At 40.2% G+C, this 72,089-nt stretch overlaps 1 protein-coding gene across 1 annotated transcript; it reads right to left on the bottom strand.

Annotated features, from left to right (window-relative positions):
* Nucleotides 1-36,480: 36,480 nt before the first annotated feature.
* On the bottom strand, nt 36,481-62,430 carry PATE1 (prostate and testis expressed 1). Its single transcript, XM_003417480.1, has 4 exons — nt 62,320-62,430; nt 37,634-37,694; nt 37,374-37,502; nt 36,481-36,635 (listed from the first exon to the last, which is right to left on the bottom strand). The coding sequence occupies exons 1-4, from the start codon at nt 62,428-62,430 to the stop codon at nt 36,481-36,483; spliced, it is 456 nt and encodes a 151-aa protein (XP_003417528.1).
* Between the last annotated feature and the right edge of the window lie 9,659 nt (nt 62,431-72,089).

Genomic DNA, 72,089 nt, shown 5'->3' with positions numbered 1-72,089 from the left:
TTTAAATCTACCAGCTGGTTCTTGGAAACCCTAAGTGGAAGTTCTACTCTTTTCTACTCATATAGGTCCAGTATGAGTTGGAATTGACTCAGTGGCAATGGGATTGGTTTTTGGTTTTGGTTTGTCTTTTATGATGGATTTTGATTTAATGTATATTTAATCAGAGATTAATATTGCCACTCATGCTCTTTTTTGGTTATTGTTTGCATAATATGTTTTTTTCCATTCTTTGATTCTTAACTTTTTTATGTCTTTTGTCTAAGGTGTGTCTCTTGTAGGCAATATAGTGATAGGTCATGTTTTTTTTAACCCGTTCTGCCACTCTCTGTCTCTTGACTAGTACATTTAAACCATTTATATTCATTATTATTGATAGGTATGAATTTACTGTTGTCATTTTGTTATTCTTTTTGTTGTGGTGTTGCTGTTTTCTTTGTTCCATTTATTTTGGGGGGCTGAGTTCTTTTTGTTTATGAATTTTCATTTCCTTCATTCTTGTTGATTTTGTGTTTACTGAATTTTTATGGTTTTCTTCTTTATTTTGGTGAGTAGGTTTGTTAACTTTCTTTGTAGATACTCTGAAGTTTACCTTTATTTTCCTAAGTTTAAAACAGTCTGTTGTTTCTTGATATCACCATGATTTTCCATCCATATAGAAGTTGTATATCTGCACTCTTTATTCCCCCTTTTTATTTTGAAGTCATCACATACAGATTGACATCTCTGGTCCCCTGTTTTCAGTTCTGTAGGTTTATTTTACTTTTGAGATTTCTCTATCTGGTTGGCATCTTGGTGATATCATCATGTGGGGGTTACTTTCAGTTTGTTGTTGGCTGTTGTTTGCTCTGTATCCAAAGGACTCCTTTTCTTATTTCTTGTATGAAAGGTCTGGTTTTGACAAATTCCCTTGATTTCTGTTTACCTGAGAATGTCGTAATTTTACCGTTGTATTTGAGAAACAATTTTTCTGGGTATATGATTCTTGGTTGGCAATTCTTTTCTTTCAGGGTTTTATATATGTCATTCCCTTGCCTTCTTGCCTGCACAATTTCTGCCAAGAAATCAGAACTTAGTCTTATTTGAGTTCTTTGTAGGTGATATTTCATTTTTCCCAATCTGCTCTCAGAATTCTCTCTTCATCTTTGGACTTGGAAAGTTTGATTATGATATGTACTGGTTACTTTCCTTTGGGGTCTCTCCTGTATGGAGTTGGTTGAGCTTCTTGGATGGAAATCTTCTCATCTTTCATAATATTGGGGAAGTTTTCTTCTACAAGTTTTCAAAAATTCTCTCTGCTTCTTATTTTTTTTTTTTTTTGGTCTCTTCCTATTCTGGGATCCAGCCACATGTAAATTATTTCTCTTCATAGAGTAGCACATAAATCTTAGGCTTTTTCATTTTTTTTTAATTCTTTTTTTCTGATTGTTATTTGAGCAAATTGGTACCAAGGGATTTGTCCTCTATTTTACTAATTCTTTTTCCCATTGTTTCAATTCTATGTCCTTTGAGTAAGTTATCTATTTCTGATATTTTATTGTCTGCGTTCTGGATTTCTAGTTCTTGTTTTTGTATGGTTTTTAAATGTCTATTTAATTTGTCATTTTGTTCTTGTATTGTTCTCCTGAAATTTTCTAGGGTTTTGTGTGTGTTTTCCTTGATCTTTTTGAGGATCCTAAACGTAAGCCTTTTGAATTTCTCATGAGAAAGTTCCATTACCATCTCTTCTTCAGGAAGGTTTTCTGTCCCTTTATTTTTGTCACTTGGTTGAGCCCTCTTGTTTTGTTTTTTTTGTACAATTTGATATTGTCTGCTGTATCTGAGGCATTAAGGTGTTATTTATTTATGGTTTTTGTTTTGTTTTAATATATCAGAATGGGTGCTCTCTCTGGCAGGGAGGGGTAGGCTGGGCAGGTTCTCTCTGTGCTGGGGGGAGGGGTGGAGTAATTGGAGGGTGTTGCACAGGTGCTGTCTCTAGCAGGGGAGGCGAGGTTCTTGGCCAGGAGTTGGTGCAGCAGGTGTGCTGTCTGGCAGGGGAGAGGTGGGGCAGGCATTCAAGGGTAGTGCAGGATCTCTAGTTAGGGAGGGGAGGTATAGACAACCAGGGGTAATCAGGCACTCTTTCTGGCAGGGGAAGGGCAGGGTGGTTGGCCAGGTGGCCTCATGTGCTCTCCCAGTGGGGGAAGGATAGGGCAGGTGATCGGGGGGGGGGGATTAATAAAAAAGAAAAGAAAACAACAGAAGGGGGGACTTATCTATAGCTATAGCTATGTGTTTGCCACTCAGTCTACCAGTCAGTTAGTGCCACTGGAGAGTTGCCCTGTCTGTGGGTCCTGATTTCCTCCCTGCTTTGTGTATGCTGGGATCCCTAAAGGTCTCATCCTCCTTCCTGTGCTTTCCCTCCTTAGCTCCAGTTCATGTCCTGATCACCTTACTTCACTTTCGTATATCTTTGAAGTTTCTCTGTCTCCTACTGGGAGTTCTGTGATGTTGACTTCCTATGCTCCTCATCCAGGGTTGCTGCTGGCTTTGTCTTGAAATGGCCCCACTGTGATGGACTAATAGGTAGGTAACCTCAACTTCATATATCTCCCTGTTAGCTGCTGTGATTTAGTTTCTTTTACCAATAGGTGTTTGATCTAATTCTATATCCTTTCATTTGATGCTCAGAGTTCCAGGGTTGTCTTCCGTATCTACTACACTTTGTTTCTTGGGTCTTTGCTGTAGAGGCACAGCATGGTGCTTTTGAGTGGACCACCATCTTCAATCAATGCCATGTCTTTGCTTTTTAACATTTTGAAGAGACCTTTTGCAGCAGATTTCCAGGTGCACTATGTTTGATTTCTTTATTGCTGCTTCCGTGGGCATTGATTGTGGATTCAGGTAAAACGAAATCCTTGACAACTTCAGTCTTTATTCTGTTTATCGTGATGTTACTTATTGGTCCAGTTTTAAAGATTTTTGTTTTCTTTATGTTGAGGTGTAATCCATCCTAAAGGCTGTAGTCTTTGATCTGCATCAGTAAGTGCTTCAAGTACTCTTTGCTTTCAGCAAGGAAGATAGTGTCATTTGCTTATAGTAGGTTTTTAATGAGCCTACCTCCAATCCTGATGCCACATTCTCCTTCATATAGTCCAGTTTTTTGGATTATTTATTCAGAATACAGATTGAATAAGTATGATGAAAAGATACAACCCTGATGCACTTATTTTCTGACTTCAAGCTACACAATATCCCCTTCTTCTGTTCTAATGACTGCCTCCTGGTCTACGTACAGGTTCCCCATGAGCACGATTACGTGTTCTGGAATTCCCATTCTGTACAATGTTATCCACAATTTGTTATGATTCACACAGCCAAAAGCCTTTCCATAGTCAATAAAACACAGGTAAATATCTTTCTGGTATTCTCTGTTTTCAGCCAAGATCCATCTAACATCAGCAATGATATCCTTCATTGCATGTCCTCTTCTGAATCCAGCTTCAATTTCTGGCAATTCCCATCAATGTACTGCTGCAAATGTTTTTTTAATTATGTTCAGCAAAATTTTGCTTGGATGTGATATTAATGACATTGATAATTTCTGCATTCTGTTAAATCACCTTTTTTGGAATGGGCACATATATGGATCTCTTCCCGTACAATGGCCAGGGATTTCTGCATGAATAGCGGTTAGAATTGCAACACGTATTTTGGGGGGAACAATTCAATCCATAAAAGGTTATTTCAAAAGTCTAATTAAAATAAGAAACCCCCCTTGAGAAGATGATTAATGAAAACATAGAAAACACAGGAGTTTATGAAGTAGAAAAGATACATAAATTCAGATCCAGGGAAGACATAAGAAGCTGTAGGAAAATACAATGTCCATTTTTCTTAAAATAATATGAACAAAACCCAGATGACAGTATTTGCATTGACTGCATTACTAAATAAAAAATTAAATCTGCAGACTGATAAACCTCAGTTGGTTTTGAGTCAAGTTGAGTTAAAATAATGCACTCTTGCAAATGGTGAGACACAAAGATCAATTTACTTATAAGTGGCCAGGGAAAAACTAGAATATAGAAATTGTCATAAGAGAGATAGAAACATTTTTTAGAGATTCACCTATGAAAAAAAGCATTAGGACTAAGGTACACAGTTGGTTTTATTTAAATACAATAGACAAATGATTTTAATGTTATTTAAGTTATTGATAAATATTTTCTGAAACATTAGACTTTCATTTCCCAGACTATGTAAATAGAGGAGAAACAAAAATATTTCAAGCCGTCTTACTCATACAGATGCAAATTATCTAATATCAGCAAATAGAATATAGCAATGTATAAAAAATGAGCTAGTGATAAGTTCAGTTTATTAGAACAATTAAGTGTGGTTCTGTAAAATAAATTTATCAATATAATTAATTACATTTACAAATTACCTAACATTTTGTTATAATATGAATAGATTCTGACAATAAATTTTATTAATATTCAAGAGACACTCCTATGAAAATTTTAAGTAAATACACAAAATAACATTTCAGTTAATGTTAAGTAATTTTAGACTAATATATGTAAGCATGTTGTTCTAATAATGTTGGTATTATAATTGAGAAAATATTTATGTACAAAGTCATTAATTCTATAAATGTTGGGCACCAAGATTTTCAACTTAAGAAAAAGAAATACAAATATAGAATTTATAAATTTAAGGAAAGAGCCTTTAAAAAGCAAACCTGTAATTCTACATTTTAATTGAAAAATCAGTATGAGCTCACTTAAAAGTAGTATTTTCTAGCCTGTCCACAGAAAGATCTAGAAATAATGGCCAATTCAGTAACAAAGTGTGCCCCTAGAATCCCAGTTGTGGTTGCTGAGGATTTACCACTAAAATGAACTAAGGCTCCCTAGAGAAAGAGTGGATTCCACTTCTAGAGCAGCCAGTGTACAAGGTACCTGGGACATAATTTTGGGAGGCAATGAACTATTAAGGCCCCCTGGATTTAGTAGAATTCAAGAACCAACTTGAAGAGGCTCTTTCAGTAATAAGTGCATTAACCAAACAATGACTGCATTGTTTTGAAACACTTCAAATATATTTTTAAAAGCCCACAAGTTCATAAGTCTATTCAAAGAGAATTAACTCATTAGTCATTTTGGAGATGCTAGAGATGAGCTCCATCTTAGTTTTATGAAAACTGATAAATAAAGGGAAAAAATCAAGAATTTGTCCCTTTGTTTTCAACAAACTGTGAGAGGATGTTTTCTCTTTAAAGCTTCTCAACGATAAATGAAGAATAAATAAGAGAATTGAAACATCACCATTTTACAAAACTTAACGAAATAACAGAGCATTGGTGGTTCAGTGGTATACTTCTTGCCTTCTATGCAGGAGATCCAGGTTTGATTCCTGGACAAAGTACCTCATGCACAGCCACCAACCATCTGTTAGTGCAGGCTTGCTTGTTGCTCTGATGCCGAACAGGTTTCAGTGACGATTGTGATCCGCTTCTGAAAATCAGCCAGTGAAAACCCTATGAGTCACAACAGCCTGACCCACAAGTGATCGTGGGAATGGCTGAGGCTTAGGCAGCATTTCATTCCATTTTTCATGGGGGGCACCATAAGCCAGGGGCCCACTCAATGGTGGCTCACAACAACAAAGACATTGAAAAATGGATCTAGGTCATGATTTGCCAAGCTCATTAAAACCATTAAGTGAAAAACTGAACTTTGTCATGAATGGATCAAGGTGAAAACACCTGAATCTGTGATCATTTCTGCAGTCACGAAAAGGGAGATAACAACTAGACTGTTTTTGCTTTCTGATGTAAATACTCAGCCCTGGCTATGAAGTGTTGTTGCCAAAAAAATCAGTACTGTGTTCTTTTGTGTTTAGCTGTTTTGTTTTTTTTTTTTAATAGTAGACCACTATTTTGATTCTATTCTCCTTTTCCTTCGGAAATATTTTTAGGTATTTTCTTTGTGGTTACTATGGGACTATATTTAACATCCTGAATTTATAACAATCTATTGTGAATTATACCTACTTAACTTCACAAGAATACAAATACCCTGCTCCTATAGAGCTTTGTCTCCCTCTCACCCTTTGTATTTTCGTTGTCACAAATTTCATCTTTATACACCCTGTGTCCATTAACTTGTATTCATAATTATTTCTATGCTTTGCATTCTAAATCTCATAGGACATAAAAAGTAGAGTTGCAGACCAAAAATTCAATAACACTGGCTTTTATATTTGCCTTTATAGTTAATTTTACTGGAAATATTTATTTATCCATATGACTTTTAGTTACTGTCTAGTGTCCTTTTTTTCAACCTGTAGGACTTCCTATAGCATTTCCAGTGGGGTAGGTCTAGTGGAAATGAACACCTTCAGTTTATTTGCTTTTTTTTTCCTTTTGCATCTTGGAATTTCTTAATTTCACCTTCTCTTTTATTAGGAGATGTGTCTTATCTATCTCTTGTACAAGTTCAGCTCCCCAATATCCTAGTGAGCTATACGTAAAATGAGCCCTTGCATAAAAATACAAAATAAACCAACAGATTAAAAAACAGCAATAAAAGCTTGAAGGAGAGTCTATATATTGGGCCTCCTGTGATAAGTCAGCGAACATCTTCTACCCTGGTGAAGGACCAGGAAAGAGATGAATCATAAGGAAGTGAGTCAGAGAGGTGTGGGTAGATATTGTCAGAACAGGCTGACTAGTCTCTCTCAGGTGGGCTATCAGCCCAGAATCAGAGTTCTCCTGATGGATAAAAGAAATGTCTAAATTTATCCAGGATTTTGATGATCTAGGAAAGACAAACCCTGGTGATGTAGTGGTGAAAAGCTACGGCTGCTAACCAAAAGGTCGGCAGTTCAAATCCACCAGGTACTCCTTGGAAACCCTATGAAGCAGTTCTACTGTGTCCTTTAGTGTCACTATGAGTCAGAATCCACTTGATGGCAATAGGCTTGGCTTTTTTTAGGTTATGAAGGAGAAACAGATGAAGAAATCCAGCTGCATGCATTTCTCAAAGATCATTCTGAGAATTCCCCTGATGGACACTGCCTCCTGCCTTCTTCTGTCCTTATTGGAAGAGTCTTCTGCCCTGAGTTTCATAAAGGCTGGGGTTTGGTGTGAGCATCCAGTGCTCCAGCACCAGTAGCCAAGGTGCTACTGACTTCATCTACAGCTCCACCCTGAATTTACTGAGACACAATGAACTAGTTGTAGCCTCTAAGCCTTTCTCTGCTCTAAATACAAAGTGGTGAATCCTGGAAAGGAGTTTGAGGATTATGACCTAATCATCTTCTTATCCCTTAAAAAAGCCAAACCAAACCCATTGCTGTCTAGTCGATTCTGACTCATAGCTACCCTACAGAACAGAGTAGAACTGCTCCATAGGGTTTCCAAGGAATGCCTGGTGGATTTGAACTGTCGACCTTTTTGCTAGCAGCTGAACTCTCAACCACTACACCACGAGGATTTCCTCTCATCCGTTAGTCACTCTTAAGCAGAGGCTTGTCTTTCCTTTTCGTTTTTTTGTATGGGTAAAGCTTGATGCCCTCTAAGGAATGATCCTCATTTTCTCACATGGAAGCTGCACTGGTCATCTTACTTTTTCCATCCTTTATTTTTTGGGAATATTCTCTAATATACCACCTCATTCTCTTCTAAAATACCATCAGTTCCCATGATCAGCTGTTTTTTCTTTATTTTTCAGAGTTGCTTTTTGCACTTTGTCCATGGTTCTCAGTTGTAATCAGTAGGAGAGATAGACTGGATTAGGTTTATTCTACCATAGCAAACTGGAACGTGGTGTGCAGAGAGAAACATTTCCTAAGGTATAGATAAACATAGAATTATGGGAGGCCAAGGAACTAGCAGAGGTAAGATTGGAGACTCAGCGACAAGGAGGTCTGGGAACAAGGTATGTGGATGGACTTATGGGAGAACCCACACACTGTGAAGTTTTTTATATGAAAAATTAATGCCTACCAGGGAGAACTGAATGCAGAAGAGGCACTAAGAAACCAAGGGGCCTGAATGTCTGGGCAAATACATATATTCCAACCTGTGTGCCTTGTGATATACTTACAAAAGGTCACAATCATTGAAAACCCTATGTAGCACAATTCTACTCTGACACACATGTGCTTGCCATGAGTCAGAATTGACTCGATAGTAACTTTTTTTTTTTTTTTTTGTATTTGGCTAACTCATACTTGGTAAGTGGGCTCAAGAGCTAAATAGTCATAGAACTAGTGTGAAATTGAGCCTAGGCATGACCCCAATATTATTAATTCCTATCACTGAGTCTGGTCCAGCTAGTGCTACTCATGAATGTCTCTATTAGCCATAGACACTGACCTTGAGCCCCTGATATTTATTGAGCAGTTCACCCAGCCTCTTGGTGACAGGTTGATTATATTGGGTCCATCCTACCTTGAAATGGACAGCACTTTAATGCAACCAAGATTAAACAAGTATTTTGGAAATACATTTGCCCCAGCCAGCCCCACTGTCTAAGTGGCCCTCAATGTATCTGAACCACTAAAAACGAATCCTGTATGGGACCACTTTAGAGCAGAGAAGGTGTGGTGGTGGACATATGACCATGGTAGCCAATAGTCATAAGATATATCATACCATCCAGAAGCTTCCAGTTAAGTAGAGCAGTGGATTGTCATTTTAATGGTGGAGGTGAAGCCCATAGTGGAGATGGCACCCTGTGTGGGTGGACTGTCATTTTAGGTTGTGGTAAATATTTAACAAGTGGCCATTTTATGGTGATATGTCCCCAATAGGTAAATATATGGATCTGGATGTCAAAGAATGGGAATTGGAATGGCACTGCTCAGCTTATTTTCAATGACTCACTTGGGGAACTGGTACTGCAACTAGACTCGGCAGGATTGGAAATACTAGTTCCCAGTGGAGGACTTCTTCCAAGAGGGATGCAGGAAGATTCCCATTTAACCTAAACTCCATCTGCTGCCCAGTCATTTGGCACTCCTTGTGCCAGTAGAGCAGCCTACAAAGAAAAGAGTCACCAATATGGCAGTGGAAGTTAACTCTGATTACCATGAGGAGGTAGTTTTGTTACTACTAATGAGGCTGGAAGGTTATGTTTGGTACTAAGGTACTCCCATATCCAATTTTAACATATTGGAAAAGACCTGTAAGAACAGCTCAAGAAGGAAATTGAAATGTTGGTTCAATAACTCATTCTTGCTTGCATCTGAGAGTATTGTGACCTTTCATCAGATATTGAGGCCTCCTCCACATAGTCTACTCCCCGCATTTTCCTTGGATCTTTAGGAAAAATGTACTTCCCTATCTTCACTCTCAAGGATCCCTGGTTAAAAGTGGTTTGCAATCAGCTGCTTAGCCAAAGACTGGTGGTTAAACCCTCCCAGAGACTGTGTGGAAGAAAGGCCTGGTGAACTACTTCTGTGAAGATTACACACCAAGAAAACCGTACGGAGCTCTTTTACTGTATTACACGTGGGGTTGTCATGAGTCAGGGGTTGACTCAACGGCAGGTAACAATAACAACGACAGCAAAAACGTCTTCACTGTCAATCTCCTAATGCCCTAGAAAGCTCATTAGCCTGACTATAGTTGATGATGGATGCCATATCTATTGTCATGAGCTGACATGAAAAGATCATGAATTCTTGTAGAGGGCAGAAAAATTTGAAAAAAGAACAAATTGCAAGTAAAAAAATGTAGATATTAAATAGGAAGAACTAATGTAGGATAGAGAAGAATATTATTTTAAAAAGTTATGGGGAATCTTTGGAAATTATCAGACTTCAAAAAACTGTGCAAATAAAAAACCTCATTTTGAAATTTATAAAACTGATTGAAGAATTGAAAAACGGGAATGGTCATTGCTCTATATGACGATACAATATCTGACTTTTAGCACCTTTTGCCAACTGGGAAAGCTGAGAATTTCCCAAATTATCTAGTGTTGTGGTGTATCAATACAAGAGAATATTATTCAGCCATAAAGAGAGCGGAAATTCTGAAACATGCTACGACATGGATAAACCTTGACAATGTTGTGCTAAGTGAAATATGTCAGAAAGAAGAGGAAAAATGTTATATAATCCCACTTATGTAAAATATGCAGAATGGGTAAATGCTTAGAAACCAAAGTTTATAAATGGTTACCAGGAGCAGGTAGGAGCGGGGAATTGGGGAAGCATTATTTAAGAGGTACAGAGCTTTTGTTAACAATGATAAAAAATTTGGAGATGGATAGTAGGGATTGCTGCATAACTTGGTGAGTGTAATTAATGTCGCTGAATTGTATTCACAAAAAAGGCTGAGATGGCAAATGTTTTTGGCACGTACATTTCACCACAATAATAATTTATTTAAAATAAAAACTCTGAAAGTGAAGACCAGCCTTAGACAAACACTCCGATGATGGAGGGGCAGGGATTTCAACCTAGTCCTAATGACTTCAATGACTTCAAGTCTCAGGTTCATTTTCCTCTTCTATGCTCTGTGGAACCATTGCTCCACATATGACTAGTTTATCACTGCAAGTATTTTGTGCCTGTTCTGTGCTTGTCACCTCAGTAGATGCCAGATTTGCCTGAAAGTCTTTGTCTTACTCTGTGATTTTAGAAGGTAAGGAAGGCTGGACAAATGGCCAAGCTGTCTCCTATTGTCTTCATTATCTACTATTGCTCTAACAGAAATACCACAAGTGGACGCTTTAACAAATAGAAATTTATTTCCTCACAGTAAAGCAGGCTGAAAGTCCAAACTCAGGGTGTCAGCTCCAGAGGAAGGCTTTCCCTGTCAGCCTTCTCATCAATCTTCGCCTGGACTAGGAGCTTCTCTGCACAGGAACCCCAAGTCCAAAGGACAAGCTTTGCTCCTGGCACTGCTTTCTTGGTGGTATGAGGCCCCCATCTCTCTGTGTGTTTCCCTTTCCTTTCATCTCTTGTGAGACAAAAGGTGCAGGCCACAATCCAGGAAAACTCCCTTTACATTGGATCAGGGATGTGACCTGGGTAAAGGAGGTGTTACAATCCCACCCTAACCCTCTTTAGCATAAAATTACAATCAGAAAATGGAGGACAACTACACAATACTGGGAATCATGGCCCAGCCAAATTGATACACATATTTTTGGAGGGACAAAATTCAATCCAAGACATCTACATTCCTGTACAAGCATGTAGGTGGGCCAAGAGTATTTCATCAATAGGTTGCTTTTCTGTTTGGTTTTGGCCATTCTTAGAAGGACTTATCTGAGTCCAGCTCATAGTTTCACTTCTTTCATGATCCTGCAACTGCAGAAGATGTCTACACCTCAGGAAAGGGTTAACCTTCTTGAAGAGTTTATCTGAATTAGGAAAAAGAGTGCTCTGAGGGGACCATTTGAGGGGCATCTGTTCAGTCTATCTAGTTCTTCTCAGAAAGGTGATCAGCACAGATATCAGTGTGTACCTGAAGATTGAGAGAAAGGACATCAGGGTTTGTCTGATCTGGGGAAGAGATGTGGATGAAGGAATCAGAGACTGTCAACAAATTACAGAGCTGCTGGGGCAGCATGAATGTGTAAAATTTCTTACCTGGTCCCTAGTCCACATTGGTGGTCACTTAACCCTCACGTTCCTGGCAAAAGAGAGAGAGTTGGGTAGAGAGATTTCCTCCTCAAGTCCCACAGTGGATCTGAGAGTGGGTGGGAGGGGGAAAAATAAAGTCTGATTTCAAACTGGCCTGGTTACAGGTAGCAAGAAAGTCTGATCTCAGTCACCCATAACTAAAAGTTTCAAAAATCACATTAGGAGGGGAAGTGTAATTGAGTGGCCATCTTGTGTAATCTCTAGCCCTACTTTGTCTTCAGAGAAGTCTGACTCCCGCTGAATCACTGTTTTCCTTTCTTTAAACTTGACCTTCTTCATGGACCATCTCATCCCCATGACACTCAGATAACCCCCCTTGGCTCTCTCTGTGTGTGCTGGGGGTCCTGGTTTACACGGCTCGACCCTGTATTCATGTCTTGTTTTCCCCCTGGTTAGAAAGACAGTTGTTTTAGGGTAGAAGATATTCCTCATGTATCTCTATTACAGCCTCAGCCCCACCAATGGCCAGTGAGCTAGACGCTTAATGTTTTGTTTATGAAAACTTGCCAATGGTGAAATGACACTTAAGGTCACTTATAGTTCGGGCAGCTTAGAGCAATGAAGACTGGGGAAGGGAAGATGAATGGAACGGGTTGCGGAGGAGGGATGTGGAATGTTGCCATGAACGGGAGGGTTTCAATTGAGAACTACTACCTGCCTCTCCTGCTCCTACTGGCCAGTATCCTTGTCTGAGAGTTTAATAAAGGACCTGGGAGACTGAACTGAGCAGCCAATGCTTCACCATCAGCCAGCTCAAGGGCTACTGAGTCTCTAACACAACCTGCTTCAAGAATCTGCCAGGCAGAATGGAAAAGCTGCTGCAGCTGGGCTCCTTTCTGCTCTGTATAAAAAATAAAAATAAAAAATTATTATTATTATTTTTTTTTATGTATAGAAATTGGTAAATCCTTTGGAGGTGATTTGAAGATGTTTATCTTATCAGCCTATGTTAAGTCTGAGATATATTTAAGAAGGGTCTTTTTCCATGTTCCTCTGATTTATGTGAGTTCTGACTGGTCTCCTGAGGGATGAGGTCTGATTCACACAGAGACTGCAGCCCTGCTCATCTTACTTCTTCCATCCTCTTACTCCCCTGGTTCCTTCTCTAAGCCTTGACCTCTACTGGGGAACTCCTATGACCTCTAAGCTTATGTCCCCCCTAAACAATGGCTTCCCTGTAGGTTAGAATGCAGAGACTCTTGGTCAGCTTTAAAACTGTCCACCTCACTCACAGTCCTGGAGCTGCACCCAGGCTCTGACACCCCTGAAATGCTCTGTGCTCTTCATTTTGGATTAACACTGTTGGGATATGCAAAAAGAAAACCATGGGCAGTATGACTCTGTGAGTGTGGGCCACTTTCCCTGCCTGCCAGTCAGATATTCCTCTGTCAAATGTGGGAAAGGATTAGATCATCTCCGTTAGTTCCCCCTCCTCAATCTGTGGCTCTGAGACTCATCATGGCCTGAGACAAGCCCCAAGGGCAGAACATTGGAAAGGCACAGCTCCCAGGCTGGGAGAGTGATCTCAGCTCTCTTTGTAGTGAGAGTGATGCTTCCCTTCCCTGTTCAGCACAGTCTCTTTTTCTACAGCCTCTCCTCTCCAGTGTAGAGACGTGGTAGCTATGTAAAATGGAAATGTCGGCATAAAGAACATAACTGTTCTGCTAAAGATGGAGAATCCTGTATGATTCGTAGATACTATACTGCGCCATATAATGGTGAGTGGGCTTAAGTGATGAGTGGATTCTGTTGTACATTTGTGTGGAATTCTTCTTTTCTTCTAGAGCATTAACCAGCTTCCTTTAAGACATAGTGCCTGGAACTCCTTTGGTATTAGAAAGTGAGACCGGAGTATTGGGGTGTGGTCATCTTGTTCAGGGGACCCTAAAATCGAGTCCAAGTTAAAGTACAGCTGTTCAGCTTCCATGGGTCTTATGCTTTAGGGTCCTGTGCTGTTTCCTCACGCTGGTTTCTGGGTTCCTCTGCTCTGCTTATCTAATGTTGATTAAATTTCTGTCTCAGCCTAGAGTCACTTGCCCTGAAAGCTTTCTTGACCCTTTGCCCATTCACATGCCCCTTCTGTGTGCTTCACCAGGGGCTCCCTGCATGTTCACTTCAGAACATTTTTTGCAGCGTGCTCGTATTGCCTGTTGTTTTCCTGAGACACATCATGCCTCTCAAGCACAGCCTTGAGGTTGCTCACTCTATTCCAGGCTCAATCATAAAGCCTGGAATTCAGCTGGTTTTCAGCAAGAGCTCGTGCCTGCCTGTGTGGCTGAAGGGGAGAAGCTGGTGTGTGCCATCAATATACAAGACCACAAGCTCACACTCAAAGGAGAAATCCCCAGCAGTAGAGAATGCTGGGAGAGGGAACCTTGTTAGACATGGCTTCTAAGGTGTATTCTGGCAGGACTGCCATGACGGGGTCTGTAGCTTCTATAGAAGAAATACTCTTGCCCTTAAAACATCCCAGAGTTGGTTTTGTAGCCTGGAGTTACTGGGCTCTCAAAGTGACACCTTGTTTCTGCTTTCCTTCACCACAGAGACTAAGCCATGGTATCCAATGTCCACGTGTGTGAAAGATTACTGTGATAGTGAGGTACTTGATGGGACTCTCAGAATACTGACAACCTGCCGTGATTCCCAGGATTTTTGCAATGACTCCTGTGAACCAATTATCAGACTCTAGGATGAGGCCAGCTTCTAATTGTTTCAACAGCTCCTTCTTTTCCTTTTAAGCTTATTTTTCTTTTCCCTCAGGCTCTATTTTACTCTGGACAAGAGGCTTCCCCAAGCCTCAGAACTTCAGGACTCATGGAACCTGGGGCAGACACTTCTTTGGTCTTATGATGCACTCGTTGATCACACAGCCCACGTCCTGATGCTTGAGACCCTTCCCCCTCATCAACATGATCATAGCTGTTTCAGGGTTTCAGTCACTGCTTACACGATCTAGGAAGGGGTAGTGGCACAGACAAATGGACAAAAATGTCATAGATTGTGAAAGGAGAGGAGAACTTTTGACCAAGATGACAACTAGACTTTCACACAACATGTACTGAGGCACTGAGGACTGTTGAAGCAACGCAGGTCCATTGAATGACAGGAGGCAGATGAGAAGTGTAAATCAGATAAGTGGTAGAGGGAGTAAAGGAGATGAGGCCACTTAGTTAGGCCAGGACCCGGCCCTGAAGACTTGTTCACACGCATTCCCTTTTCTCTTCCTCCTTCTCTTTCTCCCAGTTTACGCTGCCAATGCATGCACGGTTTTGGGGTGCATATGATCAGCAACAGGCAGTATGATGTTGCGATTATTGTTGTTAGCTCCTGTTGTAGTGTCCCCCAACTCATGGCGACCCCATGCACAACAGAAGGAAACGCATACTTCTCACTAAAACATTTCCTTCCCTGCACTAGTGTGTTAGGCTTGTTTTTGGTAGCACTATGACTGCTTAATGGTGAGGGTATTGTTCAAAGGAAAGACGTTTTCGATGAGTGGGGATTTTTCAAAGTCACTTCCAGAATGCAGGGTCTCCCTGAGAGAAGACATTAATTTGTTCATAATTCACCTCAGTTATGAAAATTGCTTCGTTACGGGGTCTGTGCCTCAGTGGTAGTCAGAGGACAACCCAAGTGTGCAGCTCTACAGGACAGCTGTCGATTGCTCCATGGGATTCATTTCTGTTCTTTCTAACTTCTGAAAAGCCCTAAGTGATTCCAGAGACGCTGAGTCCACCTTTGGCACCTGGGGTGTGCAGAGACCAGGGTTGGGTAAATCAACTGACATCTGTATAAACGGCTCGTTCGAGGTGCCCTGAAGCAAGGTGACTATAGTGAATCACAGAAATCTGCAAGAGACGTCTGGCACGAATTTAGTCTCTCTTGCTTTGAATAAGGAGGCTTGGACGTTTGAGAGGTGGAACTGCTGCAGCTATTTTGTCACCTTATTTATGGTAACTGTTTAGCATTTTTCTGTGTACAATTCAGTGACATTAACTACGTTCATTATGTTGTACAACCATCACTACTCTCTGTTTCCATTCTTTTTTCATCACCCTTCACAAAACTTTGTACCCATGAACCAATACCCAATCTCATTTTCCCCTCCAACTATCCCTGGTAGCCATTAATAAATTTTGGTCTCTATGTATTTGATTATTCTGGATATTCTGTTTAAGTGGGGTAATGTTTTTACAAAGTATAAAGTTTTCAAGGTTCATCCATGTCGTTTCATGTATCAGAACTTCATCTTTCTTTATGGCTGAATAATATTTCATTATATGCATCTAAACTAAAAAAACCAAACCCATTGCTGTCGAGTCAATTCCTACTCATAGCAACCCTATAGTACGGAGTAGAACTTCCCCACAGGGTTTCCAAGGAGTGCCTGGTGGATTCAAACTGCCAGCCTTTTGGTTAGCAGCCTAACTCTTAACCACTACGCCACCAGGGTTTCCTTATATGCATATAGTACATTTCATTTATCCATTCATCTATTGATGGACACCTGGGTTGTTTCCACCTTTTGTCTATTGTGAATAATGCTGTGATGAACATTGGTGTACACATATCTGTCTGACTCCCTGCTTTCAATTCTTTTGGGTATATGCCAAAGAGTGGAATTGCTAGATCATAAGGTAGTTTTGTAGCCCTTGTGATGCAATGGTTAGGCATTCAGCTGCTAACCAAAAAGTTAATGGTTTGAACTGCTAAAAATAATAAAAAAGCAACAAAATTTGAACATAAGGTTTATTCTGGGCAGTTACTCACATAGGGAGACAATTTTGATTCCAGAAAAGGCATATGGCTCGAAGAAGCTAGGTACAGTGAAGCCTGTAAAAAGGAGGGAGAAATACAGACGATCAACCATTGGCTAATCTTAGCATGATTGATTGAACCCTGCCCTTCCCCTTTTACTGAGATCAACGGTACAAGATGGTCTTCACCCCTCTACCCAGCCATACCTTTTGAAATTCAAATTTAGTAAGCCTGACTTCAAACAGGAAAGAAAGGATTTTCAATTTAGGGTAAAAAAAAAAAAAAAGCTACTGGGGGATTTAATTTTGGTCAAGGATTTCTTTAAAGTAAATATTTGGTTTTGTAAGAAAACCCCAAAATCAAAGAAAGATATCTGTCAGTTTCTCTTTTTGACGTCTCCCCCTTCTTGGTCATGATTCAGTTAGAATCTTTGATCACTAAGCATTGGCTTGCCACCCATGTAGGTTCTTCAGGTCTTATAGTTGCTGCTTTATGGGTTACCTTTTTGTGGAACTTATGGTATCCTTGTTGGTTCTTTAGCTGCTCTTCTTTATTGTCCCTCTCTTCAGAACGAGACCATTTGCTGTACCAGGGATGGCCACTTGCAGGCTTTTAAGACTCTAGATGCCAAGCAGATTAGCAGTTTGGCACTAATGTAAGAGATCAGAATGAGAATGTATAAACCAATGGTCTCAAAGGCTTGTCTGACCCACGAAACCAAATTTCTTAACCATGACCACAAATCACAAGAAGAGGTACACGGAGGATCTGCAGCGTGCATTGCTTCCCTAGACATGAACTTCAGCTAAAACTATTACCCAACAATTTTCTTTACCAAAGTGCAAACTCCTCTTTGGAAAGAAGGTAAATAATGTAATCAATAATTATTTTATAATGTAATTATCTTGATCTGTACTATTTCAGGGAAAGAGTGTAACATTGTACAGATTATTAACAGAACCACCTCGTCTAATATCATTTGTAACCACATGTATATATATATATACATATACATATTTACTTTTATCATTTAAACCAATTTCACTAACTAAGGGTATTAAGGCTGTTATATAACAGCCAATTAATGCTCTCTTTGTCAATGGACCCTGATTTGATAGCAGTTTAGCCAGTTGTTTGATGGCTTTCACCTTAGTCTCTCTCATATTTCCAAATTTTCCTTTTGGTTAATTGATTACATAGAGGTACATAGAGAACAACATTAACCAAGTAAGAACAATTCTAATCTGCAAGTAGAAAACAAACTCACTAGTTGTTTGTGGTTTCTCAGAGACAATGAACAAAAAACAGAATTCGATAGCCCACGAGGGCTTGCCATAACTTCCTATTGAAACATAAAATTTCTCTCTACAGTCACCCTCCTCTGAATCAAAAGACAATCTCAAAGCAAAGTTCTCCTTGATCTAAAATATGGCTAATCCTTATTATTTACATAGGTGCAGCAAGAATAGTAATTTGTCATATACAGTGTTTCGTTCTGTTGCGCATAGGATCGCTATGAGTTGGAACAAACTGAACAGCACCTAATAACAACAGTCTATTATTATAAGTTATAGATTATTTAGGAGAAGAGTGAAAATGGTTTCTTATATCCTGAAAATAGAACATTAAAACATCAAGTAATATCCCCCTGCACTTTAAACCCATAACAATCTTCTAGTCCACTCTGTCCCGCAGTTAATTTCTGTTCCACTTGTCACGGATCAGCAGTCATGAACCCATCAACGTCTCCATAAGAATTCTGGAAATCTTGATTCAGTTCAGCAGTATAAGCAGAGCCATTTAGAAGTCTGTGTCCAAATCTCTGGCATAGTCCTTTTTATGGGTTCTTTTTGGAAAAGAAAAAAAAAAAAAAGGCTGGTCTATGTTTCATTGCAGGCACCTTCAGGACATCATCGAAGTAAGAACTATCTGCAGATAGTAAGACTTAAAAATAGTCATGGTTAACTCATTACTAACATTAAATTTATACAAGTGAAAGATCTGATCAGAATTCATTAGTGAGTATAGGAAAGCAAAATAAAAGTCAACCCAAAATCAAACTTTAGACAAAATATCTCTAAACAAAGTGATTAACCTTATTTTCTAATTTCTGAGAATAGATGACAATAATCCTAATCGTTTGATGGCTTTCAGCCTTAGTCTCTTTCACATTTATATTTTTAAATATAATTTTAATTTTTGACTATATATTTTTATTTTTATGACCATAATCAGTTTTAGTGAGGGAAAAAAACTGTACATGTGACATAATAATCCTGAGAAATAACATAATATGACTGTAAAGCATATACACCCACACCTCACTTATGACATGGTTAGGTTCCAAAGACCAGGTCCGTCTGTGACCTTAGCATTATGCAAGAGTCAGCTGCATCCTGTCTTTGGTGCCAGTGTCCCCCCAGCCCCACCGCCACTGCTAACCTCCGTTAGGCGCCCCAGGCACGTCTCAGGATGCACTTGGTGCGGGGAACCCGTGGGCACTGGGGGTGGTGGTTGCTCGTTGCTGGCTGCCCACCACCCACCCTCAGCAAGTGCCCAGCTCATTCTTCCTCTGCCCCCGCCTCACAGCCCTGTGCAGCCTCCTTCCCTCTCTCTCTGTTTCCAAGTCCCCCCACCAACCTCCTCAGCACCTTAGGGCCCTCACGTGGTCTCTCCCTGCCCACCCGCTACATCCCATCATCTCATCATTGCCCCAAGTCCTCTGTGGCCAGAAGGTGTCCCACGGCTGGTCAGCCACCAACCCTCACCTGGCCCAGTCATCACCGGGACCTCTGGTATATCATTTGGGGTGGCTGGTGGAGGGTGCCCTGCTGGCTGTGGCCCCACTTGGGGCCTGGACCATTTTATGCATCGCCTGAGAATTTTTTCACAGTTGTGGTAAATGTGAAATGTTGGATGACAACACAGTAGATAGGTGAAGAGTAGGTGCAGTTAAAATATGCCAAGAATATACTGGAATTATCAAGTTTTTAAACATTTGAATATTAATAAAACTCTTAGAGGTAAGCAGGGTAGCCCTTAGTTGAAACCCATTGATGTTGAGGCTTCTAGATTTAAATTAAAGAACAACGTTATAACCAAGTTAGCCATAAATATTAACTAAAACTATGACTGATAATATTATGCTTTTGTTGTCTAATATTGGGCAAAATATAAGAGGATACACTAAAAGAAATTTTCAACCCAAAGAAAATTAGACACTTCTCCAGATTTGACCACACATTTCAGGCAACTCATAACATATTAAATAAGCCTCATTTTTTTTTCTAGCACCCTTCTCCTTACAAAGCAGGAACAAATCTTCTGTGACTTTCCATGAAATTTCAAAATTGTCAGGATTTATCATAGGTCGCCAAGATGGATATATATTTAACCAAAGTGACAATAAAGAATTCTAAAGGTACACACTTCAGATTTTTCAAAGCCATGTTCCTTGGTATTCAACATGAATTCAGGAACTTATTCTAATGAGACACTGAACCCTAGCCTCCCAGGCAGACTACACAGAGAATAACTTTACTTGTTATAGGTGAAGGCCATAAACCGTAAAGCAGGGAAACAAGGCCATTAAACTGAGCAAGTTTGCTAAGATTTTAGCATATTTCATAGCTTTTCAGACTTAGGCGCTCTAAAAGAAGACAAATACGTTTTTTTCAAGTTTATTCCTTTGGTATGCTCTTTTATAGTGTTCTGGAATTCCCATTCTTTGCAATGTTATCCATAATTTGTTATGATCCACACAGTCAAGTGCCTTTGCATAGTCAATAAAACATAGGTAAACATCCTTCTGGTGTTCTCTGCTTTCAGCCAGGATCCATCTGACATCAGCAACGATATCCCTGGTTCCACACCCTCTTCTGAATCCAGCTTGAATTTCTGGCAGTTCCCTGCTAATATATTGCTGTAGCCGCTTTTGAATGATCTTCTGCAAAATTTTACTTGTGTGTGATATTAATGATATTGTTCAGTAATTTCCACATTCTGTTGGGTCACCTTTCTTTGAAATGGGTACAAATATCCACCTCTTCTGGTCAGTGGACCAGGTAGTTGTCTTCCAAATTTCTTGGCATAGACGAGTGAGCACTTCCAATGCTGCATCCGTTTGTTGAAACATTTCTATTGGTATTCAATCAATTCCTGGAGCCTTGTTTTTCACCAATGCCTTCAGTGCAGCTTGGACTTCTTTCTTCAGTACCACTGGTTCTTAATCTTATGCTAACTCCTGAAATAGTTGACTGTAACCAATTCTTTTTGGTTCAGTGACTCTGTGTATTCCTTCCATCTTCTTTTGATGCTTCTTGTGTTGTTTAATAGTTTCCCTGTAGAATCCTTCAGTATTGGAACTCGAGGCTTGAATTTTCTCTTCAGCTCTTTCTCAGCTTGAGAAATGCTGAATGTGTTCTTCTCTTTTTGTTTCCTAACTCTAGATCTTTGCACATTTCATTATAATTTTGTCTTCTCAAGCCGCCCTTTGAAATCTTCTGTTCAGCTCTTTTACTTCATCATTTCTGCCCTTCACTTTAGCTACTTGATGTTCCAGAGCAAGTTTCAGAGTCTCTCCTGACATCCATTTTGGTCTTTTCTTTCTTTCCTGTCTTTTTAATGACCACTTTCTTTCTTTATGTATGATGTCCTTGATGTCATTCTACAACTCACCTGGTCTTTGGTCATTAGTGTTCAATGCGTCAAATCTATTCTTGACATGGTTTTGAAAGTCAGATGGAATATATTCAAGGCCATACTTTGGCTGCTATGGACTTGTTCTAATATTTGTCAGCTTCAACTTGAACTTGCATATGAGCAATTGATGGTCTGTTCCACAGTCGGCCCCTGGCCTTATTGTGCCTGATGATATTGAGCTTTTCCATTGTCTCTTTCCACAGATGTAGTAAATGGATTCCTGTGTATTCCATCTGGCAAGGTCCATGTATATAGTGCCATTTAAGCTTTTGAAAAAAGGGATTTGCAGTGAAGAAGTCGTTGGTCTTGCAAAATGTGATCATGTGATCTTCAGCATATATTGACAGGGAACTGCCAGAAATTAAACTCACATTCAGAAGATGATGTGCAATGAGGGATATCATTGCTGATGTCAGATGGATCTTGGCTGAAAGTAGAAAATGCCAGAAAGATGTTTACCTATGTATTCTTGACTATACAAAGGCATTTGGCAGTGTGGATCAATTGTAGATAACATTATGAAGAATGGGATTTCCAAAACAATTGTGTTCATGCAGAACCTATACATAGATCAAGAAGCAGCTGTTGGAACAGAACAAGGGGAGACTGTGTGGTTTAAAACCAAGAAAGGTGTGTGTCAGAGTTATATCCTCTCACCATACTTATTTAATCTGGACGCTGAGCAAATAACCTGAGAAGATGGACTATGTGAAGAAGAATGCAGCATCAGAATTGGAGAAAGAGTCATTAACAACCTGCGATATGCGGATGACACAACCTTGCTTGCTGAAAGTGAACAGGACTTGAAGCACTTACTGATGAAGATCAAAGACTACAGCCTTCGGTATGGATTACACCTCAGCATGAAGAAAACAAAAATTCTCACAACTGGACCAATAAGCAAAGTCATTATAAATGGAGAAAAGATTGAAATTGCCAAAGATTTAATTTTACTTGAATCCACAATGAATGCCCATGGAAGCAGCAGTTAAGAAATCAAAAGATGCATTGCATTAGGCAAATCTGCTGCAAAAGACCTCTTTAAAGTGTTAAAAAGCAAAGATGTCGTTTTAAGGACTAAGGAAAGCCTGACCCAAGCCATGGTGTATTCAGTTGCCTCACAAGCATGTGAAAGCTGGACAATGTATATTGAAGTCTGAAGAAGCATAGATACCTTTGAATTATGCTGTTGACGAAGAATATTGAATATACGGTGGACTGCCAGAAGAATGAACAAATCTGTCTTGGAGGAAGTACAGCCAGAATGTTCCTTAGGAGCAAGGATGGCAAGACTTAGTCTCACATACTTTGGATATGTTATCAAGAGGAACCAGTTCCTGGAGAAGGACGTCATGCTTGGTAAAGTAGAGGGTCAGGGAAAAAGAGGAACACCCTCAGCAAGATGGCTGCAACAATGGGCTCAAGCATAACAGTGATTGTGAGGATGGCACAGGACTGGGCAGTGTTTTGTTCTGTTGTACGTAGGGTTGCTATGAGTTGGAACTGACTCAACGGCACCTAACAACAGCAACAACAAGTATTGTGAAGGACAAAAGATGACCTTAATTGCTCAGAGTATTTACAAGAACCAATTTATTTTCTCTTGGTAAGCAGTTTTGACTTCTTTTTTTTCCACTTAACTGTCTTGTAACCTTCTTCTTACCTTCTTTTTCCATCCAAATTTTCTTTTTATGCCTTTCTCGTTCTCCTTCTGGAGCAACCAGTTTCTTTCATTTGAGGACAAAATTGCTATCTTTTCCCTCATCAGAACACATTCCATACACTTAATCTCTCCTAATTTGCTTTTTTTTTAAATTTGCTTAGAAACTGCTTTTAAGGAAGGAGGAATTCACTTTCATTAATTCATTGGGAATATTTGGAGCATTTAACTTATATAAACTCCATTTTATCACTAAAACAATAAGAATAAAGCTCTTTGAAGGAGTATTGTAATCTAATATAATAATACCATCAAGAGGTAGGAAAACATTCCATTTTCATAACCCTATCTTCTGCACATTTTAGAGAAGTAAATTTAGAATAATTTTTATCTTTTTTAGACCTCATCATACCAATCAAAATAAACAACCCACCCTTTTCTCAGTGCACTTTTAAAATGAACCAATTTGTGTGAAAGTTTCTTAGAGTAGCTACTGAAATCCCAAATCATAAGACAGGAACAAGAAGCAGTTTTTCTTGGGGCTGAGGCTTGAAGTGAACTCATGATGGCACACAGAAAAACAAAATAAAGCAAAACAAAAACCCAGATCAAATGCCCTCTCTAGGTCAAGACTAAAGTTCTCAAGACAAAAGCTCATCCATGTTTTTAGGTGACCCACTGCAAAATTCATCCAATTGGAAGCCATTTTTGATGGGAAGCACACATTCACTGGTCTGTGGAGCCAGCTCAAACAACAGGCTTTTAAGGTCTGTCTTAGTTATTTAGTGTTGCTGTAACAGAAATGCCGCAAGTGGATGGCTTTAACAAAGAGGATTCTGTTCTCTCATAGTTAGAAGACTAGATGTCTGAATTCAGGGCGCCAGCTTCAGGGGATGGCTTTCTCTCTCTGTCAGCTCTGGGGGAAGGTCCTTGTCATCAATCTTCCCTGGTAAAGGAGCTTCTCTGCACAGGGACCCTGAGTCCAAAGGACACACTGTGCTCCTGGCTCAGTTTTCTTGGTGATAGAAGGCCCCTCTCTCTCTGCTCACTTCCCTCTTTTACATCGCAAAAGAGACTGACTTAACATACAACCTAATCTTGTAGATTGAGTCCTGCCTCATTAACAGAATTGCCTCTAATCCCACCTCATTAACATCATAGAGGTGGAATTTACAACACATAGGAAAATCACATCAGATGTCAAAATGTGGACAATCACACAATACTGGGAATTATGGCCTAGCCAAGTTGACGCACATATTTGGGGGACACATTTCAATCCGTAACAGGGTCTAAGCCTCTGTTCTACGTTAGGATTTTCCATTTTATGGTGATTAACAACAGCATAACATGCTTAAAACAGCACAACACAAAACTAGGCAACATACGCACACAAAAATGGCTATGCAATTCCAAGCTGTTTCGGTCAGGTTGACCCATCTTAAAATTACCAGAGATCTCCCTTGAACCCAGTTTGATTTCCTTTGAATCCAGTTCAAGTATTCAACTACAATTATCTGAGGCCTCCCTTGGACCCAGTCAGAGATATTTTGTACCCAAACTGAGGCAAGTAACCACTGGCTTGCAACGGGAACAAGTATTCAAACAAAATTATATGACATCTTCCTTGGATCAAATTTGACACCTTTTATGGAGCTCAGTTTGATAACTCTTGAATTCAGTTCAAGAAAATTATTAGATAACACAAATGGGAAAACTCCCTATGAAACTCAAGCACCAAACAGAAATTTCCCAAAGTGGAAAGAAAAGGACAGAGCAGATGGGAACTCAGTTCCCAAAAACGGCAGTGCAAAAGGGTAACTGTCCATAACTGCTCAGATATAAGCTCAGGAAGTTCAACACAAAAGGAGTGGAACTTGAACCCAGGAGATTTTTACGAAGTTCTCCAGTTTTTCTAGTTAAGCTAAACTATGGTTTTAAGAGGACTTTAGAGGATATTTTTGGTTTAAAGTTTAAAGATTGTCTCTGGGCAATAGGTTCAGGGGTTCATTGAGCTTCCATGCCCCTAGAAAGTCTGGAGTCCATGAGAATTTGAAATTCTGTTCTGCATTTTCCCCCTTTTGATCAGGATTCTTCTACAGAATCTTTGATCAAAATGTTCAGTGATCGTAGACAGGCATCATCCAGTTTTTCTGGTCTCATGGCAAAAGAGGGAGTTGTTCATGAAGGCTATTAGCTACACAATTCCATTTCCTCCTCCTATTCCTTATGCTCTTTCTTTCTCTGTTTCTCCAGGCAAATAGAGACCAATTGTTGTGCTTTGGATGGGCACTTGCAAGCTTTTAAGACTACTTGTCTTAGACTGGGTTCTGTAAAAAGGCAAAACCAGTAAAGCATATAAATATATAGAGAGAGAGAGAGAGAGAGAGATTTATGTCAAGGCAACCAGCTCATGTAATTGTAGAGGCTGGAATGTCCCAAGTCTGTGGTTCAGGATTGAGACTTCTGATTCATGTAGTCACAGGACATGGCAAACCCAAGTTTGGCGGTCAGAGAGCAGAGCTTTTGCTCAGAGGCTGTGAAGATCGATGAATCCCAAGATTAGCAGACAAGACTGCAATTCTTCTCCTGATTCCTGTAGCTGCAGGGGCTGGGGAACCTAAGATCAGCAGGTCGGAAAGCAGAGCTCCCGCTCAGAGGTTGTGAAGATCGATGAATCCCAAGATCGTCAGATAAGCTGATAACTTAATTCCCAAGAACAGGAGGTCAGATGAACAGAAGGCAGCCACAGGATCCAGAGCGGGCAAAAAACGAGAACATCTGCTTATATTCAGATGTAGGCCCAAGGAAACTCCCTTCCAGGTGATTGGCTACTCACAGCAGATCCCATCATGGGAATGGTCACATATAAACACTGAGAATCATGGTCCAGTCAAGCTGACACACAGTCCCAACCATCATACTACCATACTGGTTTTCACAGGAGCTGCACCATTTTACAGTTCCACCAGCAATGTCTGAGAGTTCCAATTTCTCTGCATCCTCACTAACTCATTATTTTCTGTTTTTTTTTTTTTTTTTTTCTGACTGTTGCCATTATCGTGGTGGTACATGGAGTCTCTGGGTAGCACTAATGGTTAAGCACTTGGCTACTATCTGAAAGGTTGGTTGTTTGAATACACCCAGAGAGGCCTCAAAAGAAGGCCCTAGCACTCTACTTCAGAATGGTCAGTCATGGGAAACACTATGGTAAATCCTATGAAACACAGTTCTACTCTGAAACACATGGGGCCACCATGAGTTGGAATTGACTCCATGGCAACTGGTTTGGTTTTTTTGGTCAGTGGCAGTGTAGGTGTATTTCATTGTGGTTTGGATCATTTACAGTTACTTGAAATTTATAAAAATTGTAACAAAATTTTAAAAGTAGAGATTTACAACTTTATTCATTGTTAATAAACCAAAAAACAAAGCATAAAAAAAAAAAGAATAACAGCACTAACAAGAAAACCTAACCACAGTCTTTATTTATTTATTTATTGTGCTTTGAGTGAAAGTTTAACAAATCAAGTCAGTCTCTCATACAAAAAGTTATACACACCTTGTTATGTACTCCTAGCTGGTCTCCTCTTAATGAGACAGAACATTCTTCCTCCCTACCCTGTATTCCCCATGTCCATTCAAGCAGCTCCTGTCCCCCTCTTCCTTCTCCCTTCCAGACAGGAGCTGCCCACATAGTCTCATGTGTCTGCCTGAGCCAAGAAGTTCACTCCTCACCAGTATCATTATCTATCTTATAGTCCAGTCCAATGCCTGTCTGGAGAGTTGGCTTCGGGAATGGTTCCAATCTTGGGCTAACAGAGGGTCTGGGGACCATGACCTCCAGGGTCCCTCCAGTTTCAGTCAGACAATTAGGTCTGGTCTTTTTAAGAGAATTTGAGGTCTGTATCCCACTGTTCTCATGCTCCGTCAGAGACTCTGTGTTGTGTTCCCTGTCAGGGCAGTGATCGGTGGTAGCCAGGCACCATCTATCTTTTCTGGTCTCAGGTTGATGGAGTCTCTGGTTTATGTGGCCCTTTCTGTCTCTTGGGCTCATCTTTTTTTTTTCTTTTTTTAATAATTTTTATTGTGCTTTAAGTGAAGTTTACAAATCGAGTCAGTCTCTCACACAAAAACCCATATAAACCTTGCTACACACTCCCAATTACTCTCCCCCTAATGAGACAGCCCACTCTCTCCCTCCACTCTTTCTTTTCATGTCCATTTCTCCAGCTCCTAAGCCCCTCCACCCTCTCATCTCCCCTCCAGTCAGGAGATGCCAACATAGTCTCAAGTGTCTGCCTGATCCAAGAAGCTCACTCCTCACCAGCATCCCTCTCCAACCCATTGTCCAGCCCAACCCATGTCTGAAGAGTTGGCTTCGGTAATGGTCCCTGTCCTGGGCCAACAGAAGGTCTGGGGGCCATAACCACCAAGGTCCCTCTAGTCTCAGTCAGACCATCTTGGGCTCATCTTTACCATATGACTTTTCTGTTCTTCATTCTCCTTTGCTCCAGGTGGGTTGAAACCAATTGATGCATCTTAGAAGGTCGCTTGCTGGCATTTAAGACCCCAGATGTCAAAGAGAGGCAGAACGTTTTCTTAATAATTTTGTTATGCCAATTAACCTAGATGTCCCCTGAAACCATGGTCTCCAGGCCCCTGTCCCTGCTGCTCTGGCCTTCAAAGCATTTGGTTGTGTTTAGGAAACTTCTTTGCTTTTGGTTTAGTCCAGCTGTGCTAACTTCTCCTGTATCATGTGTTGTCCTTCCCTTCACCTAAAATAATTCTTGTCTACTACCTAGTTAGTGAATACCCCTCCCTCTCTCACCATCCTAGTAACCATCAAAGAATATTTTCCTCTGTTTAACTACAGTCTTAACTATAAAACTTAAGTATAGTCTTCGGTAAGATTTGCCCGAAGAGATGATCAAAAGGGGAAACACAAACCCTCCATAAAGCAGTAAAAAAGAGACTACTTCATAATATAAATGATCAGGCTTAGCGAAAATTCTCCTCAGTGGAGAATGTATAAGCTCAATTGTCTTAATAAGTAAAGACAACAAATTGGAAATAAAGGAACATAAAAGTCATTTTAAGATCTTAAAATATACAAAAAACACACCAAATAAATGCAGAGAAACTGGGAATAGAATTCACAAAAGATGCAATTAATGAAACGAATACCTACAAAAAAATAGAAAAAAAAAATGAAACTAGTAATTTCAAAAGCCCAATAAAAAAACACCAGCCCCTTGAGAGGATGGTTAAAGAAAAAAAAATATAGAAGTTTGGGAAGCTGAAAAATGATATAAATATAGATTCATGAATGATATAAAGGAACTGTAGGAAAATATAATGAGAACCTTTCTTTAAAAAATGATTTTTCCAAACAAAGTAAATAGGGGAAAAACAAAAATATTTTTTAACAAATAGAATACAGCAATGCACTAAAAATTAATGAGTGATAAGTTGAGTTTATTAGAGCAGTTAAGTTTAATTCTGAAAAATAAACTTAATTACTTTGATAAATTAACAAAAATCATGTAATAATGTAAATAAGTGCTAAAAATAAACTTTATTAATGTTTGGGAGCAATTCCTAATAATAGTTTAAGTATATGTAAATATACAAAATTACATTTTAGTTAATGTTATGTAATTTTAAACTGGTTTTAGTAATCATATTGTTCTAATTTTGGCATTATTCTTGTGAAAATAATTTTTATGTACAAAATCATTGATTGCGTTAAAGTTAGGAGCTAAGATTTTAAAATAAATAGAAATATAAAAACAAACAAGAAAAAAGTCTGTTAAAAAAAAAAACCCTGTAACACTATATTTGAAATAAAAAAAAACAATATGAACTTACTTTAAAAAAATATTTTCTAGTTATACCCACGGAAAGATCTAGAAATAATGGCCAACTTAGTAGCAATGAGTGCTTCTGGTACCCCGATTGTGATCTCTAAGCATTGTTTCCCACTAAAATGAACCAAGGCTTCTTAGAGAAATAGCAGATTCCAGTTCTGGAGCAGAAAATGTACATGGTCTTGGGATGTATTTTCATGAGACAAAGACACTATTAACTCCTCCTGGACTTGGTAGAACTTAAGAACGAACTTGGAGAGGCACTTTCAGCAATTTGAACATTAGCAGACAATGATTCCATTGTTTTGACACACTTCAAATATGTTTCTAAAATCCCACATGTTCATACGTGTGTTCAGAGAGTTAATTCATCCGTCATTTGAAAGATGCTAGGGATGAGCTGCATTTTAGTTATATGAAAACTGATAAATGAAGGGAAACACTCAAGAAGTCATTCCCTTGTCTTAAACACTAGCAAGCGGCCATCTAAGGTGCCTAAATGAGCCTCAACCCACCTGGATCAAAGGAGAATGAAGAACACAAAGGACACAAGGTAATAACGAGCCCAAGAGACAGAAAGGACCACATGAACCAGAGACTACATCATTCTAAGACCAGAAGAACTAGATGGTGCCCGGCTACAACCTATGACTGCCCTGACAGGGAACACAACAGAGAACCCCTGAGGGAGCAGGAGAGCAGTGGGATGCAGACCCCAAATTCTCATAAAAAGACCAGACTAAATGGTCTGACTGAGACTAGAAGGACCCTGATGGTCATGGCCCCCAGACCTTCTGTTGGCCCAGGACAGGGACCATTCCCGAAGCCAACTCTTCAGACATGGATTGGACTGGACAATGGGTTGGAGAGGGATGCTGGTGAGGAGCAAGCTTCTTGGATCAGAAGACACTTGAGACTATGTTGGTATCTCCTGCCTGGAAGGGAGATGAGAGGGTAGCAGGGGTTAGAAGCTGACGAAATGGACACAGAAAGAGAGAGTGGAGGGAGGGAGCAAGCTGCATCATTAGGGGGAGAGTAAGTGGGAGCATGTAGCAAGGTGTGTATAAGTTTTTGTGTGAGAGACTGACTTGATTTGTAAACTTTCACTTAAAGCACAATAAAAATTATTAAAAAAAAAAAAAGTACCCTTGGAAAAAATGCAGAAAAAAGGAAGGAAGAAACAAAAAACAAATAAAAAAATTAGAACATAGTTAAAAACATAGTAAATATTAATCCAACTATATTGATAATACTATTAATGTGAATGTTCTGACTACACCAATTAAAAGACAGTTTCTGAGAGTGGACAACAAACAAACAAAAACAAAACAAAAAACACAAGACCCAACTCTATGTTGTCTATAAGAACCCCATACTGAATATAAAGCCTCAGATAGGTTACAAGTGAAGGGATGGAGGAGGATAAACCATTCTAAGATTAATCAAAAGATAGCTGAAATCTAAGATACACCTATTGGGCTCTTCCCATCTAGAGTAAAGGAGAATGAAGTAAACAAAAGACTCAAGGAAGCAATTAGTCCACAGGACTAGTGGCCCGCACAAACCACAGCCTCCTCTAGCCTGAGATGAAGAACTAGATGGTGCCAGGCTACTTCTACCAACTGCTCTGACCAGGGATGCAATGGGAGGACTCCAAATGGGAGAAAAACACAGAACAAAACTCAAATTCACAAAAAAAGACCAGACTTACTGGACTTATAGAGATTGGAGGAACCCCCAGGATTATTACCCTAAGACACTCTTTTAATCTGGAACTGAAGACACTCCCAGAGGTCACCTTTCAGCCAAATAAAAGATTTAGCCTATAAAATAAACAATAACACCTGTGAGGAATGTGCTTCTTAGAACAATCAACTACAATACCAAATGAACAACATTTGCTCAAAACCAAAGACGAGAAGGCAAGGAGGGGCAAGAAAAGTGAACGTATGGAAACAAGGAAGGCAGGGTGGAAATGAGGAGAGTGCTGACACATTGCAGGGATAGCAACCAATGTCACGGAACAATTAGCGTATGAACTTTTGAATGGGAAACTAATACGCTGTGTAAACTTTCACCTAAAACACAATAAAATGTTCAAAAAAAGAAAAGAAAGCTGGAATAGCTACATTCATTTCAGTCAAAGCAGACTTCAGAACAGGAATAAAGAGGACATTATATAATAATAATGGGGTCAACTCTCCAATAGACAGAACAATCCTAAATTTTTATGCACCTAACAACAAGACAGTGGCAAAATACGTGTTGCAAAATCAGGTAGAGCTGCCAGAAGAAATATACAAATCCACGATATAGTTAGAGGTTTCCACACATTTCTTTCAGCAATTGATAGATCCAGCAGGAAGAAAATCATTAAAGATATATTGACCTGAAAAGCATTATCAGTCACCTTGATCTAATTGACATTTGTAGAACACTCCAACCAACAACAGGAGAATATACATTCTTCTCAAGGTCACATGGTATATTCAGGAGGATAGAACATGTCCTAGGCCATTAAACACAGCTTAATAGGTGCAATGAGTAACTGCTGGACTACAAGCCCAAAAGTCGGCAGCTCAAACCTGCCCAGAGGTGCCTTGGAAGACAGGCACGTGATCCGCTTCTGAAAGGTCAAAAACAAACCAAAACAAACCCATTGCTGTCGAGTTGATTTCAACTCAGATTGACCCTATAGGACAAAGAAGAATTGCCCCATAGGGTTTCCAAGGCTGTGATCTTTACAGAAGCAGACTGCCACATCTCTCTCCTGTGGAGCAGCTGGTGGATTCGAACCACTGGGTTTTTGGTTAACAGCCAGGTGCTTTAACCACTGAGCCACTTGAGAACCCTGTGGAGCAGTTCTGCTCTGCATACATGGGGTCACTGTGAGTAGGAATCAACAGCAACAACAACAAACACAGCTTAACCAATTTAAAAGAATGTAAATTGTGCGAAGTATATTCTCAGATCACAATGGAATTCAGCTAGAAATCAATAACAGAAAGATAGCTGGAAAATACTCAAATATTGTAAATAATATACTTCTGCCTATCACATGGGTCAAGAAAGAAGTCTTACAAGAAGTTTAAAAGTTGTTCAAAATAAAAAAGGAAACACAACTTATCCAAATTTGTGGGATGCAGCAAAAGCAGCACTTTGAAGGAAGTTTATATCATCAAGTGCATATATTTTATAACAAAAAATGATAGATATAAAATCAGTAAATGAAGCTTCAACCGTGGTTAAGAGCTTGACTGCTGACCAAGGTTGGCAGTTTGAATCCACCAGCCACTCCTTGGAAACCCTATGGGACAGTTCACTTCTGTGCTGTAGGGGCACTATGAGCTGGAATTGATTCGATGGCAATACTTTCTTTTTTTTTTTTAGAGCTCTCACCTCAGGAAACTAGAGAAAGAAGAGCAATTTAAGCCTAAAGCAGGCAGAAGAAAAAAAAAATTAGAGTCAATAAAATTGAAAATAGAGAAAAAGCAACAAAACTAAAATCTTATTCCTTTAAAAGCTAAAAAATTTGAAAAACCTCTAGCCAAGTTAGCAAGAAGAGAGAGATACATATTACCAATACGAGAAAAGAAAAGGAGTCATCACTTCTGGTCCCATTCGTATTGATAGTATAATAGAAGAACGGTTAAGTGTTTGGGTACTAATCACGAAGCTGGCGGTTCAAGTCCACCCAGAGGCTCCTTGGAAGAAAGGCCTGGAGATCTATTTTGAAAAATCATAGCTGTTGAAAACCCTATGGAGTGCAGTTCTACTCGGAAACACTTGTGATCGCCATGAGTCAGAAATGACAACTGGTGGTTATGCACAAATCTGGCTCACAAATATAATAATTAGTATAAAATGGACAAATTACTTGAAAGAAATAAACTACCAAAATTCATGCAAGGAGAAATATATAACATGAATAGGCCAAATCTACTAAAGTAATTAAATAATTACTAACCTTCCAAAGAGGAAAGCACGAAGCTGAGGTGGTCATTGGTGAATTCTACCAAACATTTAAGGAAAAAATGATGCCAATTCTCCACATTCTCTCCAAAAAAAAAGAAGTAGAAACAAACCCCCAAACCAAAACTGTTGCTGTTGAGTTGATTCTGACTTATAGCAATCCTATAGGACAGAGTAAAACTGCCGCATGGGGTTTCCAAGAAGCAGCTGGTGGATTCAAGCTCTTAACCACTGCACCACCAGGACTCCGGAAGTAGCCCCCATTACCGTCGAGTCAGTTCCGATCCATAGCAACCCTATAGGACAGAGTAGAACTGTCCCACAGAATTTCCAAGGAGTGCCTTGTGGATTTGAACTCCTGACCTTTTGGTTAGCAGCCGTAATTCTTAACCACTACACCATCGGGGTGTCCAAAGAGGAAGGTAGCAAGCCAGTCAGAACTGCATCTATGGGGCAGTCCAGTTTTTTGGTTTTTAGTTTCTTTAAGAAACAAATAAAAAACCAACTGACTTGCTACCCCTAGGTATATACCCAAGAGACTTGAAAGCAGCAACAGAAGCAGACAAATGTACGCCAGTGCTCATTGCAGCACTATTCACAATGGCCAAAATGTGGAAACAACCTAAACATCCATCAGTGGATGAATGGATATACAAAATGTGGTACACACATACAATGGAACGCTACTCAGCCGTATAGAGAAGTGAAGTGCTGATACATGCTACAACATGGATGAACCTTGAAAACATTATGCTGAGTGAAATTAGTCATTCACAAAAGACCAATATTATATTATTTCACTTACATGAAAAAAAGTAAGGAAACATATAGAGAGCAAAGTTTATTAGAGGTTACAAGGGGCAGGAAGGAAGAGGAAAAAGGCGGGGTGCGTTGTTCAGGCAGCACTGAGTCTCTGTTTATGGTGATGGGAAGTTTGGAAGCAATTAGGGGTGATGATTATACAATCTGATGAACATAATTGATATCACCAAACTGTACATGCGAAATATGTTGAACTGCTAAATATGTTGTATATATTTTTACAACAATAAAAAAGCTAATAGTGGAGGTGGAATGAAGTAAGAAATGTTAAGGTAACCGAAAAGAATTTAGAAAGATATGACTGAGAAAACGCTCTATACCTGCTATTTTCTGTCATAACACAGGTACTGGTAAGTAGGTAAATTGAAAACATTCACAAGTTATCATTTTATTTTCTATACACAAAGAGAATTCTGTGAAAATATATAATCTTGTTCTATTTTTCCTTTATCAAAGGGGTCTTTTAAGTACCCAGACTTTAAAGATAGTTGCAAACTCCTATGAAATATAACCTTTAACCTTTGCACGTCTGCAATTCTCACCATCTCTGTTAACTCATTTGCCACCTCGGCAATAAAATTTAGACATATCTGCTTTTCAGAAGTTATGAATAATGCTGTCTTTGTTAATGCAGTTGAAAAACGTCAAGAAAGGTTCCTTCCTGGGGGAATTGCTCTTTCTTACTGTAAGTGCTTAAAGGCTTGGGTTAGTGTTGGATATTCTTTAACTCAATACTTACAGGGTTTTTTGTTTGTTTGTTTATTATTATTTTTCTGAATTGGTACTCTGTGAGCCATTTTATTCTATGGTTCTATTTTCTAACTTTTTTTTTTCATGCTGTATTCTGAGAGAATTGCTCATTCTGGCCTCAAACTGCCTTTTTTTTTTTTATCTGTTTATCCATTTAATATTCCATCTTTTGTGTTATCTATCACATGCTTGCAGCCCTGGTGCTGCAGTGGTTAAGCATTTGGCTGCTAGCCAAAAGCTCAGCAGCTGGAACCCACCAGCCACCCTTTGGAAACCTTATGGGGCAGTTATACTCTGTCTTATAGGGTCGCTTTGAGTTAGAATCAACTTGATGGCAACAGGTTTGGTTTTGTGGTTTTTATTATACACTTATATATTATATACATATTTTCATTTGTTCCTTTTTATGTTTTGTTTCATCTCAAATCTTTTATGACCTCTTGAAGTATATTTTAAAAATTCTCGTTTTGTATCCCTAACAGTTTACCTTCGGATGGTACATGCTGTCTAGTGTTATTTTCTTTGGGCATAGTTGTACTTTTCAGGTTCCTAATGATACATATATACATATATTTTTTTTTGGTAGATTTGTATTTCCTGGCAGTTATCAGAATCTCTGTCTGATAATGGATTTTAGGAAGGGTAGAAGGCCCTAATCTATCAGTCCTAGTGAATTCAAAGAGGAGAGAAGGGAATTCACCTAGAGAGGTGAATTTCAGGCGCTATAAAACACTTAATAACTCCTGTCTGCAGACGTTTCATCAAGCAACTCCCCCATCAGAGTTGTATTGTATAACCATTAGAGAGAAGTAGCACTGGTCTGAGAAAGTTTTCCTAAATGGTCATCCACAGCTCCTGGGCCTTTGGAAGGAGCCGACTAGCAGCTTCTCACCTACTAATATACCCTTCCATTCCTGAGCCCCAAATCTAGTCTGGGTAATTGCCAATTTCTGCATTGAAGGAACAGGTAATACAGTCCAACAGAGACATGGAAGAGAGGCAAAGAATTGAAACAGCTTTTCTTAAATAGCCCCAGACTCTGCCAATAACACCCTTGTCCCTCACCCCGTATACTGCTTCCAACAGCCCTATATCACCATCGGGGGTTTCTCGTGGTTTCGTTGGTTCATAGAAACCCAGTTTTAGAATTTCTTCAGGACTGACTTTGGGAGAGACAGACAAATACTGTGGTAGTTCTCTATCCCACAGGAGCCAAATAGAGCCCTTCCTGTTCTCATATCCTATAAATTTGTGTAATAAGAAGAGAGTTTACCATCCCTAAATCAATAGTCAAATCCCAAGACTGAGGCAAGGGATCTGTCATTTCTTACTTATATGATCTTGGCTAACGACATAACCTCTTTATGACTCAACTTCCCTAAATATTAGTCATCAAGTGACCATGAAACCTAAGCTGCTCCTCACTAATTGGTTTTTTTCTAGGTCATCAAGCCATAAGTTTGGGCATGCACACTAGCAGCCTGTCATCCAGTAGAAATGGTAAATAACAGCACGAAGAAGTTGGTGAGCGGGTGCTACTTCTGCTCCATTGCCTCCTCTCCTATATGATAGACTTATGGTCTCTTGGTTTGTTTCTTAGGACCAACTGAATTGAGGAGGAGAAACTGGGGTTTACAGATGGATGTTCTGGCAACAAATATCTTTATTCCTCTCCATGTGTTTTCCAGGGAAGCAGTTTGCTGGCATCCTCTCTAGAACCCCATAGATTCCTCTTCTCTTCTCCTCCAATCCCCAATGCCAAAGACGGTCTCATTCTAGAAAGCAGAAACCCTTCTGTCTTCCTGGTTCTGATGTAAATTCCTTTCTACTCACTCACATTCCCCTCACTCTGGAATTGGAATTCATAAACAAATTCCAAGAAGACTCAAGGCATCTCTTTTCACTCTGCCACATTCCTCCCCAAGAGACCAGAGTTACATGCTTTAATTAGAGTGGCAAGTGAAGAAAAATACAGAGAGAAAAAAAACATTTAAAAAATGTGAAAATATCTTGCCATAGAAGAAAAGAAAGCAGCAGGAAAAAGAGGAAGGTATTTTCATTTGAAATCGAGCTGTCCTCTTCTTTTCCTGAGCAACTTGGGTATACATTGAAGGTCCCTGGTTTTGTGACAATCTGCAGGATGTATTGATTCTGTTCTCTTTAAGGGGTGAAGACAGAGAAGCTAGAAAAGGAGAGGACTTTTTCTTCTACATGCAGAGGGCAGAGCCAGGTGCTTGCAGTCCTCCTTTGTAGCGTGGTTTTGTAGGAAGCCATTGTGAAGAGGCCCAGGCAGCAAGATCACCCACTTCTTGTCAAGTTTTCATTGCACAGGTCAGCACTCCGGCAGCATCTGAATGCCACCATATAGACACTCCACTTTATCTTTTCAACTTCAGCACAGTTCCTTTGGCAGCCCATGAAGATTAACCAGATTGACCATAAATTTCTTTGCTCTGAGAAAGAGTGGAGAAACAGATGAGCCAGTCTGGACCTGAAACCTCTGCAAGGAAGCCTTGAATAGTTCAAGGCTCTGTAGGTCAAATGTGAAGGACTAGAAGATGTGGCAAGTTGGGTGTTTCCAAAAGAAGAACATTGGCAGAGCCCTTCAAAAATTTTCATGAAGAAAGATGGGGAGGTAGCGAGAGCAGCAATTCAGGGAATCCCAAGGCTCAGTTGTTCAATGGAGAATCTAAACACTTGTTTAATAGAAAGCTATGAATGTCAAGGGATCACTGAACTTTAAGGTTGGGAAGATAAGAAAGTCATGATGCTTAGTCTTACGCATTGAGGGCCATATAGCCAGTTCCTATTGCTGACACTGGTTCCTAAATTTCCCCAGTTTAGAACTATTAATAAGTGAGTCCAGGCAAGCACCAAGACAATAAGCTTCCCTCTGCACCCCCGACCAACCAGTTGTTCTCCAATGGGTGCAGTGTGGCTCTCCTCTCACCTCAGTTGAGCCTCCTCTATTTCCTTCAGGCTTCCCAAGACACTGGTTCCATAGCCACACCCTTTCCCTTACTGTCCACCTCCATCCATTTTTCCCTGTGGTATAGGACAGGGGTGGCAATACCAGTCATCCCAGGGATGTGACACTGCATGTGGTAAAGCCAGGTCTTCTTCTCACTAGGGTTGATTTTTGTCTACCGGCTTCCTCTCCCCATTCCACCTTCCCCAAATTCAAAACTTACTTTTGTAAATCCTGCCTACTGCACAGGCCTCGTTTTTATCTGCAGTACATATTCCTCTTCCTCTGGAACACTTCTCTCCTGGAAACTGGATGTGACACATCCTACACTGAACAGTGTCTGCAAATTCAGCTAGAGTAAAGGAGGCAAATAAAAATTAGAGTAGTCCTCAAACTACCTTGAAAGGGCCAATCTCCTCTTTCAGAAGTGAAGTTGCTTTGGAGCCCAGAGGGGTTTCCCAGAGCCTTTAGCAGGGCACCTACCTCTGTTAAAATAGGCTAGACCAAGACAGTGAATGGAGTTTATGGTCTCTGGAGTTTTAGCCTGAAAACAGGAGGGGAAAGAAGAGTGGAAGGATAATAGAAAGAGGAACAAAGTCCGGGCTGAGATGATCAGAGCAGATCTTGTTCATGCCTGCTAGAATTTTACTGTTTTTCGACAACTACTTTTTATTGCTGGTAAAGATAAATGGAACAAGCCTGCAGTTTTGTCTGAGATTTGACCCCTGCCTAGGGCTGTGGTCATCTCTCCTTTAGGATCCAGCCTATATCCTTAACCTGGAGTCATTCCAAGCCCTTTCTGTCCCTCCAAACTCTCACCCCCATCTCATGGGATCTCTGCACCTCTTCCCTACTTCCATGCAATTTTCTTCACCTCTTTAGGGACTCTCAAACTCCCCTATCCTTCCCTACAGCACGAACCCAAAGGATAAAGACAAATGCATATGTTTGGAGCCTCATGCCCTTCATTTTAATTGATCCCATGTGGCATTCTCACCTGCATGTGCCTGAAAGCTGACAATGGGAACATACACTCGAAATTCATGACAGTTCTACACTTAGGACATGGTCAGGCAGGGCCTGTTAAGTCATTGTTCCACTTCCTCCTTTCCTTTTTTCTTACCCTTCTTCACACTCACTGCTAGCCTTATCAGATGGCCCTCATCTTTTCTTGTCAAACCTAAAATCAGCTCTCATCCCAGCCCCACTGTGCTGGGATTGAGGGCACTGAGTATTGAAATTCATGTTTTGTCTCTTGGTTGCCTTCAACCTCTAATGCCCACTATGCCCAATGCCCCACTGGCTTCCCACACTCCCTCCCCCCATCCCCAATTCTGATCCATTTTTACTCACCTGGGAGAACTGGTTTTAGAAATGACCCAGGGAGCACTACAGGAAACAAAAAGAAAAAATAAGATACATTCTTTGATTATCTCATTTTCCAAACTCCGTCTCACAGCTTCTGTGGAAATTCTCTCCAAGTCCTCTCTAGTCTACCTATTTTCTCCTACAAGGGGAGGTCTAAAGGGCCTTGGTGAAGGATCTAGAGACATGACACATTGTGGATGGAAGGAACGGACTTAGAAAGACAGCTCGTCATGCTTCTGATACTATATGGCTCCTTCTAGAAGATCCTCTGTCACAGGAGCCCTGACCCATTCCAGGATCCTGAACACCCCAGGAACTTACATGGAAAGTAACAGAGAAAGGCGGAGAGTCCTAGCAGAAGGAGCTTGTCCATTTTGCAGGAAGAGAGAACAAGGTTAGGGCAGGAAGCTATGGGTGCCTATTTATATCCTTACCTGGTTGGGCTTCACCAGAAAGGGCTAGGGGTGGGGACAAAGTGGAAGTCCTACCAAAGCATACTCTATTCCTATGAAAACAGTGACTCTATAATTTCTCTTCTTGGCAACTTGGGGAGAAGAGAGACTGGCTAGTTAATTCTGGGCCTGATTGAGTCTAGTCTCACCACTAGAGATTTTTGATGCTGAGGTCTATGGTTTTCCATGACACCACAATGTGGGGGAACTCAGGGCTGAGATGTTCACTAAAGCTGAGAGAATGTACGAGTGCAACTAACTGGAATACAGAAAAGGAGGAAGAATCCTGTGCACAGAGCCAGAAAAAAAATGCAAATCTATAGGGAATGGAGACCAGGAGCAGGTGGAAAATTTAGGCGTGGATAGAGGATTCTCTTGAGGGGAGTAAGATCCCCACTATCGATTATCCTAGAAAGTAGCAAACCCTGGGATGAAAGAGGAGAGCTGAGGTGATGGGTCTTAGACTGGAGTGAGTAGGAAACTTGTTCCCTTTCTTGGAGTTTTCTAGTGGCTGAGACTTGGACTTTGGTTAGAAGAGATGAATGGGACTAGAGGGAGGTAAGCAGGTCCTCCCCACTTGATGTCAGGCTACATATGCATGAGGCAGGGAGGTGGCCTGTTTATTCTAAGAACAGCCGTATTGAGTGTCCCATTCCAAATTTTCTGTTAGTTGTAGTCACTTATTCCCAAAAAAAAAAAAAAAAAAATTCCCAAGCCGTCGGTAAATTGTAATGAGTGTTGCAGCTTCATCTCTGCTGTCTTTGGAGGGAATTGAGGAAAGGATCTGTATCCATGGTGACAGCAAACAATGCGGAATCAGCAGCAACTGAAAGCAAGCAGATTGCAAAAGGGCACGATGTTGTCCCCAGCCAAGCAGGGTGGTGGATTAGCCTGATGCTGGCTGAACTGGCCCGGCCCAAACAAGTGTGACATGTGCAATGTTTAAATATCACCACAAGAGGCCTAGAAGCAGTTGGGCAGGAGGAAAAATTGGATTTTCTTCAGTCACATCAGATGAGGGATAAAATTATTGCACTTTGAGCCTTCAAAAGAGGTATATTTTTATTTTTTATTCTCAAGATGGGGAAGCTGAGATACTGGGTTACATATGATTGTCATACGTATTCTGAGTTGTGATCTTCTGGAAAGCAGACAGTGTTTCTTATAGTTTTTCACATAATTCAAGGGACCGATATTATAGGTGTTTACTCAGAACTGGATGGTTTTTATTTATGCATTCATGTGTTCCTACAAAAAGCATGTGGAGAACTTTTAAGATGTGCCAGCCATTGGAACTAGATGAATAAGACAGTTTTTTGTGGAAGAGATTTTCTCCATCATACTTTGGGGGTTATTGTCGTTGTTGGTTGCCATTGAGTCTGTGTGCCAAAAGAGCAAACTGATATTTCATACTGGGAGGGAGAGGTATATATTAGTTAACTGCTTAACCAGGACACCAACTACCCTAGTGAAGCTTTCAAATGACACATTAAGTATTCATGTATCACTTACACACACACACCCATTCACCCACCTATGTCTTCACCTGAAATGGCATCATTGATTTTTTTTTTTTGCTCTGCATACTCAGGGTTTATACTCACTAGCCAATCTCTCTCTCCCCTCCCTCCTCTCATCCTCCTCCTGCCCTGACATTTAGCATCTTCTCTGCATCTTTACATTCCCTACCCCTGATTTTTGAGGCCTTCCCTTATTTCCTTACAGGATTGCTATATTTAATTCCTTAGCTAATGGTAGCTCACAAAGAGAAAGAAAAAACACTTCCGTTCCCTCTCCCCATACTAAAGAATCATAAGCTGGCCCCTCATCTAATTACACTCCTCTGTATTATTACATCACTTCTCCTGCTGCAGAAATTTCCTCCTCCCAGAGGTATCGGCCAGCCTGGACTCCTTGCCTATATTTGAACCCAATTTCATTGACTTACTTTTCTCTTCAAATTGCTTCAATTTCATACCCTTGGATCTCCCAAGGTACTTGATTTTCTTACTGGCCTAAATGCTGTCCCTTTTCCAAGTGCTCCTAGTAATTTTTCTTATCCTCTTAGGACACCCCAAAATCATTATTCTTATGTTGTAAATTCCACACCCATGACTTAAAAAGTATTCAGGAATCCCTTTGGCCTATTGCTCCAACCCTAATACAGCCTGTGTGTTTCCTTCAGCTCTCCTCCCTCCACCACAGAGTTCTGAAGGTACTATTAGTGCCGAAGAGTAAGCTCAATGTTGGACCTCACCTCAGTTCTGAGAGCAATTAGGTACCTAATCATTACGTTATATCTGTGATTAGGAGATGGTTATATTAGGGTTTTTAGTTTACACCTGCAATGTTAACATGGAAATCATTAAAAAAATTTCTTGAGTGGAAATTCACTTTTCAACCAGTTATTATTTTTGAAAGAAACACATCTACTCTTCACCAGGAATAGAGCAAAATATCCTGAGATTCATAGGTAATCTAGATATTTTCACACAATAACCTTTTTCCATACATTAATGGGGCTGGTGACAACCACCAGGATTTGAGGAAAGAGATCTCAGCTTAGGTAGATCCTACGTATAATGAGAAGCATAAATAAGATGAAGAACCCCAGTTCCTGTTCCAACGCAGCACCAATGGCATCAGGCTGCTGGTGTTTCCCAAATGCCCATAGACCTTATACTTATCAGGGAAAGAACAGTTTCTCCCAGAAGAGGTCTGAACAATCAGGTCAGAAATGCCTGCTTCTTCTTCCTCGAGTGAGTGCGCAGCATGGCTCTGGGTCACTGGGAACAGACAGGTCAGAGTGGTTCTACCATCTTCAGGGCCGTGAAAGATAAAGGAAATATCCATAGAATACATGCAGATTCAAGAAACAGCATGAAACAAGTGCCTCTGGTGAGCCTTTATGTGTGTCTTCTGTTCTACCAGCCACGAGGAGAGTTCCCATCCCCTAGAATTTTCTGGGAATCTCTCACAGTTGTTCAGTATGCCCTAAATTGCATAGATAGCTCCTTTCCACTCTGCTTTGGCGTAGAAAAGATAACATAAACACTGAAATGGCTAGGGAGGCAGGACTAGTATTTCAACTGCAAAGAAGTAGCCTACAATTTATCCATTTTTCCTGTTTACGGCCTGTAGCTTAAATACAACTTCCTGAACTTTCAATACGCTGCATCAGCAAGTCCAATTATCACCCTAAGAACTCTTTCTATGCGTGACCTCAGCAAGAAATTAGCTAGAGACTCCTCTAGTGCTTTCCATGGTAAACTTACCAGTATGTGAAGGCCAAAGAAATCTCTTTACAAAATGCCAGAACGCCCCAGGTGGCACACAGCCCTTGTATCACTGAGTTTACTACATTCTTTGTTAATGTCAGTCTCCAGACTGTAAATATAATCTCTCTGAGTTCAGAGAGGTCATCCCTGAACAGTTTAGCTAAGATTTCTCCTTGCTATTTTCCCCGTGTTTGTGTAAGTGTGGCCTTGTTATGTTTGTGAGATGTAATACACTTACCAAAAAGAACGTAAAATGTAAGTACACGCACCCCTCACGTATCAATATGGTTAGCTTCCAAAGACCAGGGTGTTATGCATTGTTGCCCTCCCCAAACTTCTTGTGAGTGTTAATGAGATGCGTAAGGTGCTCAGCATGGTGCCAGGTAAGACTAGAGTTCTCAACTCCAGATTAAAACTCTGCCAATGTGGTTCTATCACCAAGATATAAACTCCTTATACAATTCTGCTTTACTCTGCTTTTCATTCTACTGTTAGACTTTCACAGACAATTTCACACCAATTTTCACATCATGGGACTACCCTCTGTTGTTGTTCTTGGTAGGTGCCGTCGAGTTGGTTCCAACTCATAGCGGCCCTATGCACAACAGAACGAAACACTGCCAGGTCCTGCACCATTCTTAAAATCATTGTTATGCTTGAGCTCATTGTTGCAGCCACTGTGTCAATCCACCTCGTTGAGGGACTACCCTCTACTCTTCCCGAAGTCCATTAAACCAACTAGTAATAGAGATCTCTGCTGGAATAAGCCATCCCAGAAGCCCTTCATCCCTTTGGATCTAGTATTATCATTTAATAAGTCCCTTGATAGTTTTAACTGCAATTTTTAATGCATCTTCATCTCCACCCCTTACCTACTCTGCCAGCTACCTGCAAAGTTAACCAAACTCCTGACTCACAGTTTCTTCCTCTGTAAAAGGGTAAGTAATAAGCTTTTTGTTGCATGGTTGTCAATGAGGGTTTATGTGATGATACGTAGAGTGCCCTCCCAGTATTTGGCACACAGTTGATAAGAAAAAGCAAACACCATATGTTGAATATATACCCGATAGCTATGCACTCTTTCCATTCTCACATAAACAGTGTGAAGTCAGATATGACAGCTGTGGTGCAGAAAATCCAAGTCATCTGCTCACGATCATTAGAGCTGGTAAGAGAGAGTGATGGGATTCAAATTCAGGCCATCCCTTTGAATTGGCTTTCTCAAATACATCATACAATGACCAGCAATTTTTCTTTCCAAAAGTCCTCAAAGAGCCCCAAGAAGGCAGAGGATTCCCCTGTGGAAAGCCTGGCCTCCTCGTTGGGCATCCTGTGTTAGGGACTCTCCTCCCTGCCCCCGGGATTGAAATGTCAAGGTCCTAAAGGGATTTAGGATCTCAGACATCTGAGAAATGAAATGACTTGAGGACCTTCGCCAGACCTTTCTGTCCCCAGTATTCTTTCTTCTTATTTGGTCCTTATGGAAACAGCCATGAATTTTTTTGCAAGGGGTTATTCATTAGAGTTGTTGCTGTAACCCATTCAGGGCCCCCAGATGTCCCAGCACAGAATCACCCGCTTGCTCACTCCCATCTGGACTTGGGGTTTAGCCCCAAGCAGAACAGTAGACACAGACGACTGGACCTTCTGGCTCTGACCCAGGCCCAGACAGCATTTCAAAGTTCCATTACATTTCTTCCTCACTTCAGGCTCCTTACTCTTGTACCTCTTGGTTCTCTGCAGATGGTGTGGGTAGGGGGTTGGGAGTGAAGGTGTTTCTGAATCTTGATGTTCGTCCAGGAAAGAATGAGTATAATGCAGTCTGGAAGAAAACCCCTACACATCAGCTCAGCATCTCAGGCAAAATTTGTGATGTAACCACGATTAAATGGAACTGTGTCTTTTACTGACAAACTGTTGCAATAGCTTTGATTGCAACAGAGGAACACATTTTTCTCCCACTTGGTGAAGACTACATATTCCACACATCTTTTTGGACACCTCAGGATGGAATATTCGTACAGGTATGCTGAAAAAGGTGGGAGAATAACACAAAGAGACCCCAGGTTAGAACTGGAATGTGACAGGGAATGTGGCTGAGTGATCAGTCCCTCCCCTCCCTCAGGTCCCCTGTGCCAAGTCTGAGACTTGAAGACCCTGACACAAAAGAGGACTTCTCTATACAGGGCAGCTCACTACCACACTCCTGCAACACCCACATATACATGTACAGTGGAGGGGCTGTAATGCTCATACACTGCTAGGGACAGAGTCATTGACTATCAGAGATGGATGGGAGTTTGGAGGTCATCTATTAAAATTCAATCATGGGTACAAACGGGAAATTTGAGCTCAGAGAGGGGAAACAACATTCCCAGAACCCAAGGCCATCAGAGTTAGTGAAACTAAGAATCGTGATTCCAGATCTAGTACCCTTTTTTCCTCAGGCCAAATCTTAAAACTCCCAGCCCTTCTCCGTCTCCTGCCCCCATCTCACCTCCAGTGAAATATTTAGAATACACTTCTTTGGTCTGGCATGCAAAGTCTGGATATTTGGATAGACAGGAACCCAAATTCTTTCTGCAGGTCTTTCCAACAAACTCATCACAGGAGGTGCAAACTGTAGATCCCCTTGTAGAATCTGGACATTATGTCAGAACCATGGAGTGAGACCAGGAGATGCCAAGTGGTGGGGGGATGAGAGGAGAGACATGGTGAAGGTGTCTGGGTTAATGCTGGGGTCCTAGACTTTTCAGGCACCCATTGTCAGGCCTTGGGACCTATGGTGACCATCTTTTCCAGGGGTATCTCTCCCTGCAGAGCCCAGGTCTATAAGGGAACCTGGATTAGGAGTTATGGGGTTACCAGGAAGCCCTCTGAGCTCTCCCTTTTCAGGATCAAAATGCAGCTGTGGCATCTGAAGGAGATTCTGAGGTGGACATTTCATGGCTGGTAGGGCTAGGCAATGTTGGCTGTGAAAAGACCCGTGATTGAGTGGAAGGAGGAGGATTTATCTTGAGTTACCTACTCTGATATGGGCCTTAGCTGAGAGAACAGGTACTTTTTCTCTCTAACTTCTTCCTCTATTGACCCCAAAGGATCCTTTATCTCTCTTTCCCCTCAAACCTCCCTCCTCACACCTTTTCTGGGGTTAGAGTTTGGTGAAGCTAATGAACGGCAATAACAGCAGGGTCTCAGAAAGAGTTTTCATTGTGGGAAACGGAATTTTCAGCTGCCAGAGGCTAAAGACTCCAGGATCTTTCTTCCTGACCATATCACCCTGCCTATTTTGCATCCATGCCATGGGACTCACCTTTTATGGGAGACCAGCACAGTACCAGGAGGGCTCCTGGGAGCAGTAGGAACAGGAGCCAGTCCATGTATGTTGAGGAAAGCAGCAGAGGGAAAGGATGATGAAGCAGGCACCCAAGGTCCAGGAAGGGTTCTGTAATGGTGTACTGGGCAGGATGTGGGATGCTGATGAAGCTGCGGTTACCTGCTTAGTACTCTGCTCTGTGAGTTATGACCTGGGCTTTAAAAGCTACAGTTCATTCACTTGTATTGGGAGGCCCTCCAGGAGAGTGGGTGTTCTACTTCCTTTCCCTACTCCACGGCCACCCAGGGCCTAGAACAAGGAATTTGCATTGTGAAAAGAAAACAGTAGTCTCCAGGGAAGAGAAGATAGTCACAACCTCAACCCCAAGCCAGCCTGGCATTTAAGTGCAGCAGAGATGGGACCTGCCTTCAGGTGCCACATGTCAAATAGGAAAACAAACCCACGGAGACGTTTTATCCAGAAAGAGGAGGGGGAAAGGGGAGGAGTTTACAGTAATAGGGTAAATACTCTGAGCATAAGAACAGCAAGTACCTTGAAGAGTTAGGAGAAAAATATTTTCTTTTATAGGGACTTAAAGCAAACAAGGCTAAAAAAAATTCAGGTGTGGGATGAAACAGTGACATCATTAGATAGTAAATCAGCATGTTTTATGCTGAGGCCACCCTGTTATCCCAGAGAAGAGTAATATGTTGGCTCAGGCAGAGGGGGCCCAAAATTCAGGAACTTGGGGAAAGTAGAGAAGCTTAACCAAAGTTTGGGTAACAAATATTTTACTTATTACGGATCAGTGGGGACAAGCAATTGGGTTACTCATTTATAAGGCAAGGAATGGGAATTTGCAGAGTATATGTCTGGCCTTGTCATAAGTAAACATCTGTGAGTCTTATCTAAGTCATGCGGTAAGGGTGATTATTTGTTGGAAGACATTTTTCTGAGCACTAAAGTTGCGGATTTCTTTAACCATCACTGTTTTTCAGTATCACAGGGTTCAGGTAAAACTCAACATTGTCTCACATTTTCTCTAATCATTGGACATCTTACATGTCATACTACCAACTACTAAGCTGAGCCCTGGTATAAGGCTTTACTCTACAGGCATACAGACTTTAAGCCGCCTTCCCTTTGAATAGTTGCCATGGTTTCCTTAACACAATCTTTTTGTTTAAGTTTGCGTGAGTAAAACAGAATCATTCTAAAATAGTGCTGATCCTTTCTTTTAATTTCTCTGCCCACAATTTCTCCCATCTCCCAAATGCTGACTACTTTGTTCTTATATCACCTATCCTATGGTTGACTCACCTCATTGGAAATCTGATACAGTTACATCTTGAGTCCCTTGCCCTAAGTCTGTTTTTGAATAATAACTAAATTTGTAGTCCCCAACTCCATTCTTATCAGGCTGAAATCTGGAATAAGCTCATTCTTCAGCCTCACCTGAGTGATCTCTCACTTCTCTAGCCCAGTGTTATGTGATACGGCTATATCATGAAATACAACACAACGCGTGGTTGTACTATGCATTTGTCCTTTGGGAGTAGGGTTGCAAACATTTCAACATGTTTTATTCTTCCTTCATCTTCGTTTCTCTTTTCCCTCACACAGCTCATTAAGTCCTCCTGTTCTTTCCCATGACTTTTGATAGCTCTTTTCTGACCATTTCTCTGGATATAAACCAAGTCTCAACTTCTTTAGCTTGGCTTCAGTGGTATCTTTGCTGGCCTTTCAGTTAGTTTCTTTGCTCTCTTTCTAAATATCTCCACCTTTAGGTGGGTAAATTAAAAATATATTGCTTCAGTAGTAGACTTCAGAAGTCTATTCTGAGGCCTACTATTACAGAACTCAGTTTCTTTCAGACAGTTTCACAGTAAAGTCTACCCTTTTCAGGGGAGGAATCAATAACCAGAGACTAGGTTGGAAGAGCAAAGACTCATGGAGGGAGTACCATGTAAGGAATCATAGGACTTAGCTGGCTAGGTGGACTCAAAATTAATGGCATTCTGGAACAGAATTTCAAATTCTCATATACTCTAGACATTCCGGAGCCATGGGGACTGGATGAACCCCTAAAACTATTGCCCTGAGATTATCTTTAAAACTTAAACCAAAAAAACCCCCTGAAGTCTTCTTAAAACCAAATAATTGTTTAGTTTAACTAGTAAAAAATGTCTGCCTTAAGCATTATGCTCTTTTAAGAACTATCTACATGGGATCAAAGTGACAACAGCAATTTGAAAGATTAGATAGGAAACTTAAGGGGCAGTGAGCTTATGTTAGTAGGCAGGAACAACTCAAAAAAGGAGGGTGAGAATGGTTGCACAACTTGAAGAATGTAATCAACGTCACTGAATTGTACCTGTAGAAACAGTGGAATTAGTGTATGTTTTGCTATATATATTCTCAACAGTAACAACAAAATAAATTAAAAAAAAGATCAAGGCATTCTATTATTAAAAAAAAAGGTGCATAAAAATTGGAGCTTAGAAGATAAGTCAAAATTCTATAGATTAAAAACTGTATCACAGATTGGAGTTTTTCCTTGTAATATCTTTTCTTGTTTTGGTATTAGGGTAATACCGGGCTCACTGAGTATTTTAGGATAAATTACTTCCTCTTCAACTTTCTGGGAGCCTTTTTATACTATTGGCATTATTTTTTCCCTAAATGTCTGGTAGAGTTCACCAGTGAAGCCCTCTGGACTTTTCTTGTGTGAAGGTTTTTAAATACAAATTCAGTATCTTTAATAGACAAAAGCGTATTTATTTCTTCTTGAATGAGCTTTGGTAGTTTGAGTCCATAGCCATTGCCCATTGCTTCGCATAATAAGCACTGTACAAGTGTCCCTATTGTACTTTGTTGTGAGAAAGAAATATCTTTTAGTAAGACAAAAAAAATACTGTAGGTTCATTTCACTCAAAAATCTACACTATAAAATGATACGATTCAAAAGATTCAAGTGACAACACATACGCAGAAGGAATAAAAACATCAGCATTGAAGCCCAGGAGCCTTTCTCATTACACTCCTCTGTCCTTCAAGCGACTACAATCTTCTAGCAAAAAGTGATAATCATTTTGAAAGGTGTCTCTATATTTTATATCTAGTTATGGAAATGTCTGATAAGTTTTGTCCCACAGTTAAATGGAAGATTCTGCCCTCCCTCAGTGGCTCCGGTGAGGAGCCATAACTGAATTGCTGATATCTTGTATTCCAGCGAAGATTCTTCTTGTGATTCTGTCATGGTCAAGGGGACCCTGTGATGCAAGCAGCAGAGTAAGCCATACTGCTTGCAGCCCAAATGCCTTGCACTGCCGGATGGTCAAGGTGAGTCCTCAGTTACTTTCAATGGAGGTCTTTGAGGATAGCACTGAGACACTGACACCAGATGGTTTTAACCTTGATGTATCATTATACCTATTTTACAGGTGAGGATACTGAGGCTAAGAAAAATTAAGTGATTTGCCAAGGTCAAAAAGCTAAGGAGCAGAGTGGGATTGAACCCGGGCCTTTCACCAAATTTCATGTACTTTTTAACCACTCTGTCAGAAGAAAGGTTTAAAACATTTGGCCCAGGGTCTGAGACAAGCAGAGGCTCTTCTAGCATTTTTCCATTTCCTTTTCTTTGAAGCATTTACATACCTCTCTGGTGTCTGAACAAATGTAAGTGAGTTATATATTATGATATTCTGGAGTACATGTTTTCTGCAAGGAAAGCCTGAGAGATTGGCCAGTGTATAAGAGATCATGAGACTATTCAAGAAGGCAAACATAAAATTCAAGTGTAAAAGCAAAGAAAGAGAAATACAAGTTCCAAATGCCTTTGTGTCAGGACTCACGGGGTATCTAAGTACAGCAGCCCTTGGTAAATCCGAGAAAGAGGAGGCATCAGGGTCTCTATCTCCTTCTTTTGGCCCTTTAGTGAGTGCACTAACTTCATGGTAAGGATCAGCATGAATCCAGTTACGACCCCAAATGGATCCAGCCTTGGTCTTCCCACATCTCCCCTATCCTCATTGCCAGCCACCTACGTGACACTTTTGCTCTCTGACTCTAACCACCTAGATTTAGGTCATAATTTGCATCTTAAAAGGGCTCTATTTTATCCCTTTGATGGACTGCCCACATAGTCTTTTTCTATGACCCTCGGCCACGGAGAACTGAGTCTTCACACAAGTTAGGACTCTGTGTTTCCAACTGTCAAATGGGCAAATCCCAGTCCCTGCTGGCTCATTGCCGCTTTTGGGTTCATTAATTCCCTAGAATGGCTCTCAGAATTCACGAAGACTACCTATACTTACAGTTACTCATTTCTGATAACCAGAAAGGATACAAATGAAGAGACGCATCAGGCAGAAGACTTCCATGGTTGCAAGAGGTGTGTCACTCTCCCGAAAGCACGTACTCCTGCCGATCTAGGAAGTCCACCTACTTCCCTGTTCATAGTCACCGTTGGGACCTCACTGCCTATGTGAGACTGGGGTCTGAATTCATAGTATTGATCAATTGAATCAATGAATATGTATGAATGTTTGCATGGTGCCCCACTCCCTTGCTGAGTTTGGTTGAGCAGGTTGATGTTTGGCCCTCCCTCATTTGCACGCATCCTCAGGCACAGCCAAGGGGTTTTATGTAATAAAGGCACCTCAGCTGCTGGGGAATATCCAAGGGCTATCTTTCAGAAACCAGAGAAAAAGGCCAAATCGAGTTCTTTGTATCACACTGTGTCTTCAGGACTCTGGGTGGAAAAAGTCAGTGCCTTCTCCCTAAGCTCTTGCCTTTGCAAAGGAAAGAATTTTTTAAAACTAATTCACATCAAAATGTTTTTTGACTGGGTACCCTCCAGCGTGATATTCTAATTTATCTGGTACATATTTACATACTTATTGAGGATCTCAATATTCCAGGTTTTGTGTTAGAAAAAGCAATACTGAGATATGGTAATTCTTAACTCAAAGGAATGATTCTGATGGTGTCAGGCTCTGTGGCATCTGGGTAAAACCATAAAATAATAATAAAATGTTGCTGTTGTTGTTAACTGTCATCGAGTTCACCCTGGACTCATTGTGACCATGGAATGAAATACTGCACAATCCTGCACCATTCCATGATCGGTTGTGGATCTAAAAATTGTGACTCAACTTGCCAGGCCTTTTTTCTAATCTGTCTTAGTCTGGACACTCTGCTAAACCTATTCATCCTCATAGCAAGCCTTCACTGACAGATGGGTGGCGACTGTGCTAAGGATATATTGGCTGGAATTCAAGCCAGCTCTCCTGCACGGAAGGCGAGAATTCTATCACTGAACTATAGGTAGCCACCATTTATCAAATGTTTATCATGTGTCAGGCACAAAAAACCTTCATGATTGTCATAGATTGAATTGTGTCCCCAAAAAATATGTGTATCAATTTGGCTAGGCCATGATTCACAGTACTGTGTGATTGTCCACCATTTTGTCATCTGATGTGATTTTCGTATGTGTTGTAAATCTATCCCTGTGATGCTGATGAGATGGGATTAGCAGCAGTTATGTTAATGAGACAGGACTCAATCTGCAAGATTAGATTGTGCCTTGAGCTAACCTCTTTTGAGATATAAAAGAGAGAAGCGGTCAGAAAGACATGGGAACATCGTATCACCAAGAAAGAAGCACCAGGAGCATAGCGTGTCCTTTGGACCTGAGGCTTCTGCACAAAGAAGTTCCTAGTCCAGGGGAAGATTGATAACAAGGACCTTCCCCCAGAGCTGACAGAGACAGAGAGCCTTGCCCTGGAGCTAACACCCTGAATTTGGACTTCAAGCCTACTAGACTGTGAGAAAATAAATTTCTCTTTGTTAAAGCCATCGACTTGTGGTATGTCTGTTATAGCAGCACTAGGTAACTAAGACAATGATTATCCTCATTTTCTGATGAGGAACCAAAGCATGGTGATGTTAAATATTTTCAACAAGGTGTCACTTCTAGTAAGTGGCAAAGTTAGAATTCATACCCAAGCCTCTTTAACTTGATGCATTAGCTCTTAATCACCGTGAAAGGCTTTGATCTTCAGTTCAAGGAACACGCTAAGCATGTTTTCATGGCTCAGTTCTCTAATTGAAGGATACAGACTTATGGAGTTTCTTAAATAATTTACTGTGTGATGTTCTAAAAAGAAAAGGTACAGAATTATATTTGTTATTTCATTTTATTCTAAATAGCTATTTAAATATGTGTTAACTAAGACAGAGGGCTGGTTGTGCAGTGGTTAAAGCCCTCGGCTGCTAACCGAAAGGCCAGCAGTTTGAACCCACCAGCTGCTGCACAGGAGAAAGATATGGCAATCTGCTTCTGTAAAGATTATAGCCTTGGAAGCCATAGGGGGCAGTTCTACCCTGTCCTATAGGGTCGCTGTGGGTCGGAATCGACTCGATGGCAGTGGGTTTAGTGAGATTTTTTGATAACCAGTTTTCCTTCAGTTAGGGAGGCAGGAGAAGGAGCACAGGCTTCAATAAATCAGATCATCCAAAGTGGGAATCCCAGACTCCTGAGCAGGTCATTTTACCTCTCTGAGTCTCAGTTTTTATCTGGAGAAAAAAATAATAAGAATTATAATGCCTATAGCATAGACCTTTTATGAGGGTTGAATAATTAAAAGAGAAAATTACCACCTTTATAAATACGATCGAGCCCTGGTGGCACAGTTGTTAAGAGCTATGGCTGCTAACCAAAAAGTCAGCAATTTGAATCCACCAGCTACTCCTTGGAAACCCTATGGGGCAGCTCTACTCTGTCCTATAGGGCGGCTATGAGTTTGAACAGACTTAACAGCAGCAGGTTTGTTTTTTTTAAAAAAGAAATACCATGTATAATTACTATATCCACACGAAGAAAATTAAGACAACTGCAACCAGAAAAATGAAACCAATATAAAGTATAGGATTGCTGAGAAAAAAAAAAAAAAAGAAAAATTCCAATATTATTTTTAAAAACTAATTATGAGATAAAAGAGACAGCGGTGGCTTAGAGTAGAAGTGGTAGGAAATGGTGAAACTTGGAAAACACTTTGAAGGTAGAGCTAACAGGGCTTGCTAATAGATTGTGAGGTGGAGAAGGGTGGGATAAGGGGAGAAAACAAAGGAATCTAGGATGACTCCTAGTTTTTAGCCTGAGCAACCGGGTGAATGCTGCAGGTTATTGCTGAGATGGGCAACACTGGAGAAAATCAGGATTCAAGGCAGGTAGAGGGTGTTATGTGGGAGCGAGACGAGATATGAAATCAATAGTTTAGTTTTGGATGTATGATTAAGTTTGAAATATCCATTTAAGTGGAGATGAGAAGAAGGAGGTTCGGTATTAGCCTGAATCTTGAAGAAGTGTTTAGGAAAGAAGATAAAGATCTGTGCACCAGAGTGTGCAGAGGGAACCTAGAGCTATGAGATGAAATCACTGGGGAAGATAATTAATACGGCAGGAAGGCCAAGAAATGAGCATGGCATATCACTTATATAACCTCAGGGTTTGGGTACCGAAAAAATATTAAAAACCTGAACCTCGAGCCACCAGGTATTATTGTCAATAGCATGGGTAATATTATTGATGTTCTTCTGTACAACTCTTGGAATTCCTGGGTGGTACAACATTTAAGCACTTGGGTACCCACCGAGATGCCCAGGTCTTCATAAGGTTAGAAAGGTTGGAGGTATGAGTCCAGCCAGAGGTGCCTCAGAAGAAAGGATTTGTAATCTACTTCTGAAAAATCCACCACTGAAAACCTGATGGGGCACCGTTCTACTCTGACAAACGTGGGGTTGCCATGAGTCAGAATCGACTCAATGGCAACTGGTTTCACTGGTACAGCTTTTGTGAGCCTACCAGTATCAAACCAAAGCCAAACCTGTTGAACTGCCCCATAGGGTTTCCAAGGAGTGGCTGGTGGATCTGAGCTGCTGACTTTTTTTGGTCAGCTCTTAACCACTGCGTCACCAGGGCTCCACCAGTATCAAGGTTGTACCAAATAAGCTTGGTCTTTTCTGTCTGGACTTCTGATCATAGGCTATATTCTGACTCAGCTGCTTGCGAAGAATCCTCCTGAGTGAAGTTAGATTTGTGCCTGCTAGTTCTTTTTTCTAAGGAGGAACTCAGGAGAAAAGCCGGCATCTGGATAATGAAAATGCCAGATGTTGGACCTTATCCTATCATCTGAATGTTGGCACTGAATGGTGGGAGATGAGATAGGAGATAGAATGGTAAACCACAAGCAAATGATGAGAACTGAGAAATATCTTGAAAATTAAACAAAAAGAAAACTATATTATAGATCAAATTATGCCCCATTATATCTGTGATACTTTAAAATTTGAAATTATGGCAATCTGGGTATTTCGATGGGTACCCATGCAGTGAGTCCTTACCTGAGTACCTTTGAATATGCATTCCAGACTCCGGTTTGGGGAAGGGGCTTTTTGGGGATAGGGAGAGAGAATGGAGGCGTTACAAGAGACTCACTTTTTTAAAAAATTTGTGAGCGTACATCTTCGAGAAATATCTAGAGACTTGGAAAAGAGGTTATGTCCTCTTTCTAACCTTCAATTTTCAAAATTTTTGGTACATGTTTAAGTCTTTAAAATTTGCTTGTACCTTCTAAATGTACCAAAGAAGTTACCATCCTTCCCTCTTACTCCCTCCCCATCCACCACTGAATGCTGCCCAAAGTCCTAGTGCTGCCTCGTTCTAGTGCTCCTTGTTCCCTTCTCACCTGACTGAGTTTTCTTCTCTCATCTGCCGCCCATTTGTGCTTTAGTGATAAGAAGCTTCCTCAGGTCAAGGCCCCAAGAAAAAGATGTCCTGTTCCCCTAACCTCAGAGGCTGGATCTCAAGCTGTTCCTGGAACAACAGTGCTGGGCTGATAACAAATGCACACCACTGAACCACTGTTTCTGGCACCCATTTCCCATTCTGTCTGGGTCTCATGAAACCCTGAGGAAGCCCCTGTTATTGTTGTCCCCTCTTGCACATAGGAATCCAGTCTGATTTTCCCCGGCATTTTGGATCATGACCAGGGGACTCATCTCTCAGGACCTCCTCTTCACTTTACTTACACAACAACCCTTCTGCAGTGCCATTATGTTATTTTTTCCTCTGAGCATTCTCGCATGTTCAAGTGCTTAAAACAATGTGTCTTAGTCATCTAAACCTATATCAGAAATACCACATGTGGATGTCTTTAACAAAGAGAAGTTTATTCTCTCACAGTCCAGTAGGTTAGAAGTCTGAATTCAGGGCGCTGGCTCCAGAGGAAGGCTTTCTCTCTCTCTCGGCTCTGGAAGAAGGTCCTTGTGATGAATCAGTCTTCCCCTGGTCTGGGAGCATCTCAGCATAGGAACCTCAGGTCCGAAGGACATACTCTGCTCCTGGCACTGCTTTCTTGGTGGTTTGAGGTCCCCCCTCTCTGCTAGCTTCCCTTTCCTTTTATCTCTTGAGAGACAAAAAGTGGTGCAGGCCACGACCCCAGAGAAACTCCCTTTACATTGGATCAGGGATGTGACCTGGTAAGGGTGTTACAATGCCACCCTAATACTCTTTAACATAAAATTGCAATCACAAAATGGAGGACAAGCACAGAATACTGGAAATCATAGCTCAGCCAAATTGATACACACATTTCTGAGGGAACATAATTCAATCCATGACACATTGTCTCTTTCCAGCTCCCAGAGCTTCCTTCCCTTAGTTCTACAGGAAGCTCCAGCACCCTACCTCTGCTGTAACAGTCTTCATGCACACAGAGGAGCAGAGGCAAAACTTTCTTCACTGCCCTTGACCTGCCTGAACCCAGTGATCATAGGATTCCATTTCAGCGGATTTAATTCAACAAAGCACTTACACTTTGGTAAGGAATGGTTCCAGAGTTTGAATCTCATCTCCAACTCTCTCTACCTCACCTCCTGAATAAAGGGGATAATATCTTCCACATAAGACTATTGTGAATATTAAATTAGAAAACATTTAAAGCGCCCAGTACTGTGCCTGCCATTTGGTATGTGAGCAATACATTTTAGTTTCCCACACCTGTGATGCACTTAGCATAGTGATAGCCAGTGGGGAATGAAGGTGGGAGGTGATGCAAATGACATCTTGTAATGATATTGGCCCTCAGAGAATTTACAGTCTTTGAGAGGAGACAAAATGAATATAGCTGAAAACACTAAATATAAATGAATCTGTATATACTGTAAGCTCCCTGAAGGCAAGGATTGGGCCTATGTTTTATCACCACTATATCCCACACCCTGGCAGAGTGCCTTGCATATAATAGGTATCCAGTGAACATTTGATAGATGGGTAAGTGAAAATAAATACCTAATACAGAGCTGAACTGACTGAGCAGGCAGCAAGATGTGTGGTATAGAGAAGGAATGCTGTGAAGGGCTGGAGAAGGAGAGGACCTTCCCCTCTCCTCCTATACTCCCTTCTTCTAACTATGTCAATGCTCTTTTTGTTAGACTTTAAATTTCTTAAGGATAAAAACTCACATGAATTAATCTATTCTGGTACATTGATGATCATCACACTGATAAGGGTGGTGCCATGAGGAACCTAACCCAAATCAATGGATGTTTCCCATTCTACAGATGAGGGATAGTAGACCACTGACTGCCACAAAAACTCCAGACTCTTTGGTACAGAATGTGCAGAGTCTATTGTGATCAACCTGCCACCAAGTAGGTAGCTGATCACCACAAAGAATAGTGCCGTGTTGAGGGTTCAGATTTTTTTTTTTTTAATTGTACTTCAGTTGAAAGTTTACAGAGCAAATTTGTTTCTCATTAAAAAATTAACACACAAATTTTTTTTTTGTGACATCGGTTGCAAGCCTACATTGTGTCAGCACTCCCCCCCTCCTTTCCATTTTCACCTTGGGTTCCCTCTTTCTATTCATCCAGTTTACCTGTCTCTTCCCACCTTCTCATCTTTGTTTTTGGGCAACCCTTGATCTTGTATACTTGATTTGTCTAAGAAGAACATTCCTCCAACGTTATTGTTCATTTTATAGGCCTGCCTAATCTTTGGCTATAAGGTGGACTTTGGGATTGGCTTCAATTCTGAGTTAGAAGGGTGTCTATGGGCCATAGTCTCGGGGGTTCTTCCAGCCTCTGTCAGACCAGTAAGTCTGGTCTTTTTATGCATTTGAATTTCTGTTCTATTCTTTTCTCCTGCTGTGCCTGGGGCCTTCTGTTTTAATACTAGTCAGAGTGGTTGGTGGTGGTAGCCAGGCATCTAGTTTTCTGATCTCAGTGTTCTGTAGGCTACAGTTCATGTGGTCCATTAGTCCTTTGGACTAATTGCTCCCTTGAGTATTTAGTTTTGTTCACTCTCTTTTACTCCAGACCAGAAGAGACCGATCCACCACACATCTGTCAGTTTGTCATACCGTGGGGGCTTGCCAGTTGCTGTGATGCTGGAAGCTATGCCACTAGTATTCAAATATCAGCAGGATCACACATGGTGGAGAGGTTTCAGCTGAGCTTCCAGACTAAGACAGACTAGGAAGAAGGGCCTGGCTATCTACTTCTGAAAAAAAAATTAACCAGTGAAAACCTTATCAATAAAAAAAAAAATATATTGTCTTATATAGTGCCGGAAGATGAGCCACTCAGGTTGGAAAGCATTCAAAATACAACTGGGGAAGAGTTTCCTCCTCGAAGAGGAGTTGACCTTAAAGATGTGGATGGAGTCAAGCTTTCGGAGCCTTCATTTGCTTATATGGCATGACCCAAAATTAGAAGAAACAGCAACAAGCATCCATTAATAATCGGAAAGTGGAATGTGCAAAGTATGAAAGTAGGAAAATTGGAAATAGTCAAATATGACAGGGAATGTATAAATATTCATATCCTGGGCATTAGTGAGCTGAAATGGACAGGTTTGGCCATTTTGAATAGGACAATCATATCGTCTACTATGCAGGGAATGACAACTTAAAGAGGAATGACGTTGCATTCATAGTCAAAAAGAACATTTCAAGATCTATTCTGAAGTACAATGCTGTCATTGATAGGATAATATCCATACGGCTACAAGGAAGACCAGCTAATAAGACTATTATTCAAATTTACATACCAACCACTAAGGCCAAAAATTAGGAAATTGAAGATTTTTACCAACTTCTGCAGTCTGAAGTTGATCGACCATGCAATCAGGATGCATTGATAATTACTGGAGATTGAAATGCGAAAGTTAGAAACAAAAAAAAAGATCTGTGTTTGGAAATTATGGCCTTGGTGACAGAAACGATGCCAGAGATCTCATGATATAATTTTGCAAAACTAATGACATCTTCACTGCAAATATCCTTTTTAAAAAACATGAACGGTGACTATACATGTGGACTTCGCCAGACAGAATACTCAAGAATCAAACTGACTACATCTGTGGAAAGAGACAATGGAAAAGGCCAATATCATCAGTCGGAACAAGACCAGGGGATGACTGTCAAACAGACTATCAACTGCTCATATGCAAGTTCAAGTTGAAGCTGGAGAAAATTAGAACAAGTCCATGAGAGCCAAAGTATGACCTTGACTATGTCCCACCTGAATTTAGAGACCATCTAGAATAGATTTGATGCAATGACATAAATTATTGAATACCAGACAAGTTGTGGAATGACATCAAGGACATAAATGAAGAAAGCAAGAGGTCATTAAAAAGCAAGAAAGGAAAGACAAAAATGGATGTCAGAAGAGAATCTGAAACTTGCACTTAAACATTGAGTAGCTAAAGTGAATGGAAGACATAATGAAGTAAAAGAGCTGAACAGAAGATTCCAAAAGGCAGCTTGGGAAGACAAAATAAAGTATTATAACAACGTGTGCAAAGACCTGGAGATAGAAAACCAAAAGGGAAGAATACGCTTGGCATTTCTCAAGATGAAAAAAGCTGAAGAAAAAAGTTCTAGCTTTGAGTTACAATAGTGAAGGATTCTATGGGGAAAATATTAAAAGACTTAGGAAACATCAAAAGAAGATTGAAGGGATACACAGAGTCATTATAACAAAAAGAATTGGTCAATGTTCAACCATTTCAAGAGGTAGCATATGATCAGGAACTGATGGTACTGAAGGAAGAAGTCCAAACTGCACTGAAGTCACTGGTGAAAAACAATGCTCCAGGAATTGATGGAATATCAATTGAGGTGTTTCAACAAGCGAATGCAATGCTGGAGGTGCTCACTCATCTATGCCAAGAAATATGGAAGACAGCTACCTGGCCAACAGACTGAAAGAGATCCACGTTTATGCCTATTCCCAAGAAAGGTGATCCAACTGAATGCAGAAATTATTGAACAATATCATTAATATCACATGCAAGTAAAATTTTTCTGAAGATCATTCAAAAGCAGCTGCAGCATTATATCAACGGGGAACTGCCAGAAATTCAAGCCAATTTGGAAGAGGACACAGAACCAGGGATATTGTAGCTGATGTCAGATGGATCCTGGCTGAAAACAGAGAATACTAGAAAGATGTTTGCCTGCATTTTATTGACTATGTAAAGGCACTAGACTGTGTGGATCATAGCATATTATGGATAACATTGCAAAGAATGGGAATTCCAGAACACTTAATTTCCTCATGAGAGGAAACTGTGCATAGAGCAAGAGGCAGTTGTTTGAACAGAACAAGGGGATAATGCGTGGTTCAAAGTCAGAAAAGGTGTGAGTCAGGGTTGTATCCTTTCACCATATCTGTTCAATCTGTATACTGAGCAAATAATCTGAGAAGCTGGACTATATGAAGAAGAATGGGGCATCTGGTTTGGAGGAAGATTCATTAACAATCTGCGTTATACGGATGACACAACCTTGCTTGCTGAAAGTGAAGAGGATCAAAGACCACAGCCTTCTGTATGGATTACACCTCAACATAAATAAAACAAAAAACCTCACCAAAAAAAAAAAAAAAAACCCTCACAGCTGGATCAATAAGCCACGTCATGGTAAAAGGAGAAAAGACTGAAGTCAAGGATTTCATTTTACTTGGATCCGCAATCAACACCAATGGAAGCAGGAGTCAAGAAATCAGAAGATCCATTACATTGGGCAAATCTGCTGCAAAAGACCTCTTTAAAAAGCTGAAAAGCAAAGATGTCACCTTGAAGACCAAGGTGCTCCTGACCCAAGCCATGGTGTTTTCAGTTGCCTCATATGCATGTGAAAGCTGGACGATGAATGAAAAAGAATTCATGCCTTTGAATTGCGGTGTTGGCGAAGAATATTGAGTATACTATGGACTGCCAAAAGAATGAACAAATCTGTCTTGGAAGAAGGACAAACAGAATGCTCCTTAGAAGCAAGGACGGTGAGATTATGTCTCACATACTTTGGACACATTATCAGCAGGGATCAGTTCCTGGAGAAGGACATCATGCTTAGTAAAGTTGAGGGTCAGTGAAAAAAAGGAAGATCCTCAGCGAGATGAATTGACACCGTGGCTGCAACAATGGGCTCAAGCATAATGATTGTGAGGCTGGCACAAGACTGGGCAGTGTTTTGTTATGTTGTATGTAGCGATTCTATAAGTCAGAGAGGGACCAGTGGAGTATCTTAGATGGCTGCTCACAAGCTTTTAATACCCCAGACGGTACTCACCAAAGTAGGATGTAGAATATTTTCCTTATAAACTATGTTATGCCAGTTGAACTAGATGTCCCCTGAGACCATGGTCCCCAGCTCTCAGCCCAGTAATTTGGTCCCTGAGGGAGTCTGGATGTGTCTACGAAGGTTCCATGACCTTGCCTGGGTCAAGTTGTGCTGACTTCCCCAGAATTCTATCCTGTCTTACCCTTCACCGAAGTTACCACTTCTATATTGTCTAGTTAGTGTTTTTCCCTTCCCACCCTTTACCTCCCAAGTAACCATCAAAGATTGTTTCTTTCTGTGTGTAAACCTTTACATAAGTTTATACAATAGTGGTCTCATACACTACTTTTCCTTTTGTGGTTGACTTTTTCACTCAGCATAATGCCCTTCGGATTCACCCATGTTTAGAGTTATTTTGCAGATTCATCCTCGTTCTTTATTGTTGCATGATATTCCATCGTATGTATGCACCACAGTCTGTTTATCCATTCATCTGTTGATGGGCACTTAGGCTGGTTCCACCTTTTTGCTATTGTGAATAATGAATGCTGCAGTGAACATGGGTGTGCATATGTCTGTCCATGTGATGACTCTTTTTTCTCTAGAATGTATTCCTAGGAGTGAGATTGCTCGATCATATAGTATTGCTATTTCTAGCTTTTTAAGGAAGTGCCAAATTGTTTTCTGAAATGGTTGCACCACTTTACATTTCCACCAGCAGTGCGTAAGAGTTCCAAGCTCCCCGCAGCTTCTCCAACATTTGTTATTTTCTGTGTTTTGATTCGTTCCAATAATGTCAGGGTGAGATGTCATCTCACTGAAGTTTTGATTTGCATTTCTCTTATGGCCAGTGATCACGAGCATTGCCTCAGGTGTCTGTTAGCCACCTGAACGTCTTCTTTGGTGAAGTGTCTGTTCATATCCTTTGCCCATATTTTAATTGGATTATTTGTCTTTTTGTTGTAGAGGTGTTGGATTTTCCCATAGATTTTAGAGATTAGACCTTTGTCGGATTTGTCATAGCCAAAAATTTTTTCCCAGTCTGTAGGTTCTCTTTTTACTCTTTTTGTGAAGTCTTTTTTTATGTTTTGGCATTTTATTTTTTCTTCTATACAGTTAAAAATAAAATGAACGTTAGTACAATTTTTACAAATATTTTGTTTATTTTAATGAAGCTGATATAGACAATGTCCGTTTAAATCCTGTATCCCAGGCCCAAAAGTACAAATAAAATTTAAAAAAAAAGAGCCGTGTTCTGTTACGTACACTTATGCATGAATAACTTTATTAACTGTGAATGAAAACTAGAACTTTTCTAGGGTCTCCTGACAAGAATTTTATTTTAATCTTAAAACACTTTGTCTCTTCAGTGAAGCCATCTTTGGAGTTAGTCATTACTCTCACCATGTGTCATCATGACTCCAATTTGATATTCATTTTCTTTAAGTCCAGGCCCTCAGATTTGAAAAGTAGTTTCAAGTTAAGGAAAGGTTATTTTTCCACAGTTCAATTCTCTGAAAAACTTCCATCTCCCACTGAAAGTCATAGTTCAAGAGTGAAACAATTACATGCTAGAATTTCAGGGCCAATTGGGAAGTCATTATGAACACTTGCATAGATCGATCTTAGTTATCCCACAAGCCTGAAGATGCACAGTCCTGGAAAAGGTAACATCTAGGTGCACACATGTAATTTTTAAGAAGGGGGCAATATGAAGAGGGCTGAAGTTTGATCACCAAAAATCAGCACAATGAAAACAAAGGATAATGAATAATGAATACTAGAATTCAAAATACCAGATGTTTTAAATAGAGGTGCCAGTTTTCAATTCCATTTTGAACACTGCATCACAAAAGAACTTTAAAAAAAAAAAAGGATTAAGGGAAAAGAAAAAAATTAAAAGACTATCTAAACTGTTGAATGATTCTCCTCCCCCCCCCCCGCCCCCGTTTGTTCTGATAAATTTCAATCACTTCTTCTCCATTCCCAGTTCTTTTGGAGTGTGATTATCAGCAATTCTCTGACCTCCAAAAAGAAACCTGAGTGAATTAATTGGAACTCTCTATCTTTGACAGCATGATTCTTTGGGTTTCTTGAGATTTGTTGTTATATTCACCTTGAAGTGAATCTCACTGCTATCCTGTCCAATGACTTTGAGTTTGATGTATTCTCCTTCTTTCTTATCTCCCAAGTCCTCAGTTGAAGGTTTTGCCTCCTGGTCAAACATGGTGATGGTGGCTTCACCACACAGCAGCAACCTCTGGCAGGCAGAATCTCACTCTAGGGTTTACCAATCCATCTCTCTTCCCCATAGCACAACAAGGAGGCTCTGTGAAGTCTTTTGATGAGCATAAGTGTTTGATTTTTAGAAGATCTCAGTTATCTAGCTTATCTTCTGATGTTTGCGTATTGTTAGTTATGGTTTGTGTGCTATTTGTGTGTGTATTAGGGCCTCTGATGTTGACCCTGTACATTCTCCCATGATCTTTATAGTTTTTGGTCTTTGATCCATTTTGAATTAGTTTTTGTGCATGAGGTGAGATGTGGGTCCTGTTTCATTTTTTTTAGAGTTGGACGTCCAGTTTTACCAGTACTGTTTGTTAAAAAGACTGTCTTTTCCCTATTTAATGGAGTTTGAGCCTTTGTCGAAGATCAGATGACCATGGGTGGATAGATTCACATCTGAGTTCTCAATTCTGTTCCATTGGTCAACGTGTCTGTCGTTGTGCTAGTATCAGGCTCATTTGACTACCATACCTGCATAGTAGGTTCTGAGGTCAGATAGTGCAAGTCCTCCTACTTTATTCTTTTTCTTCAGTAGTGCTTTACTTATCCGGGGCCTCTGTCCTTTCCATATAACGTTAATGATTACTTTTTCCATTTCATTAAAGAACACTGTTAGTATTTGGATCAGGATTGCATCGTGTTTGTAGATTGCTTTGGGTAAAGTTGATATTTTCAAAATGTTGAGTATACGTATCCAGGAGCATGGTAAGTTTTTCCATTTATGTAGGTCTTGTTTGGTTTCTTGCAGTAGGGTTTTGGAGTTTTCGTTGTATAGATCTTTTTTTTTTTATTAACTTTTTTTGAGCTTCAAGTGAACATTTACAAATCAAGTCAGTCTGTCACATATAAGTTAATATACATCTTACTCCTTACTCCCACTTGCTCTCCCCCTAATGAGTCAGCCCTTCCAGTCTCTCCTTTCATGACAATTTTGCCAGCTTCCAACTCTCTCTATCCTCCCATCCCCCCTCCAGACAGGAGATGCCATCACAGTCTCAAGTGTCCACCTGATATAATTAGCTCACTCTTCATCAGCATCTCTCTCCCACCCACTGTCCAGTCCCTTTCATGTCTAATGAATTGTCTTCGGGGATGGTTCCCATCCTGTGCCAAAAGAAGGTTTGGGGACCATGACCGCCGGGACTCCTCAAGTCACAGCCAGACCATTAAGTATAGTCTTTTTACGAGAATTTGAGGTCTGCATCCCACTGATCTCCTGCTCCCTCAGGGGTTCTCTATTGTGCTCCCGGTGAGGGCAGTCATCGATTGTGGCCGGGCACCAACTAGTTCTTCTGGTCTCAGGATAATGTAGGTCTCTGGTGTATGTGGCCCTTTCTGTCTCTTGGGCTCTTAGTTGTCGTGTGACCTTGGTGTTCTTCATTCTCCTTTGCTCCAGGTGGGTTGAGACCAATTGATGCATCTTAGATGGCCGCTTGTTAGCATTTAAGACCCCATACGTCACATTTCAAAGTGGGATGCAGAATGTTTTCATAATAGAATTATTTTGCCAATTGACTTAGAAGTCCCCTTAAACCATGGTCCCCAAACCCCCGCCCTTGCTCCGCTGACCTTTGAAGCGTTCAGTTTATCCCGGAAACTTCTTTGCTTTTGGTCCAGTCCAATTGAGCTGACCTTCCATGTATTGAGTATTGTCCTTCCCTTCACCTAAAGTAGTTCTTATCTGCTAATTAATCAGTAAAAAACTCTCTCCCTCCCTCTCTCCCTCCCTGCCCCGTAACCACAAAAGTATGTGTTCTTCTCAGTTTATACTATTTCTCAAGATCTTATAAGAGTGGTCTTACACAATATTTGTCCTTTTGCCTCTGACTAATTTTGCCCAACATAATGCCTTCCAGGTTCCTCCATGTTATGAAATGTTTCACAGATTCCTCACTGTTCTTTATCGATGCATAGTATTCCATTGTGTGAATATACCACAATTTATTTAACCATTCATCCGTTGATGGACTCCTTGGTTGCTTCCATCTTTTTGCTATTGTAAACAGAGCTGCAATAAACATGGGTGTGCATATATCTGTCTGTGTGAAGGCTCTTGTTTCTCTAGGGTATATTCCGAGGAGTGGGATTTCTGGGTTGTATGGTAGTTCTATTTCTAACTGTTTAAGATAACGCCAGATAGATTTCCAAAGCAGTTGTACCATTTTACATTCCCACCAGCAGTGTATAAGAGTTCCAATCTCTCCGCAGCCTCTCCAACATTTATTATTTTGTGTTTTTTGGATTAATGCCAGCCTTGTTGGAGTGAGATGGAATCTCATCGTAGTTTTAATTTGCATTTCTCTAATGGCTAATGATCGAGAGCATTTTCTCATGTATCTGTTAGCTGCCTGAATATCTTCTTTAGCGAAGTGTGTGTTCATATCCTTTGCCCACTTCTTGATTGGGTTGTTTGTCTTTTTGTGGTTGAGTTTTGACAGAATCATATAGATTTTAGAGATCAGGCACTGGTCGGAGATGTCATAGCTGAAAATTCTTTCCCAGTCTGTAGGTGGTCTTTTTACTCTTTTGGTGAAGTCTTTAGATGAGCATAGGTGTTTGATTTTTAGGAGCTCCCAGTTATCGGGTTTCTCTTCATCATTTTTGGTAATGTTTTGTATTCTGTTTATGCCTTGTATTAGGGCTCCTAGGGTTGTCCCTATTTTTTCTTCCGTGATCTTTATCGTTTTAGTCTTTATGTTTAGGTCTTTGATCCACTTGGAGTTAGTTTTTGTGCATGGTGTGAGGTATGGGTCTTGTTTCATTTTTTTGCAGATGGATATCCAGTTATGCCAGCACCATTTGTTAAAAAAGACTATCTTTTCCCCAATTAACTGACACTGGGCCTTTGTCAAATATCAGCTGCTCGTATGTGGATGGATTTATATCTGGGTTCTCAATTCTGTTCCATTGGTCTATGTGCCTGTTGTTGTACCAGTACCAGGCTGTTTTGACTACCGTGGCTGTGTAATAGGTTCTGAAATCAGGTAGAGTGAGGCCTCCCACTTTCTTCTTCTTTTTCAGTAATGCTTTGCTTATCCGAGGCTTCTTTCCCTTCCATATGAAATTGGTGATTTGTTTCTCTATCTCCTTAAAAAATGACATTGGAATTTGGATCGGAAGTGCATTGTACGTATAGACGGCTTTTGGTAGAATAGACATTTTTACTATGTTAAGTCTTCCTATCCATGAGCAAGGTATGTTTTTCCACTTAAGTATGTCCTTTTTAATTTCTTGTAGTAGAGCTTCGTAGTTTTCTTTGTATAGGTCTTTTACATCCTTGGTAAGATTTATTCCTAAGTATTTTATCTTCTTGGGGGTTACTGTGAATGGTATTGATTTGGTTATTTCCTCTTTGATGTTCTTTTCGTTGATGTAGAGGAATCCAAGTGATTTTTTTTTTGTATGTTTATCTTAAAATCTGAGACTCTGCCAAACTCTTCTATTAGTTTCAGTAGTTTTCTGGAGGATTCCTTAGGGTTTTCTGTGTATAAGATCATGTCATCTGCAAATAGAGATAATTTTACTTCCTTCTTGCCAATTTGGATGCCCTTTATTTCTTTGTCTAGCCTAATCGCCCTGGCTAGGACTTCAAGTACGATGTTGAATAAGAGCGGTGATAAAGGGCATCCTTGTCTGGTTCCTGTTCTCAAGGGAAATGCTTTCAGGCTCTCTCCATTTAGAGTGATATTGGCTGTTGGCTTTGCATAGATGCCCTTTATTATGTTGAGGAATTTTCCTTCAGTTCCTATTTTGGTGAGAGTTTTTATCATAAATGGGTGTTGGACTTTGTCAAATGCCTTTTCTGCATCAATTGATAAGATCATGTGGTTTTTGTCTTTTGTTTTATTTATGTGGTGGATTACATTAATGGTTTTTCTGATATTAAACCAGCCTTGCATACCTGGGATAAATCCCACTTGATGGTGGTGAATTATTTTCTTGATATGTTGTTGAATTCTACTGGCTAGAATTTTGTTGAGGATTTTTCCATCTATGTTCATGAGGGATATAGGTCTGTAATTTTCTTTTTTTGTAATGTCTTTACCTGGTTTTGGTATCAGGGAGATGGTGGCTTCATAGAATGAGTTGGGTAGTATTCCATCATTTTCTATGCTTTGAAATACCTTTAGTAGTAGTGGGGTTAACTCTTCTCTGAAAGTTTGGTAGAACTCTGCAGTGAAGCCGTCCGGGCCAGGGCTTTTTTTTGTTGGGAGTTTTTTGATTACCGTTTCAATCTCTTTTTTTGTTATGGGTCTATTTAGTTGTTCTACTTCTGAATGTGTTAGTTTAGGTAGGTAGTGTTTTTCCAGGAATTCATCCATTTCTTCTAGGTTTGCAAATTTGTTAGAGTACAATTTTTTGTAATAATCTGATATGATTCTTTTAATTTCAGTTGTGTCTGTTGTGATGTGGCCCTTCTCGTTTCTTATTTGGGTTATTTGTTTCCTTTCCTGTATGTCTTTAGTCAGTCTAGCCAATGGTTTATCAATTTTGTTAACTTTTTCAAAGAACCAGCTTTTGGCTTTGTTAATTCTTTCAATTGTTTTTCTGTTCTCTAATTCATTTAGTTCTGCTCTAATTTTTATTATTTGTTTTCTTCTGGTGCCTGATGGATTCTTTTGTTGCTCAGTTTCTATTTGTTCAAGTTGTAGGGACAGTTCTCTGATTTTGGCTCTTTCTTCTTTTTGTATGTGTGCATTTACTGATATAAATTGGCCTCTGAGCACTGCTTTTGCTGTGTCCCAGAGGTTTTGATAGGAAGTATTTTCATTCTCATTGCATTCTATGAATTTCCTTATTCCCTCCTTAATGTCTTCTATAACCCAGTCTTTTTTCAGGAGGGTATTGTTCAGTTTCCAAGTATTTGATTTCTTTTCCCTAGTTTTCCTGTTATTGATTTCTAGTTTTATTGCCTTGTGGTCTGAGAAGATGCTTTGTAATATTTCGATGTTTTGGATTCTGCAAAGGTTTGTTTTATGACCTAATATGTGGTCTATTCTTGAGAATGTTCCATGTGCACTAGAAAAAAAAGTATATTTTGTAGCAGTTGGGTGGAGAGTTCTGTATAAGTCAATGAGGTCAAGTTGGTTGATTGTTGTAATTAGGTCTTCCGTGTCTCTATTGAGCTTCTTACTGGATGTCCTGTCCTTCTCTGAAAGTGGTGTGTTGAAGTCTCCCAGTGTAATTGTGGAGGTGTCTATCTCACTTTTCAGTTCTGTTAAAATTTGATTTATGTATCTTGCAGCCCTGTCATTGGGTGCATAAATATTTAATATGGTTATGTCTTCCTGATCAATTGTCCCTTTTATCATTATGTAGTGTCCTTCTTTATCCTTTGTGGTGGATTTAAGTCTGAAGTCTATTTTGTCAGAAATTAATATTGTTACTCCTCTTCTTTTTTGCTTATTGTTTGCTTGATATATTTTTTTCCATCCCTTGAGTTTTAGTTTGTTTGTGTCTCTAAGTCTAAGGTGTGTCTCTTGTAGGCAGCATATAGACGGATCGTGTTTCTTTATCCAGTCTGAGACTCTCTGTCTCTTTATTGGTGCATTTAGTCCATTTACATTCAGGGTAATTATAGATAAATAAGTGTTTAGTGTTGTCATTTTGATGCCTTTTTATGTGTGTTGTTGACAATTTCATTTTTCCACATACTTTTTTGTGCTGAGACGTTTTTCTTATTAAATTGTGAGATCCTCATTTTCGTAGTGTTTGACTTTATGTTTGTTGAGTCGTTACGTTTTTCTTGGCTTTTATCTTGAGTTATGGAGTTGTTACACCTCTTTGTGGTTACCTTATTATTTACCCCTATTTTTCTAAGTAAAAACCTAACTTGTATTGTTCTATATCGCCTTGTATCACTCTCCATATGGCAGTTCTATGCCACCTGTATTTAGTCCCTGTTTTTGATTATTGTGATCTTTTACATATTGACTTCAGTGATTCCCTGTTATGAGCTTTTTTTTTAATTAATCTTAATTTGTTTTTGTGATTTCCCTATTTGAGTTGATATCAGGATGTTCTGTTTTGTGACCTTGTGTTGTGCTGGTATCTGATATTATTGGATTTCTGACCAAACAATATCCTTTAGTATTTCTTGTAGCTTTGGTTTGGTTTTTGCAAATTCTCTAAACTTGTGTTTATCTGTAAATATCTTAATTTCACCTTCATATTTCAGAGAGAGTTTTGCTGGATATATGATCCATGGCTGGCAGTTTTTCTCCTTCAGTGCTCTGTATATGTCGTCCCATTCCCTTCTTGCCTGCATGGTTTCTGCTGAGTAGTCTGAACTTATTCTTATTGATTCTCCCTTGAAGGAGACCTTGCTTTTCTCCCTGGCTGCTTTTAAAATTTTCTCTTTATCTTCGGTTTTGGCAAGTTTGATGATAATATGTCTTCATGTTTTTCTTTTTGGATCAATCTTAAAAGGGATTTGATGAGCATCTTGGATAGATATCCTTTCGTCTTTCATGATGTCAGGGAAGTTTTCTGTCAGGAGATCTTCAACTATTTTCTCTGTGTTTTCTGTCCTCCCTTCCTGTTCTGGGACTCCAATCACACACAAGTTATTCTTCTTGATAGAGTCCCACATGATTCTTAGGGTTTCTTCATTTTTTTTAATTCTTTTATCTGATTTTTTTTCAGCTATGTTGATGTTAATTCCCTGGTCCTCCAGATTTCCTAGTCTGCATTCTAATTGCTCGAGTCTCCTCCTCTGACTTCCTATTGCATTGTCTAATTCTGTAATTTTATCGTTAATCTTTTGGATTTCTACATTTTTCCACTATGTTCTTGAATAATCTTTTTGAGTTCTTCAACTGTTTCTTCAGTGTGTTCCTTGGCTTTTTCTGCAGTTTGCCTTATTTTGTTTCTGATGTCTTGAAGCATTCTGTAAATTAGTTTTTTATATTCTGTATCTGATAATTCCAGGGTTGTATCTTCATTTGGGAAAGATTTTGATTCTTTTGTTTGGGGGGTTGTAGAAGCTGTCATGGTCTGCTTCTTTATGTGGTTTGATATGGACTGCTGTCTCTGAGACATCACTGGGAAACTTGTTTTTCCAGAAAATCCGCTAAAAAAAAATGCAGTCAGATCCCTATCAGAACTGCCTTTGGATTATAACCACCACCTTGTTCCCTGTAAGGATGAAAGTCTGAGATTTGGATCATATATGCTTGGCTGTAGCTGGTTCTGTGTTTTTAGTTCAATTAGGGATGGATTTTTTGTCCCTGGGTTTTTTGTGGTTCCTTCTCTCAGGCCGGAAGAGTGGGTAAGGAAAAGACCAAAAGAAAAAAAAAGGTGGGGGGAAAGCAAAGCCACTGCAGAGCCAGAGCCGTTCTCCCTCCGGCTCAGGAAATTCCAATGTTAATGAAGCCGCCTGGGGAGGGTGGGGGAGGGAACAGAGAGATAGGAGAGTAGCACCTCGGAATATAGCCAGAGTTGCTTGTCTTGCTTGGAATGACTATTTTATCTGAGATTCCCGAGGGGCGTGTCACCTATGTGTGCTGGCTGTGTGGAGGTTGCCCCCGGGGATCTGGCCTGCTGAAGCCATGGTCAGATCCTCCGTTGCCAGTCCAAAGCTGAGCGTTAAGTTTCCCCTGCTGGGACACTGCACTCCCGACTCCAAAATCAGTCGCTGCCTCCCGGGGACTTCTTGTCCCGCCAGCTGTTTCGCTGTGCCACCTCCAGGGACTGGCTGGGCCCCCTCCCGGGGTTTGTTCAGGGGAGTGGAGCTGCTCCCCGTGCTTGTGCTGTGACAGTGCCCAGTCAAAGCCCGGCGGCAAGATTCCCCGGTTGGGACGCTGCACTCCCAGCTCCAAGACCAGTCACTGCCTCCCAGGGACTCCTCCCATGGGCTGTGTCGCCATACCACCCACGCGGACAGGCTGGGCCCCCTCCCGGGGTGAGTTCAGGGGGGTAGGGCTGCGCCCCTTATTTGCGCCGTCAGCTCCCCTGGGCCCTGACCTAAACCGGGCGCCAAGGTTACCTGACTGGGATGCTGTCTCCAGGCTCCGAAAACAGTCGCTGCTTCCCCGTATTTGTTCGTTTTCCGTCTTTAAATCTGTGTTTGTTGTTCAGGGTTCATAGATTGTTATGTATGTGATCGATTCACTTGTTTTTCCGAGTCTTTGTTGCAAGAGGGATCCGAGGTAGCGTCTACCTAGTCTGCCATCTTGGCCCCGCCTGTATAGATCTTTTAGTCCATGGTTAGATTTATTCCTAAGAATTTTATTTTTGGGGGGGGATATTATAAATGGTGGTGTTTTCCTGATTTCCTTTTTGAAGTTCTCTTTATTGGTGTATAGGAATCCAATTGATTTTTGTATGTTTATCTTGTATCCTGCTGCTCTGCTGAATTTCTCTATTAGTTCCAGTAGTTTTCTTGTGGAGTCCTTTGGGTTCTTTATGTATATTGTCATATCCACAAATAGGGACAGTTTCACTTCTTTCTTACCAATTTGGATGCCCTTTATTTCTTTTTCTTGCCTTATTGCTCTCGCTAGGACTTCTAACACAATGTTAAATAGGAGTGGTGACAAAGGGCATCCTTGTCTTGTTCCTGTACCCGGGGGTAATGTTTTCAGCCTCTCTCCATTAAGAATGTAGTTGGCTGTTGGTTTTGGTTTTGTATAGATGCCCTTTATTGTGTTGAAGAATCTCCTTGCTATACATATTTTATTGAGAGTTTTTATCAGGAATGGGTGTTGGACTTTGTTGAATCCCTTTTCTGCATTGTTTGAGATGATCGTTTGATTCTTTTATTTTATTTATGTGGCAGGTTACACTGATTGATTTCCTAATGTTGAACCATCCTTGCATACCTGGTATGAATCCCACTTGGTCTTGGTTTTTTTTTTTTTTTAACGTGATGCTGACTTATATTCTCTAGAATTTTGTTGAGAATTTTCCCAATATTTTATATTTGTCATCCAATTGCCTTCTTTCCTGCATGGTTTCTGCTGAGTAATCAGAGCTTAGTCTGATTATTTCACCTTTGTATGTGACTTTTCATTTTTCTTGAGCTGCTCTCAGGATTTTGCCTTTGCATTTGTCTTTAGCGAGTGTGATTATGATATCTGTTAGTGTTTTGCTTTTGGGTCTGTCCTATATAGGGTTCGTTGAGCTTCTTGGTTGGTTGGCTTTTTGTCTTTCATGATATTAAGGAAGTTTTCTGTCAGCAATTCTTCGATGATCCTCTATGTGTTTTCTGCTTTCTCCCCCTGTTCTGGAACTCCGATCATGTACAAATTTTTGCTTTTGATTGTAACCCACATAATTCTAAGAGTTTCTTCATTTTTCTTTGTTCTTTTCTCTGATTTTTTCTTTTCCACAAAGTGGTATTCAATGATTTTCTTCAATTTTGCTGATTTTGTCTTCCATTGTTTTAAATTTGCTCCTAAAACCTTCTTTTGCACTGTCCAATTCTGAAATCTTGTTTATCTTTTGGATTTCTAATCGCTGTTTTTGTATGATTTCTTTATTTTGACATTTTATTCCTGTTATTTTCCTGAATTCTTTCATTATTTTGTCAGTCTTTTCCATGATTTTGTCTATTTTTTCCTTATTTTTGCCTGCATTTTCCTTCATCTGTTGAAGAAC

The sequence above is a fragment of the Loxodonta africana genome, chromosome 15 (genome assembly GCF_030014295.1).
Source record: "Loxodonta africana isolate mLoxAfr1 chromosome 15, mLoxAfr1.hap2, whole genome shotgun sequence".
Lineage (NCBI taxonomy): Eukaryota > Metazoa > Chordata > Mammalia > Proboscidea > Elephantidae > Loxodonta > Loxodonta africana.
This window is presented reverse-complemented; position numbering and strand designations above follow the sequence as displayed.

Bases quoted from the DNA above. Each gene is read 5' to 3' on its own strand.
- PATE1 (XM_003417480.1), bottom strand. From the start codon at position 62,430: ATGTTTGACCAGGAGGCAAAACCTTCAACTGAGGACTTGGGAGATAAG. The intron at 37,695-62,319 runs GTGAATATAACA...TCCTGTTTTCAG, and splicing joins GCAGTGAGATTCACTTCAAG to GCTAAAACTCCAGAGACCAT. The intron at 36,636-37,373 runs GTAAGTTTTGAA...ACTCTTTCTCAG, and splicing joins AGTAGGCAGGATTTACAAAA to AGCAAAGAAATTTATGGTCA.